Source organism: Temnothorax longispinosus, chromosome 2 (assembly GCF_030848805.1).
Source record: "Temnothorax longispinosus isolate EJ_2023e chromosome 2, Tlon_JGU_v1, whole genome shotgun sequence".
Taxonomy (NCBI): domain Eukaryota; kingdom Metazoa; phylum Arthropoda; class Insecta; order Hymenoptera; family Formicidae; genus Temnothorax; species Temnothorax longispinosus.
The window spans coordinates 14,222,428-14,283,375 of record NC_092359.1 but is presented as its reverse complement, the minus strand read 5'-3'; the positions used below and the strand labels follow the sequence as shown (position 1 = coordinate 14,283,375).

The 60,948-nt window shown below is 36.2% G+C and overlaps 3 protein-coding genes, 2 long non-coding RNA genes and 1 other non-coding gene across 7 annotated transcripts in view; 2 read left to right on the top strand and 4 right to left on the bottom strand.

The window, feature by feature from the left end:
• Positions 1 to 213: 213 nt before the first annotated feature.
• Positions 214 to 7,689, bottom strand: LOC139808348 (UDP-glycosyltransferase UGT5-like). Of its 2 annotated transcripts, XR_011730842.1 has the most exons (7): positions 6,961 to 7,689; positions 6,519 to 6,755; positions 5,466 to 5,882; positions 4,655 to 4,883; positions 2,005 to 2,224; positions 1,284 to 1,571; positions 555 to 690 (listed from the first exon to the last, which is right to left on the bottom strand). XR_011730842.1 is itself a non-coding variant. In XM_071770226.1 (6 exons), exons 1-6 carry the CDS (start codon positions 7,246 to 7,248, stop codon positions 393 to 395), a joined length of 1,689 nt encoding a protein of 562 aa, XP_071626327.1. In that variant the 5' UTR covers positions 7,249 to 7,687; the 3' UTR covers positions 214 to 392. The 2 variants fall into 2 exon arrangements, 1 of the variants encoding a protein (XP_071626327.1); XM_071770226.1 differs by lacking the exon at positions 1,284 to 1,571 and having other exon boundaries at positions 214 to 690; positions 6,961 to 7,687.
• A 5,077-nt stretch (positions 7,690 to 12,766) lies between these two features.
• Positions 12,767 to 12,934, bottom strand: LOC139809243 (U1 spliceosomal RNA). Its single transcript, XR_011731063.1, has one exon. It is a non-coding gene; the product is annotated as a U1 spliceosomal RNA (small nuclear RNA).
• Positions 12,935 to 20,067: 7,133 nt separating this feature from the next.
• Positions 20,068 to 33,682, bottom strand: LOC139808137 (UDP-glycosyltransferase UGT5-like). Its single transcript, XM_071769802.1, has 6 exons — positions 33,336 to 33,682; positions 29,972 to 30,208; positions 28,363 to 28,776; positions 24,919 to 25,141; positions 20,807 to 21,026; positions 20,068 to 20,550 (listed from the first exon to the last, which is right to left on the bottom strand). Exons 1-6 carry the CDS (start codon positions 33,567 to 33,569, stop codon positions 20,262 to 20,264), a joined length of 1,617 nt encoding a protein of 538 aa, XP_071625903.1. The 5' UTR covers positions 33,570 to 33,682; the 3' UTR covers positions 20,068 to 20,261.
• A 4,105-nt stretch (positions 33,683 to 37,787) lies between these two features.
• LOC139808879 (uncharacterized) lies at positions 37,788 to 42,913 on the bottom strand. Its single transcript, XR_011730966.1, has 4 exons — positions 42,258 to 42,913; positions 41,699 to 41,785; positions 41,380 to 41,483; positions 37,788 to 38,012 (listed from the first exon to the last, which is right to left on the bottom strand). It is a non-coding gene; the product is annotated as an uncharacterized lncRNA (long non-coding RNA).
• Positions 42,914 to 57,370: 14,457 nt separating this feature from the next.
• On the top strand, positions 57,371 to 60,402 carry LOC139808593 (uncharacterized). The gene is made up of 3 exons (XR_011730906.1): positions 57,371 to 57,660; positions 59,081 to 59,191; positions 59,305 to 60,402. It is a non-coding gene; the product is annotated as an uncharacterized lncRNA (long non-coding RNA).
• Positions 60,403 to 60,913: 511 nt separating this feature from the next.
• LOC139825243 (uncharacterized) overlaps positions 60,914 to 60,948 on the top strand; it is a 2,111-nt gene continuing 2,076 nt past the window's right edge. The window contains exon 1 of the mRNA XM_071797818.1: positions 60,914 to 60,948. This exon is cut by the window's right edge and continues 665 nt beyond it. Within this exon, the coding sequence (XP_071653919.1) occupies positions 60,914 to 60,948 (35 nt within the window).

Here is a 60,948-nt window from a genome sequence, read left to right as displayed (position 1 = left end):
CTTTTTTGTGAGAAATTTTATCTTTGTTTTGAAATTAATAATTAAAATTCATTAATTAAACAAAATAACGTTTGCATCTTTAAATTTAAATTATAAAAATGTTTTAAAATATTTATATTGGTGTAAATATTTAATAAAAATGTTGCTAAAACTTTATTTTATTCATTGCGAAAAAGAGTTTTGATTTACCAAATATATAAAATATTCTTAATGTTTACCAGCATCTTTATTTATTTGGACAATTTATCATAATACAACATATTATTTATTACTTACAATATCTATATAGAGTTAATACCACAGTTTCTACATTTATTTATTAATTCTATTTTCTTATATTACATATAACATTATATATAACTATACGAAATATCTGTTAATATTTTAACAACTTACGACTGTTTACTCTTGCTCAATTTAGACACGATGCGATTATAACAAAAATTAATGAGTAACTTTAATGCAAAGAATACACTTAACAATATTATCAAAAGATTAAAAACAGTAAAAACCAGAAATGCATAGACATCGATTAGATTTTGTTCCACCCAGCTTTGAGATCTCAGCGGCGTTGTTAAACTTCCATTTGGTTGACGAGCGGCGTGTTCAATGCTCCAAATAGCTAAATCTAATGGCGGTAATGGTCGATCCCGGAATTCGCTGGATAATCGTTTCATGTTTTTTGTATAACTGCACGAAAAATATTTTACCATTATAATTAATACAATATAAACTTAACTAAAGATAAAGCTACCCACACAGTAAAATATATTACCAAGATATCTAGAAGATATCTGAATAACGGAATATCTGATTGCGCAAGATATCATGAGAATATCTCAGAGACATCTCCAAGATTATAAAAAGCCATGATAATTTTATCTCAGATATGATATCTGCATATATATATCAGATATCTATGCCTCATTTAAAAGCGATATGTTACATACAACTCAAATAGCAAGAAGAAAAGAATTCTTTTTAAATTCTTGATTTATGAAATTAATTGTTTTTCCGTATTTATTCTCTGTTTTAAAATGATTCTTAAGAGTTCAAAAGAAATTCATTTTTATGTCACCAATTCTGAGTTTTTCTTCAAATATAAAAAAGTTCTTTTCATAAGAATCCACAACAAATTCAAAATTATACTTCGATACTATTCAAATATTTTGCATTTTGCCATTTCTGCACTGTATGATATCTCGGAGGTATCACGAAAAATATTAAAGCCAAGTATCTCACAGACTCGCCTTTTATCCTAGTGCATAAGAATTTTTGCTTACAAGAAAGTACTGGCGCATGTAGCCGCGTCGCGGCAGCGCATGTTACTAGCGCTCGTCCGAGCGAAAATTTCTAAGTCCCTTCGCGGCATGTTGCTTTCGTGCCGCGGTCGTTACCTCCGGCGCAACCCCAGCAAAAGTTTTCTAAGTCCCCTCGCGGCGAGTTGCTTTCGCGCCGCGGTCGTTACCTCCGGCACCGCCCGAGTGAAAATTTTCTAAGTTCCCTCGCGGTTTTTGCCGGGACAAATCAGTACGGCGCGGCGTCCAAGTCCTCTCGGATTGTTTTATTGGCTATAAATAAACTTGAGTTGATCTTTATAAAATATAAGAGCTGACTCTAAATCGACCATATATTCGAATGCAAATATTGCAAAGATGTCTTTTTCAAAGATATAATATGATATCAAGTAATGATGTCCTGCAGATATTCTGTGAATATCTGAAAATAAGATATCTCAGATTTGACTTGAAATTGTAGGCATAAAAATATCTGACTATATCTCAGATATATTTTGCTGTGTGGGTAAATATAGGCAAACATATAAACAAAAAATAAAATTCTATATTATATTCTATATTCTATATAATTTTATATTATTTTTTGGATATTATTTTTACAGGACTTTATATAAAACTAATTAAACTATGTTAATTTAGACATTATTGGAGATAATTACATTGTGTTTATTTCTCAAATAATAATTGTTATATTAAAATATAATACCTTTTATTGTAAAATATTTCTTCAATTGCGTGTAGTACGGACTGCGTGGATAGAATTTTAAAATCCAAACGAATACCAACGCCTTTAGCCACTAATATTTCCGCATTGGACTTTTGATCCATAAAAAAAGGCGTTATAATCATAGGTATACCTTCCCAAATGGCTTCTTGCGTGCTGAGAAGACCACCCTGCGCCCAGAATGCTTTCACATTCTTATGAGCTAAACATAAAAATTTATTCTAACAAATTATGACTCTCAATTATTATAATCAAAATATGAAATTAATATATATGCATTTTGTTAATTGTAAAAATTACATTTAAATTAATAACTAGTATTTTTTAATCCACAGATTTTGTTGCCTGCAAATTATTTACAAATTTATTAGAAAAAAACTGACTTTTTTATAACAAGATTATATTATGAAATGTAATTGTATAATTAAAAAAAAAAAACAAAATTATCGTAAGTATACAAAGCTATAAAACAAAATAAAATTGTTTAGGCATTACGAACTACAAAATAACTAATTGTAAATGAGTTTAATTGCAAACAAGAACAATAATTGATTTTTGTACCGTATATATTTTTAAAATTGAGTTTTCACTATGATAAGTGATATGTGTAAGAATTGTTCAATCTATAAACTAATTATAAGCGCGATGCGTTTGTGTAAATCTATCGCGATATTTTACTAAAATATTTGAATGGTGATTTTAATAATATAAAAACGTATAAGTAATTTTCGCAATTACAAATCTCATTCTACTTAAGGGAATCCTATATAATCAATATAGTGGAGGCCGAACTTCCTTGACGTCGGTAATGTCAACATTTCTAATCCTGTTTTTTATGTTATATATCTAGAGTTCTTCCAGTAAGAGTTAGGACACAGTCCGTTATTAACAGGGAATTATGCGAACGATCGAGAGAGACAGCCTCCCCACTCTTGTACTTTGGAATGTGCTTTGTCTCATTCCCACTAACTTCTCCCCTGTTAATGGCGGTAGTCAGACAGAACGTTCCAAAAAAATATCCCACGACAGAACATCCCACGACTGGCCACGACAATATGTCCAAAAAAATATCTCCGTGACAAAATATCCTGCGACAGGACGTCCACGCGAAACGAGGAGCCACATGGGTTTACAACTTTCCACGCGTGGAAAGCTTACGCATGTACTTTGAAGGCACACTATGTGTCTAGTTTAACAATAGTGGAGCCCTCCGCAGGGGGGCGGAACCTACTGCCTCCACGCATACACTTTTCACGCGAGACGAGGAGCCACATGGGTTTACAACTTTTCACGCGTGGAAAGCCCACGCATGTACTTTGAAGGCACACTATGGCTGCTTTCGGTTTGGGCGCTCACGCGCTGTAAGCATCATTCTATCTTCGTTGCACATCGAATATCAAACGAAGCTAGAGTGATGCTTACAGCGCGTGAGCGCCCAAACCGAACGCAGCCTATGTGTCTAGTTTAATAATAGTGGAGCCCCCCTCAGGGGGGGCGGAACTTACTGCCTCCACGCATACATTTTTCACGCGAGACGAGGAGCCAAATGGGTTTACAACTTTTCACGCGGGAAAGCCCACGCATGTACTTTGAAGGCACACTATGTGTCTAGTTTAATAATAGTGAAGCCCCCCGCGGGGGGCGGAACCTACACTGCCTCCACGGATACACTTTTCACGCGAAACGAGGTGTCACATGGATTTGTGGTCATATATTAGTATGTACGCATGTGCTAATGTAATACCGTAATAGAACCGACAATGACATATATATTTATTTGCTGATTATATCGTGGGTATTTTGTCGTGGGAAATTTTGTCGAGGGTACATTTTGTTTTGGAACGTTTTGTCGTGGGATGTTCTGTTGCGGGATATTTTTTTGGGACGTTCTGTTACGGATCCGTTAATGGCGAACGGTGTCTCTAATACATCTATATCTGTCCTTGTCTAACGGGAGGCATCTGTCCTTGTTCGATTGCTGCGCCATCTCTCGCTACACGCCATACTGCTTATCCTATCAACCTGAATGTGCTTTTGCTTAATAAAACTTTATTAGAGAAAATCTTTTTTTCTAAGCGTTGAATTTTAGGTCTATTTACACAATATTGTTGCTAAATGTTGTCTCTAGTCCGCCTTGGTGTCATTTTATATATATAAACTGCAGTATTTTTGTTATTGTCGTCAGATGACAGCTGTATGTGCCCAAATTAGTAAAATTTTTAATTTTTTTTTGTTTCCGATATGAAATCGTGTGTCGCGGACTAGATTTTGGTGCGTACTTTAATTCTGTAAAAGAATTTTGCAATTCTGTAAAGCCAATTCAAAGATTTCTTAAAATAAAAAAATGTCGGTAACTACTGCCACTATATAGGATCCCCTTAATGCTATTTCTAAGATAACACAAAACAATAATATCTAAAAATTGAATTTTATAGATTAACATTCTAATCGTTAATAAAAAATTACAAGTAAGTCATAAAAGTAAACTTGAATACATATAACAGTTTTTTAAAAAAATGTATAATAAATAATTAAACATATGTATATTGAAATATATATATATATATATATATATATATATATATATCATGTTTTATGATTTTCGTATTTTTCTAAAAATCGAGAAACGTACACAGAACTTCTCGTTGCGGTATCCATTTCACAGTCATTACATTGTCCGGTATTTTAAATGGCACTTTAGCTTTAGCATCTAGCTTCCAAAGCACTCGTTGCTTTAGTTTTGACAAAGCCAATACTATGCTCTTAATCTTGTTCAGTTCAACAGTTTTCCATTTTAAATTTGTTCCTAACGATATTACGATGACTCCGGTCTTTGCTCCATCAAGAAATATCCGCACATCCTGCAAAATAATGATAAAAACATTTAATAATGTACGAAAATATTATCTTAATTTCCAAAACAGCTCAAAAGTAAGCAATACATTAAGAAAACGTATTATTCTATAAGCAAAAAGCTACGTAAAGCAGACCGGAGTTGCTTGTCTCATGGGATAGTTGTCACATGTTTCTGGATTTCAATTACTATTATAGAAGTGCTATTGTATTGCGACTTCGTAAGCGTATATGTTAGGCAGTGTTTCTCACAATCACGTCGTATGCGTGATTTGGGACGCGTGATGTAACATTTTTCTGTGTTATTTTGAGAATTAGTTTTCTGTATTGGTAAAATAAATTTTTCGAATTTCACTTAATTGTTAATAGAAGACACAAGATTGAGAAAATTATATTTTTTGTTAAGTTCTTTTAAAACTTTATATTTGTAATAGGTTCTGTGAAAAGAAATTGTAAGTCCGAGAATGTTCTAATGTTTTTGATCACGATTTTGTTAAAATTCTGTTTCCTTAGTATACACAATTTATTTGCTAATATTGGAGCTATATTTTTGCTACTTTTTAAGTAATAACAAGAACAATTATTCTTACCTCAGAATATGTTACCACTACGTCTCCAACAATCGGTTGCACGACCTGAACATGCAATCCTCCAGTCTCCAGAGCATTCGGTGGCAATGGAATCCCAGGCTCGAATGCACAATAACTATTGATTAATACGATATTAATACTGTCTTTTTCTATTTCATGTAATGGCTGGATTGAGTGGCCTATGTATTCCTCGGCGAGCCGTTGAACGATAGGCAAGAAATAATAGTGTCTCATGAAATCGTCCGCGATAAAATACAGAGTATTCCACGTTCTCTGCCACAAACCTACGGGTTTTGCAATATCTGAACTTGCATAAGGTCGAACAGTTGAGTAACTTGGACCACCGATATAATCCTTGAGCCATGGTGCAGCGCCTAACGGAATAAAGCCAACTATGGGTGGCTTACCTTTAGCAACCTGTAAAGAATACTTACACTAAAAAAAAATACTTAAAAATTTATTTGTGAAATAAAAATTTATTTCACAAAAGGTTTATTTCTGTGAAATAAACCTATATTCCACAAATAAATTTTTAAGTATTTTTGTTCTTAGTGTACAGGGTGACAATGGCAAAGTTGCTAAAACTAAGTAGCTATTATTTGTGAATAATTAAGAAGGAATAATTAAATTAATTAAATATTACTCTATAACAAAAAATCCGTTATTTTATTAGCACGCAGTGCAAAACATTAATGCATAATTCATGTCGTTGTATCTATCATCATTTTAATCATCTTATAAAATAAGTTATATAATTTTATATACATATAGTTCCAACTTCTCTTAGATTGTATTCTACAATCCATAGAGAGAGGGCCGCGAGAATTTTTACATTCTTATATTTTTTTTCTTATGTATATTACAGCTTAAAAATGCCATTTATTTCAACTAATAAGCGATAATAAAAGTTATCATTGATTGAACAATGACTAAATACTTTCAAAGCTGTACAATGCCGCAAACAAAATTTGACTTACAAAACAATTTCAGTCGCTTAAAAATGCGACGGACTAAATAATTACAGTTTACTAAATATACATCGCTTATCTTTACCTTCCACAGTCCATACAAACATTGATGTAGAGTAACGTCTTGCACTATGACATCAAACTTAACAGTCTTGATCATTTCTAAAAGTTCTTTCGCTGCATTAGTTTTTATCACTCTGTCACATCCGTAGATGGCCCATTGATATGTAACATACGCCATATGAAATGCATTGTATTTTTCCCACTGTGCCGGACCATAATCCTCGTATTTATCGGAAGAATTCATAAGACCTTCAAAAACCTGAAAACGGTGCTTTTTATTTTAGGAGAAAAAGACATGTAGAACTTAATAAATTAGAATTCTCGAAAGTATATTAATCTTACATAAAATATAAAACAATATTTAAAAAAACAACTTATATTCTTTCGCATTTGTGTTTTAAAAATTGTAAATAATAGATGCATATTCAGAATATTTTTGAGTCTTGTAATACATATGTACTTACGGCGTATGTCAAGTTCTGTGCGAGTTTACCCTCGACCTTAGTCTTGAGTGTGCTCACTGCGTGTACTTGATGGCCTTCGCGAAGCAATCCTTTGACCAAATTCGTCGCCCAAATGTGATGACTGGTTGATGGAAGAGATTGCAGGAGTAAAATCGACAGCGGTTTCGACGATGTCATGAGGCCCATTAAAATACAACAAACAAGGTGAAACAAGATGGTACAACTTGTCATTGTTGGTACGAACGTGAAAGTCTCTCGCGTGATCTTCCGATCAATTCCAGAAACCATATATTAGTATATACGAGTCCAGCACTACATTCTTCTACTCTTCGTTTCAAGTTAATAGCCCTTTTGACGTATATTAATAAGCACAAAATTAACAGTAAGTAACAGATAAACTTGAAATTACGTAATAACTGGCAATTGTCGACATTTTCTCGATAACTTACAAGAAAACGTAAGTAACTAGAAACCCAAGTATTCTTATCCCGATATTTTAAATACAATAGATGTTTAAATACAAATAGATTATTTTTGGATATTCTAGAACGTATCAGTAATATGTATCATAATAAAAAACACGTATTTTTTTCATAAGTAATTTTATGCACATTTATGAAACACACCTTTGAAGAAAATTGACTTTTATGTTTCGACTTTCTAAGTGAATATCAGCGATACAACAGTAGGTATGCAAAAATATTTTAAACAAGACTTTAATAGTCTCAAAAGTACTTTATAACAATGTATTTAGATTTTTTGAAAATACAATGTTATAATTTTTAAAATATCTCCACCATCTATTATATTTAAAAATTTTATATTTTTTTTAATTAAATTGAAGCTTATTTAAAGATAAGTTTAATCATGTAGAAAGTAATAAAATTATTTTTTTAAAATATACTTTTTAGAAATAAACTGTAAAGATATAGTGTATCTATTTAAAATATACATATGTACTATTTATATAATATATATGTACTGTATATCTAATAGTATATCTAAAAGTATATCTAATATAACTAATATATCTAATATATTTATATTGTATATCTAAAAATATCTAATAAACATATACTGTATATATGCACATTATCTGTAACTGCCTTATATACCCACTATTTGCTTTATCAGCTTCTTTTGTTTTTTTTTTACAATTCTAATGCAATGAATAGAATGCATATTCAGCACACAGTCATGAATAATTTTTAAGTATACTAATACATGGAAAAAAAAGATTTGCTACTATATATAGCAAATCTATTCGTTAAACATGGGACAACAAATATTTTTTGCAGCAAGCGCTATTAATTTTGCAATAATAGTAAAACCTTTTGTTGCAATAGCAAAAGTTTTGCTAAACTTTTTGCTACTTACGTTAGTAATAAGTTGCAAAAAGATTATGCTACTAGGTATTGCTAAATTATAGCTCTTACAGCAAAAAAAATGTTAGTTATTTTTATAGTATCAAATCCTTTTCTTTTCGTGTATTATATACTATAATTATATACTAATAATAGCAATACATTTATGAAAGTAGTAAAATAAAAGTTAACTGATCCAATGACAAATAAACCGAATATTAGTTTGTCATCAAAGTTTATTCGAAAAAATAAAAAATTATTTAGAATAATACAAGGTTACACAGTAAAAAATAAAACGTAATTTTAACATTTTTTACATGTCCCAGAAAATCCACTCTAAATTTTAAGTTAAAATGACTCATTCATCATGTGTTACTTGTTGACAACTTAAAAATGTTAATTAATTGACACTACTTTACATTCATATTTGTTTTTTTTACTTTATTTTTCAAGTTATATTAACATAATATTAATTATTTTACAGATTTTACTTAAATTATGTGTAATAGAAATATTTAATTTTAGTAAATTTAATTATTTTGTATGTCAAAGTTTACGATTATTTGAAAATTTACGTTTAACTTTTGTTTATGTGTTAAAATAACTTTAAAACATGTTTATTTTTTAAAGTAATTGTGTTAAAAAAACTTAAAATAATATTGAATTTCTAAATGACATATATAAAGTGTTAAGTTATCACATTGACATAAATGTAACACATAAAAATGTTAAGAAAAAAATAACATAATAGCTGTTGTATGTTAATTTTACATTGAAATAATATTCAATTAATCTTGGTAACACAAGAAAATTTTAACATATGGATTGCTATGTACACACGCTTTTTTACTGTGTATAGAATTAAATGCATTGTTAACGCAATATACACTTCTATATAATATAATTTTGATTTATAATCTTTACATAAGCTTTATTTTTTAAATCTTTCATATATGTTCTTTTTCAAATTTTCCTTCAATTTTCTTACTTATTAAACCTTCCGTTTTATTTGTTTTTAATTTTTTTATTTCTTTTTTTCTCTTCGGCTCAGAAGATCCTGCAGTGACAGGCGAACTTCTTCGATGTCGATAATGTCAACCTTTCTAATTTTGTTTTCCCTATATCTGTCTTTGTCTAACGAAATGACATCTGTCCTTGTTCGATTGTTCGCCATCTCTCGCAAAATTCGGCAACTAAGTATTGTTGCTGCTCTTCTTGTCATCCTGCATCCGTATTTGCATTACTAAAATAAAATTTTGATGGATTTTTTTTTGTACGCATTGAATCTTACTTCTACTTGCACGATATTATTCCTACATTCCCAAACATTATGTATGTATAAACTGCAGAATTTTTGTTTTAAGCCAAATATTGTCGTCAGGTGACAGCTGTATGTGCCCTAATAAGTAATATTTTTAATTTTTTCGTGTTTTTGATATAAAATCGCGTTTGTTACCCTAGATTTTTGTGCGGACTTTAATTCTGTAAAAGATTTTTGCAATTCTATAAAGCCAGTTAAAAGATCTATCTAAAAACGATAATGTCGGTAAATCATACGGCTGCAGGATCCCCTTAAAAAGAAAATTTATTTTACTAAAGTTAATTGTTTATCCCTTTCTAAAAAAGACGTGCAAAGTCGATACTCGAATATATCGCGGTTATTGTTGCCTCTTTTCCGCGATGCCGATTGGTTCTCTCGCTGTGCTTACTTCATGAGCGGCTGTCGTGGCATATTTTGACAGTTGTGTGGTTAACAGTGTAATTAATAATAACAGTAAAATATCAAAAATAAATAGCGCGCGCGTAGCGCGCGTCTGTGATGTCTAGTATACAAAATATTACATATAATATAACATCTAAAAAATGTTAACTTTACGCGTGAGAACTCATGCGTGTTGTCCAAGTAACTGACGCCTCTCCTCTTCTGTCACTCTGAACTGACCGAAAAATTCATCAAATCGCGTACTTTACACAAGTATTTCTCGAAAATAAATATCGCAAGGGTATTGACACTTATATCGCATATTATTTCTATTTTTATGGAGCATCATATACTAGTTTTTCAAAAACATTTAGAGAAAATTTTTTTTACAATTCATTATAACGTCTGTTTCACAATAACTCGAAATAGTAATCCCATGTTAAAAGTTGAAACTTTGAAACTCAGTATTTCGATTTTTAATGCCGCAAAAGGTACTAAAATTTATACCACGCATAAAGCACACCTAAATTAACGTATATTCACTTCAAGAAAATTGAGAAAAAATCGATTTTCCGGAGAACGGTGCTTTGTTTGAATAAATTTTTTAATTTTTTTTTACTATTTTGTACATTTAATTCTTGTACAAAATAGTAAAATTGTACAATTATACAAAAGTTCATATTTCGATAACTCATTATCGATACATGTATGCATCGCCGATATAACTATATATATAATTACGTTTGATAATGTAGAAATCTTTAATACACAGCAATGTCAATGATATAAAAATTTATACAATGTTGACAATATAGAAATTTTCGAGCTTACTGATGATAGCTTATTACCATCTGCACGCAAATCAGGAAATAACGCGCAAACATTTCATTTAATCGATAAAGAGTGTTGCAAAGAGTGTTGAATATATATTTTGTGCAAGCCTCGGGTAAATCCACGGAGAGCACAAACGAGGTATGAACCTCTGGCTGATAAATTTGAGTTGCGAATAGATTGGTCAGAAATCGATCGATTTGCAACTCAAAATCGATACACGAAGATATCAATACAATAAGAGCGTTAAAGCAAATGATTTAAATTTACAATACAATACAGCAAGGAAATGTTTATTACAGTTATATATTATGACTAGAGAAAAAAGTATATTATTATAAAATCGACAGATATAAACAAATACAGACATATTCTCAAATGCAAGTTAAGAGAATTCAAAAAATACTAATAACTGTAAAAAATTTTTATAAAAATTTTAATAAACAATATTATTTAATTTAATACAAAGAGAAGAACTTTTATTTAACAAAAAATATTAAAATATTTCTAATATCTACCATATTAATTTATACAATTGGTTTTTCCATTGAATGCAATACAACATAGTATTAATTACAATATTTATGCAATTAATATTACATTTTCTATATTTGTATAATAACTTTTTAGATCCACATTAGATGTAGTAACTATACGCAATGTTTGATAATATTTCAACAGCTTAAGCTTGTTTGCCTTTGCGCAATTTAAATGTAGCGTATTAATAATCCATCGAAGCTCCATAAAACACATATGGTTGAGCTATATGACGTCTAAAATACATCTATCAATACGTCTAATGAAGATCTAATGGAGGTGTGAAATGCGGAACTATGGATGTCTATTAGACATCCATTGAACGTTACATGGATATGTCTAATGGAGGTTCTGAATCTCCATGATGGACGTCTATTAGAGGTTTTTGTTTTGTGTGGGTGTCATCATCAGTATCTTCTAAATATAGAACCGTATAATTGTTTATATGTAATTCTATTCCTCTAGCTCTATTCTGCATAGAGCTATTAAAATAATATAATGTAACCACGGCCTTAGACCGTGAGTGTAACAGTTAACAGTATACATATAAACTTACGGCGCAACTAAAGATAAAGTTGAATATGGGAAAACACATAAACAGAAATTAAAATTTTATAATATATTATTTTTTGAACATTATTTTTATAGTACTTTATAAAACTAATTGTACTATGTTAATTTAGACACTATTGAAGATAATTATATTATGTTACGTTTTATTTTTCAAATAATAAATATTACATTAAAATACAATACCTCTTGTTGTAAAATACATCTTCAATTACGTATAGTACGGACTGCGTAGATAAAGTCTTGAACTGTGTGCGATATCGTTTTCAGAACCCGTTGCTTTCTAAGTAAAAAAATTTTTCCTATTTCGAATTAATGATTAAATTCATTGATTAAACAAAATAATGTATGTATCTATAAATTCAACCTATAACAATTTTTTAACCCTCGGAGAACACCTATTTTTTCATTCACGGAGAACACTGGGTCAATCCGACCCTACACACACTTTGATCGTCCACCATTTTAAATTGACGAGTGCGATCTGTTACGTCCGGCGAGGGCGCATTTATATAAAACATGAACAAGACGATATAGCTCCCAGGATACACAATCGGATACACAAGGCAATTGAGGGCGAAAACCGGCGGTTTAGTAGCACCAAATTATATATTTAACACAAATTCAAAATTTCACATGCAACGCTTTCTTAGCGTCAAAATTATTATTAATGCAATAGATAAACGGTAAAGAAATTAAAACATAATCGTTTACTAAGCAAGAGTCACCTTCCGTTGTTACAATAAAATCGCGAGAAACGAACGGTGAAGAATTAAGACGGTTGTTACGTTCGTGGCGGGACGCGATAGCGCTGATAAAGCGCTGCTCTATTGACTACCAAAAATTATACGCCCGAGATACCCACTTTAGGGGTATTCGCAAGGGTCAGCTCGACCGTAGTGCAATGGAAGAGCCTCGCCCTGGAGGAACCGCCTTCATGATCACGGTAGCCTCTGCGCCAGGTAAGTATTTGTGCCTCTGTTGCACTGTGATTCCTCGCCCTGTCTCAATGGTGCTACATGCAATCTCCGTTGTATTTACACGGATCGCGGGCTGCATCTAGCTCACATAACCAGTCAGTGTAATTGCATGTTTATTACAACTATCCCTGAGACGGTGTGATAATCGTGTGTATGTTGTCGGGTGTGTGCGGAGTGGTCTATTATGCTGTCATACGTATAAGAGGCCATCGTTACCGTTACACCGGTTATAAATAAAAATTATGAGAAGTTAACGAAATTTATTCGAGGGGTACATGCGATGCGTGTGCCGAAACTTAAACTGCGATAGCGTCGTATACGTGTGGTAACTTTTTTACTTCATGGCTGTATTGTCATGAGGCGGCTGGCTCAGAGTTACGCCCATTAATATACGTTAATAAGGATTAATCAATCTACAGCGTGCCCTGTCTCCTGGTGTGCGGTGGCTGCCGGAGAGCGGGCAATGGTCCGGTCCGGTATCCGCGCGCGGGAGATGTACGGTGGGGGCTCTCCTTACCCTAAGCCGACCAATAAGCAGGCGGGGTCGTTGGCGCGGAAGTCACCTCGGCCGACGACTCGTGACTTCAGGCTGGTCGCCACGGCGAGCAAGGTCATGGGTGGGTTGCGAAACCCTTGGCCCCATCCGTCCGTGGAGCCCCCCGCTTGGCAGCACCCGCTGCGGTGCCCCGGGTGTCGGAGCCTGGGGACCCCTGAAAGCCCACGGTGCGTCGGCCCCTTGATGGGCCCCGCCCGTGGGTGTGTAAGAGGCTGGAAACCAGTACCCCCGTTGATAATTCCGGAGGCCCAAGTTATAGTCACCTCCCCTGGGGGAACTCGGGGGCGTCGGTCGGTCGGATGATTTCCGGTCGGCCGGTGAGGGCACGCCCCAGGTGATAGAGCCGCAACGGGAAGTGGGATTGAACCGAGATGAGCAGTAATAATTTTAACCCCCCCCCCACGATGAGCTTAGGGAGTGAGCGAGGCAACAACCGGGGGCCTTAAACAGGCCCTTGGAGGGGTTGCAACGAGGATGGAGTCTCGCCAGCGCCGCAGAGTGCGGGGACTGAAATGGAGGCGGAGAATACGGCGAAGTCAACGCCGACAAACAAGCCCTCCAGGACTATTAAGTCCGTGAAGGAACCTGCGCGCATCAGAACTAGGCAATCTACGCATGACAACCGCGTGAAAAGCGCTCCCTCAACCAGCAAGGACGGAGATTTCCCTACCCTTGCTGATACGTTGAGAGAAAAGAAGTCAGACATCGACTCATTATTAACTGAGTCTGGGAAGGCCATTGACAAAGCTGATAAAGCTTTGACCAGAACGGACACTACGAACTCCCTAAGCGATGTGATGTCCATTGAGGAAGACGACGCCACGTCAAGTTGACGCTGATGTGTCCAAATCCACAAATAAAGACGCGAGCGAGAGAACGGAGACGCTTAGAGGCAGAGGCAGACCTCCCACAACCGGCGAGTACTACAAGAAGCTGGCTCGAGAGGCTAAAAAGAAGGTAGAGAAGGAAAAGCGGAGACTCGAGGAGCTGGCAGACCCCTCTGTGTCGGCCATACTCTCGATAAACAGAAAGCTCCGCGAAAAGCAGATGCTAGAGGAGCTGAGGATGGCTCCGACAGTAGATCTGCCCGAGAGGGTACTAGAGGCCATACGAAAAGTGGACAACGTCTACACAACAGCGAAACACCTCAAGGGAACTGACAAAGGGCACCTGAACGATGCTGCCGCCACAGTTACGGCGGCAAGTACGCACTTGGTCAGCCGTATGGGCGGAAACGACAACCAAATGGCCCGAGACGTAGAGATCGAGGAACTTCGCGTCCAAATCTCCGCTCTGAGAGAGGTTAACGCGAGGCTTCGCGAAATGGTGGAGAGAGCGTTATTACCTCAAAGGAAAGATTAAATGGAGGTGAAGGTGATAAACAATACCCCTCCTAGATCCCCAATTCGTACGAGAGAGATATATCGGAAGGTGATTCCTGAATCCTCTGAGGAGGAAGAAAACACCATCGAGAGAGAGAGGAAGGAGAAAGAAGCGGAGAAACTTAAGAGGCAAAAAATCCTCTTAGAAATCGCTGCGAAGGGCATGCCACTAGTACATAGGCCAATAGTCTGCGGGAAAAAGACACTGTTGGAGGAGGCTGTCTTGCCACAACAACTGGCGCAGGCAACCCAGGAGGACAGGCTGCTGAGCACCCTCAACGCTAAGATCGAGGGAATGTTTGCGAACCTGGCCAATAACCTGGTTGCCAGACTGGGCGTCAAGGAAACGAATGCGCCGTTGGTCGGCCAAATACCAACCGAGAAGGCTAAGCCACCAGTCGTAAAGAATGCCATATCGGCTCCAAGGGAGGCGACCAATGCGAAGAGTGGCAAAGGGGGCCAGAAAACGGGGGGTAAGGGCGAGAGGAAGGGAGCAAAGTCAGCTCCTAAGCCCAAGCCCGAGCCCAAGTCTAAACCCGCGCCCAAGCTTACGTTCGCTGAAATAGCGAGAGAAAAAGCCGCTGGAAACAAAACCGGAGCTGCGGGAGGGAAAAGATCGCACCCCGGAAACAAGAAACCAGCAGGAGGAATCACCCCTGCCCTAAATAAAGCCACTAGACCTGCCGATCAGTCGACGTGGACTGTGGTGAATAAAAAAAACAAGGCGGTTAAAAGCGGGACACAGCCTAAGGTAAATGGCAATAAGGCTCTCAATGGGGCTCCCCCCAAGCCAGTAAATAAACCTGCCACGGCTGATAAGAAGACGGGAAAGAGGAGACCGCCATAGAGTGCGGCGGTCACTCTTACGAGCCTCGAGAGAAATTACGAGGAGCTCCTTCGAGAGGTCCGCACCAAGATAAATCTTGAGGAACTTGGGTTCACAGCGGGCCTAAAGCCTAAGAGAGCCTAGACCGGAGTAGGATAGGTTAACCAAATTGTTTGAAGGCCGCCCAGAAGTCAGGATCACCGGCCTAAAAAAACTGGTGAACTTAAAATTCTTGATATTGAAGATTCAGTGACGGGGATGGAATTGACGGCAACGGTAGCGGAGAAGGGAGGCTGTACGCTAACCCAAGTTCAGGTTGGCCCCATACGGCGGGGCACCAACGGTCTAAATACGGCATGGATCAGGTGCCCGCTTGCGGCACACAACGTTATCCAGAAGGATAAGAAGCTGCAAATGGGCTGGTTCATGGTCCGGGTGCAGGCGCTCGAGTCACGCCTCCTCCAGTGTTTCAAATGTCTGGAGGGAGGTCATGTGCGAGCGCAATGCACAAGTGCCGTCGACCGCAGCTCCCAGTGTTACCGATGTGGCGGAATCGATCACTTAGCACGGAGCTGCGGCGCCATCACCCAATTGTTTCGTTTGCGCGGACAAGGGTAGGCCAGCGGGGCATCGCGCAGGTGGGAAAACCTGTACCTTTGCAAAGGGGAAGGTGAAACCCAGGATGGCGGCGGGACCGGTGAAACCTAGGTCCACAGCGATTAGAGGTATAGAGGAAATGGAGGTGGAGGAAAACCCCGAGACCTACCGTCCACTCCCCAGAATCAGCAACATGGAGGCGGTGACCTTCCCGGTTGCAAACAAACAACCGGTTAAAAGATCGGCTCCAGTTGCTGGAAATAATGGAATTGGAGAATAGACCTCTACCCTAAAGAAGGAGAAAAAACGGGGGAAAGGAAATGGTGAGCCGGTAGACACAGCAGCAGCTGCAGCTGCCACCGCCGCCGCAACCAACCCCAGCGCTAGCATCCGTGATTATCGGGGAACCAACAATTGTCCTGGAACCCGTGGTGACTCAGGATGTAGACAAAACCAGCACGGAAATACCAGTGTCGGGACAGATGACCCCACTGCCGACGCCTGCCTCAATCACAGAACCTTCAACAGGGCCAGAAGAGAAGGATCAGCAGCCTGCAGATATTCCTCCAGTAGGAACTGGGGACGGTGCCGGGGGTGAGGACTCCGATGAGTATTACTAAAAATGCCCCCACACCGATTCCTACAGGCCAACTTAAATCGTAGTCCCGCTACGCGAGACGTGTTCTTACACACGATGGCGGAGCGGGGCTGTGGCCTGGGAGTGGCTGCTGAGCCGAGTCGCCTGCCACCGAATACCCCTTTGTGGGCGGTGAGTCGGTGCAACCTGGCAGCAGTGACATGGAGGCAGACCAGCAAGCCCGTCGCCTGTTCCCGAGTTGAGGCAGGTGACGGGTTTGTATTGGTCAGATGGGGCCACATATATGTTGCCAGGGTATACATTTCCCCGAGACTGCGTGTGGCGAACTTCAAGGAGGTTCTAGAAAACCTAAGGGTTGCTCTGGCAAAGTTCCTGCCCTGCCCAATGATAGTGGCCGGGGATTTCAATTCCAATTCGAAATTGTGGGGCTCCCCGACCACTGGCGGCAAGGGCAAGATCCTAGAAGAGTGGGCGGCTGGCCTGGGACTAGTTATCCTAAACCGCGGAAAAGTCCAGACCTGTGTGAGGGTCCAGGGGAGGTCCATCGTTGACCTAACGTGGGCAACCCCCTCTGTCGCTCGCCGGGTGGAGGGATGGAAGGTGGCCAGGATTGAGACTTTCTCGGATCATCTTTTCATCGAGATGAGTCTTCCGACCACGCTCCCGGAGGTCCGGGCCCGCCGCGGGGAGACTGAAAAGCGCTTTCCCCGCTGGGCCCACAGGAGGATGGACGTCGACATGTTGCGGACGTCCATCCATACCTCCCTGTGGGTCGATGACTTCGCTACTACGGTGGCCGAGGACGTGGATGGTGCTGCTAAATGAATCGGGGGCGTTATGCATGCGGCGTGTGACGCCAGCATGCCCCGGTCCAAGCCTCATCCACGCAAAGCGGCGTATTGGTAGACGGAGAAGATCGCCAAGCTAAAGCGCTCCTCCGTCCACGCGAGGCGTCGATGGCTGCGGGCCAGAAAAAGCCGGCACCAGCGACGAATAGAGGAAACGGGAGTAGAGTATCGCTCCGCCAAGCAGCTCTACTCCAACGCTATAAAGAGGGCCAAGGACCACGCATGGCAGGAGCTCCTCGAGGCCCTGGACGAGGATCTGTGGGGGCGCCCTTACAAGTTGATCCTCAACAAACTCAGGACTTGGGCGCCCCCGGCGACGGAGTCCATGTACCCCGAATTTCTGGAGGAAGTAGTGGGAGCCCTCTTCCCAGACGATCCTGGGGAGAGAGTGCTCAACGGTTCCGCTCCACCTCCACCTCTAGAAGTGGAGTGGAATAAAGAGTTCGGGGTCTACATGGACGACTTGAAGAAAGCCGCCAAACGGATCAAGTCAGGGAAGGCTCCGGGGCCCGACGGAGTTCCAAGGAAAGCGTGGGTCCTGGCTACCGGGGAGCTGGCCGGGCGCTTGTGCGAGGTGTTCACAATGTGCCTCAAGCAAGGCCGGTTTCCCCGGACTTGGAAGACGGCTCGTCTGGTCCTCATCCCAAAACCGGACAAGCCCGCCGACCAACCATCGGCATACAGGCCGATATGCCTGTTAGGCGATGGTTCGGGAAGCTATTCGAGAGAATTCTCGCTGACCAAATCGTCCAGCATCTGTCCCGGACTGGGCCTGTTTTGTCACAGGCCCAGTTTGGATTCCGGGAGGTCAGATCGACTGTGGATGCGATCTTACTCATTCGGGCCCTCCTGAAGGCGGCGATGGAGGCCGACAGGGTGGTGTTGGGCGTTAGCTTTGATGTAGCTAATGCCTTTAACTCCTTGCCGTGGCCAGTGATAAAAAGGGCGCTAAATCACCACGGCGTTCCTCCTTATCTAAGGGCAGTCATACATGACTACTTCCGGGACAGGAGGCTCTTGTACACCGACCGCGATGGTGTAGTAAGGGTCGGGTTGGTCGTGCGGGGGGTTCCACAGGGGTCAGTACTTGGCCCACTTCTGTGGAATCTAGGGTATGACTACCTCCTCCGGATCGCCCTCCTCCCGGGATGTTGGCTAAACGGCTTTGCCAATGATACATTCCTGGGAGTCGAGAGTAATACTTGGGATGAGGCCCGAGCAAAGGCGAATGTCGCAGTGAGGGCAATGGTGGCTACGATGCGCAAGTTGGGCCTTAGGGTGGCCCCCCAGAAGACGCAGGCTGTGTTTTTCTACTACAAGTCTGCGGGAAAGCCGCCCGTGGCTCATATAGAAGTGGAAAGAACCCGTATCTCCGTGGGGGCCAGCATAAAAGTGCAGTACCTCCGGAACACCCCCTGCACAGAGATCCCAAGTTTAGGTCTCTGCTACATAGCCTGTGGAGGGGATCGGCTGTGGAGGGGATAGGATCGCGTCACGTGACGCTGACGCACACAAGCCAAGCGCCCCGTGTACATGTGCGCTCAGCGCTCGGCCAGCCTCGGTGAAGGCCTAATGGGCCCGGCGTCGGGGGTGATCCGGAAGTGGTAATAACAAGTTCCCGGACACCCTCTAAAGACGCAGAAACAGGCATTCTTGGGGTTTTAGTGGGTAGGCTGCGCGTGTCTTTGGACACGAGTGGAATCCCACACTCCCCTCGCTCCTCTCACCAGGAGGGCGAGAGGGTCTTCCCCCCTGACATCCGGGGGGCTACTGGCTGAAACCGGGCTTATAGCCCGGGATTCCAGTAGTAGAAGATTTCCCCAAGTTAAAAAAGAAAGGGGACCTTAAAGGGCGTTTTAAAGAGACGTACCCAACCCTAACCTCCAATTCATCCACTACCTTACTGTTTTCTCCTTTGGACCAACGGTTTAACGTCTCTTCCAAAAAACGGAGCCTAGTTTTTTCCGCATCTTGCACGGAGGGGCGCGGTTTTTTCGGAAAAAAACTTTTCCATGATTCATGGCTCTAGTGGACTCGAACCTGGTTCCTCAGATTACGAGTCTGGCGCTCTACCACTAGACCACACAGCCGCCCGTTTTTTTTAATTTTTTTTATTTTTAATATTTTTGGCTAAAAATTTACGTGTATATTCTTGAAATATAGTAGAATCAAGGTATGGGTCAAATTGACCCTGTGTGTTCTCTAAGGGTTAAAATAGTTATATTGGTGTAAATATATAATAAAAATTTTGCTAAAAAATAACACTTTATTTTAATTATTGCAGAAAAGTATTATAATTTACCAAATATACTTGAATATTTTTAATGTTTACCAGTATCTTTATTTATTTTAGCAATATATTTATTGTAATACAGCACACTATATTAATTACAATATGTGTGCAGCTGATACTACACGTTTTCTATATTTACACACATTAATTCTATCTTATTAGATTATATTTAACATTACATATAACTATACGAAATATCTGTTAATATTTCAACAACTTACGACTGTTTAGTCTTGCGCAATTTAGACACAATGCGACTATAATAAAAATTAATGAGTAACTTTATTGCAAAGAATATACTTAACAATATTATTAAAAGATTAAAAACAAGAAATACGTAGATATCAATCAGATTTTGAACCACCCAGCTCTGAGATCTCAGCGACGTTGCTAAACTTCTATTTGGATGACGGACGGTGTATTCAATGCTCCAAACAGCTAAATCTAATGGCGGTATTGGCCGATCCCGGAATTCGTTGGATAATCGTTTCATGTTTCTTGTATAACTGCACAAAATATTTTAATGATATAATAAAAACTTATATCTGAACTAAAAATATAACTGTATATGAGAAGACAAAGTAAAAACAAAAAAGTATAAAAATTCTGAAACATTATTCTTTTAACATAATTTTTATATAAATGTATACAACTAATGGATCTATGCTAATTTAAACATTATTGAATATAATTATATTGTATTACGTTTATTTATAAAATAATAATTGCTATAGATGTATTAAAATACTCGAAATATGATACCTTTTATTGTAAAGTATTTCTTCAATCGCGTGTAATACTGACTGCGTGGACAAAGTTTTAATATCCAAACGAATACCAACACCTTTAGCTACTATTATTGCTGCATTGGATTTTTGATCCGAAAAGACAGGTGTAACAATTATTGGTACACCTTCCCAAATAGCTTCTTGCGTGCCAAAGATACCACCATGCGCCCAGATTGCTTTAACATTTTTATGAGCTAAAAAAATATATATTATAATAAATTTTAATTCTCAACTATTATCATCTGACATTAATATATAAGCATTTCATTATCTATAAAAATCTCAGTTAAATAAATACAATGTACTTTTCAATAAATAAATGTTGTTATCTGTAAATTATTTTTAAATAATTTACAGATAATAGCAAAAAATAATATTTTTATTATAAAATTTTATTATACAAAGAAATTATAAAATTATTGTAACTTGGAAACTAGAATAATCTTGAGTGTAAAAAAACTTATGAAAGAAAATAAAATTGTTCAGGCACTAACGATTGGTGTTAAGCGGTTAGTAAAACAAAATAATTTTTTTTTTAATATCTGCAATATTTGAAAAAAAATATAACAAAGAGGAATAAGCTAAATATTTAAAATTATTCGGATAATTAGGATGATCCGGATGTTGAATGGAACAGAAATTAATTTAACTTATAATGTTCTGTAAATTTTTTAATTAAAAATTTTACTTTAACAGCGTAAATAGTGACACTCCAGGTTGAAGTGGTGATTTACTCCCTTGGATTGAATTTTCACTATAATCTCTTTAAGGAGAGTTTACTGTAAAGAGTCAATATGATTATTCTATTTAGAGTAAAATTTTACTCCAGAAAATTGTGAAAGTATGCAATAAAAATATAATACATTTAATATATGTATATATAATAATCTGTTGACATCAAATTATGTTAACGTATTTAAATTTTGATTTATTTTTGTAATTACAGTTAATAAGCCGAAAAGTGAATGGTTTAAAATAATTAATTATTTTTCTTAAATTTTCAATTCCCGCATTTAAAACGGTTTTATAGCTTTCCCGATTATTCGCATTTTAGAAGATATTTTGGATATTTGGGTATTTGAAAAACGGATCATAAATATTTTATGACGAATTGTTCAGAGTGTTCAGACATTCGAATATTCGGATATCCGGATAATCTCAGCGCCACTATATAGATAATTAAATAAATTCAATGTAAAAGAAACTAATTTTGCTTTTTCATAGAGGAAGCTTTGTTTTCATAAACTTTGTATATGGACCTTTAATCGCATATGAAGCTAGATCTAATCAACCAAATTTTAGAATTATATATGAAATAGGGGTAAAAAACACCAATGAAAAAATTGTTTTTTTTTTTTTTAGTTTTTGATGCCAATGTGTTCAGAATGTTCTAAAACGTCGGAAAATTGTTATTTTTAAAAATGTCCGTATGTGTGTATGTGCATGTGTGCCAAATTTACCGAAATTTCTATAACTCAAGAACTTATTAACCAAATCTTAAAGAATTATATATAAAATAGGGGCAGAAAAAACTGAAGAATATAATAGAATTAATAAAAATTGCTAATAATAAAAGGGTTACCGATTTCTATCTAAAAAAAATCTACATGATTATTCTAATTTCCGCAAATTTTGAGATATCGAACTTTTTTATCTTAAATAAAAATTTCTTTTTATGTGTTAAATATGATTTTTATTTTTAAAATAATTGCATTACTGGAAAGTGATTAAAATGTCTTGCAAAACTACGTGGAAAAGTCGCAAAAATACGATCCGATCGGAACTGTTACCTTTCTTAGATAGGTGTTACAGTTTGGGCACTGGACTTTCAGAAATCAATTTTTTTCTTGTAATTGCTAGAACTATTGATATATTTGATACGGAACTGTAGAACTATTGTAAAGCGAACTAGAACTCCGAAAAAATAATTGATTTTCATGATTTGGTGCGTGAACTTAGCGCACCATATTTTCAAATTCGATTTTTTTGTAATTAATCATCGGAACTATTTAAAATGCTTATCTAGAACTCTAGAACTATTCAAAAGAAAGTCAGAACTCTAAAAAAACTTTTAGATTTTTAGGTATGGTATGCCAAGTTCACAGGACCGGAATTACCGATTTTTGCTTAAAAAGTTACATGTGTACCTAAGTAATACTCCTAGTAGCACAGAGACGTCTAGAGACGTCATTAAAACGTCATTTAACGTCACTGTGCTACTGGAGACATGTATTTTTATATAGAGTATCATTAAAAGAAGGTTGGTATTGAATTTGGCGATAATCGGTAAAAAAGATTTTTCTTTATAAAATTTTGAATTTTTTAAGAAATGTTCGTGGTTGCTCTGACTTCCGCCAATCTTGAGATATCGAACTATTTATAATTCTATTATATTCTTCAGTCTTTTCTACCCCTATTTTATATATAATTCTTTAACATTTGCTTGATTATATCTAGTTTTATACGCGATCAAAGGTCCATATGCGGGCGGCAGTGTGCAGTGGTAGAGCGCCAGACTCGTAATCTGAGAAACCAGGTTCGAGTCCACTAGAGCCATAAAGCATGGAATGTTTTTCCGATAGCTGCGCCCCTCCGTGCAAGATAGGCTCTTGTGCGGAAAAAACTGGGCTCCGTCTTTCGGAAAGAGACGTTAAGCCGTTGGTCCAAAGGGTTAAAGTGAGAGAAGAAGAATAGTATTGGTAGTAGATTGCGAACCCTGCGGGGATATGCAATAATAAATTACGAATTTTACAGGAAATTTTACAGGTCCATATGCGAAGTTCATATATGGACCATATAGCCTGAACTCCCAAAGTCAACATCGATTTGACATTACGTCAATTGCAAAATCCCACTTGTGCTACTAAGCTGACTTTTTTTAATTTATAAAAAGATTTTTAAAATTTAAAAAAGTGTGCAAATTAGAAACTTGCACATTGCTACTTCAGCATTACAGATCGCTACCATTGCTTTTATTTTATTTTGCTCATAAAGCTTTCTCTATGAGAAACCCAAACTAATAAATACTAATAATTATGCAACAAATAAAATACCAGCTTTCTCATAGAGGATCGAGCTTTGTAAGCAAAATAAAATAGAAGCAATGGTAGCGATCTGTAATGATGAGAAAGCAATGTGCAAGTTTCTAATGTGTTTAAATTAATCTTTTAATTTATCTTTAAAATGAAATTTTTCTAATAAGTCATGCTAGAACTGTTTGATTAAGAAAATAATTGTATACACTGAGAAACCCATTTGATTGGAGTAACCAAATTTTGGTTGACACAATATAAGTTATTTGTTGTTACATGAGCAAACAAATACTTTTGTTGGAAGAACAAAATAATTTTGTTGCAAGAATATGTATGTGAAACCAAATATTTTGTTCAAAGAACAAAAGATCTAATTCGGCTACAATCAAATACGAATTATTTGTTTGAACAAACAAAATAAATTGTATTGTACAAAGAAAAATAATTTATTGGGCTACGAATTAACTACGAATTGCAACTATAAGAATAATTTTTGTTTTGGACAACACGAATTTAAATAATATTTGTTAAAGGAACAAAATACTTCCAACAAAAGAAGTTAGTTTCTCTAAACAACCTTATCATTTGCAGAAATCAATTGATTTAATTCAACAAAACAAAATTCGCCAACAAACAAATTTTGGTTTTAGCAACTAATTTGGTTTCTCACTGTATGGGTTTGTATAAAAGTCTACTGTAATATTTTTTATATCATGAAACACTGGAATACCGATTTTAATATAATTTGAATTGGAAGTACATGAAAGTACTTAAATGATCTGTCAACTATAAATTTTATTTTGCTTAAAGTTATTTAAGAAAACATGTCACAATAATATCTAAAAATTGCATATTATAGACTAATATTCCAATTGTTAAAAAAAAGTCTAAAGTCACAAACTTAAATATAAAAATTTGTTAAAAAATGTATAAATTAATGGATAAAATTAAATAAATATTATATAAAAATGTATATTGAGTTTCATGTTTTTCATGTATTTTTGTATGAGTTTTATGTACTTTTTGTATGTTTTTTAAGAATCGAAAAACGTACACAGAACTTCTTTTTGCGGAATCCACTTCATAATCATTATATTGTTCGGTACTTGAAATGGTAATTTAATATCTAACTTCCAAAGCACTCGTTGCTTCAATTTTGACAGAGCCAGTATAACGGCTTTAGCCTTGTCTATGCCGACACCTTTCCATTCTACGTTTGATCCTAACGATATTACGATGGCTCCGTTCTTTGCTTCGTCAAGAAATACGCGCATGTTCTGCGAGATAATAAAAATAAAAAACATTTTAATAATATACAAAAATATATATCTTAATTCCAAAATAACCAATTAAAAGTAATTGATATGTACATTTACAAAACAGATTATTTTAAGCAAAAAACAAATATCAAATTTATTTTAATAAAACTCGTACGATATTCTTTTATATATAAGTTGTCTTTTATAATTTATTAAATAAATTATAGAATTTTATTGTTAAAATATTATTGATTTCTTAAATTTAGCAATATATCGCGCAATATTTGTACAAGATACGTACATAAGGTCGGAACTATATATATAAATTTAAATCATGAATATCAATCAAATTTTTTTAATCTAAAAAAGCTTGCTATTTATAGTAGGGGAGATCGGGGCAAAGTCGTCACCGGGGCAGAGTCGTCATTGCAATTATCTCGAAATCTGTATGTTGTATGAACTCACCATTAATACTGTAAACGCGGCTTATGGTGTCCACGTGACCAACAGAGTTTAGTGAGGTTGTGTGCCATGTTGTAATTCTTATCGAGGCAAACGTGTTTTCGGAGGTCTCTCTCAAAAGTAAAATTGGTAATTGTGTACATGGAGGGGGTTACCTTGGATGACCTTGATATTTTAGTATGTTGTCAAGGTCACCCTCCTGAGTGACCTTCAGAAGGTTTCAGCGCTTGTTGTTTATTCAAAAGTTATTAACAAAAAAAATTTGAGAAATGTAACAGATATTTTGAGTATTAAAAGACATAAATGACTAATATATATGTCAAAATAGTAGTACGTTCATTAATTAGCATATTCATTAATGGGTTTATAACTTTCCAGACTTGAAAAGCCTACGCATGTACTTTGAAGGCACACTATGTGTCTAGTTTAACAATAGTGTAGCCCCCCGCAGGGTGGCGGAACCTACTACCTCCACGCATACACTTTTAGGTCAGTAAAATTAGCTTGAAAAACACCGAATATCTACAAAACGGATTGAAAAACCAATTTTTTGAGGATGAGTAGAAGGTCATAGAAGATGCCCAAATTCACAAAGTTCCAACAAAATTTCCCTGTGCGTTGGCGGCCATCTTGAAAATAGGGGTAAGTTTACATATCTCGGCTTTTATTGGTCAGATTTTGTTTTGTTTTGTAGGGAAAAATATTTGCAACAACTTTTGTTTAAAAAATTGTTTAATAGCTATCAAAGAAAAAAGTTACAACAAAAAAAATTTCGTTAATTTGAACATCTTTATTGACAATTATTTTTTTCCTTATTGGTTTTATAAAAAAAATGTTTAAATAAAACTCTTGTAGAGCACTCAATTCTCTACAATTTTCATATATACGCTTTTGCGGTGACTCAACAAATACCAGAGATAGAGGGCGCCAAAGATATTTGTTTGAGTCACCGCAAAAGCGAATATACAAAAATTCTAGAGAACTGAATCCTCTACACACACACACACACACAAGTTATTTGAAAATTTTTTTGATAAAACCAACAGGGGGCAATATAATTGTCAATAAAAATGTTCAAATTGACGGCACTTTTTTGGTTGTAACTTTTTTCCTTGACAGCTATTAAAAATTGTTTCAAACAAAATGCAAATATTTTTCCCTACAAAACTAAAAAAAAATTTACCAATAGGAGCCGAGATATTCAAACTTACCCTTATTTTCAAGATAGCCGCCGACGCACAGAAAAATTTTGTTGGAACTTTGTGAATTCGGACATCTCCTATAACCCTCCTACTCACCCTCAAAAAATTAGCTTGTCAATCCGTTTTGCCATTTTCAGACCTAATTTTACTGGCCTATTTTCACGCGAGACGAGTTGTCACATGAGTTTGTGGCGTGCTTTACGAGCTCGTTTATATACATATATACATAATAAAACATTATATATTCTCTATTAATTTCTTAAATACACATATTTTATGTCATCTAGTAATACATAAAATGAGTCCCCTTCAATTTTTTTTATTGTATATCGCCACAAATATTTACACCAATGATTGACTAACTTATCTTGTTTAATATCACCTTTACTTAAACGAGCTCGTAAAGCACGCCACGAACCCATGTGACCGCAGGGGAGCAGAACCTACTGCTTCCACGCATACACTTTCCACGCGAAACGAGGTGCCACATTTCTCAAATTTTTTTTTGTTAATAACTTTTGAATAAACAACGAGCGCGGGCTGAAACCTTCTGAAGGCACACTCAGGAGGGTGACAATAAACTAAAATATCAAGGTCATCCAAGATGACCCCCTCCATGTACACAATTACCGTAAAATTTTTTGCGCGTCGAAAATTTGTAATATCTTAAATATTATTGTGTTTAAATCTCAAAGTAAGTAATTCTAAAGAGTAATGCATGCTGAACACGAATCCAGCAAAGTTTTTTTATTTTTATTGATTTCTAATATTTTATGCGCGACCAAACTTGAAACTTGTGTCCGGGGCAAAGTCGACAGCAAGCCGTATTATGGAGGCTTCCGGCGAAAATTAAAATCAAAGAAGCAGCAGTGGTCGGATTCCGGCGAGGACTTTGATAATATGTGCTGCGTGTGCTCAGAAATGACAGAATAGAGTTGACGAGAAACGTGCGAGCGTAGGCCACATAAGTGTGTGCGCTTTTCTTGTATAGTAGTTATTTCCGCCATCGTGTTTTTAATTAATGTTTCCATTTTTCTATTAAAAAATAATTAATAAAATGTATTCTATCATTTTTCATATAATTGGAATTATGAATTTTTATTTAAAATTCAGTCCGAGACTGGAGTGACGACTCCGCCCCGGTAATTTTGACATTTCAATTTTTGCACGTTTGTCGTTTTCATTCTGTATCAATTAAACAAAGCGACGAAGACCAAAAATGTCCGTATAAATTTTGTATTCAAGGGTTCACTCTTTAACGGTATACCATATTTTACTAAAATTATTCGTTATGTAGTTAAAAATCGGCATAAAAAGAATAGTAACGACTTCGCCCCGGTCTTCCTTATTTCTTTATTATTCTGAATAGAAGAATTTAAATATCTATGCAATATAAGAAAAAGAATGATAAGTCCGATTTTGAGAAACTTTGGGTTTTGAGAGAATAAAATATTTTAATCACAACTTCATTAACATTCTATTTCCATAGTAGGTACGCACAGTTTGCTTGCTAATATTTTTATTGCAATTTTTGTTAAATTGTGTTTCTCAAATAAAAAGAACAGTTACTTTTACCTCGGGATACGTTACGACTTTGTCTCCGGGAATCGGTTTTATGGCCTGGACATGAAATCCTCCAATTTCCAAAGCATTCGGCGGCAATGGGATTGCAGGCTCAAACGCAGAGTGACTATTAATTAGTACTATATTAATTCTGTCTTTTTCTATTTCATGTAGTGGCCTGATTGCATGGCCTACGTATTCTTCAGCAAGCCGTTGAACGATAGGTAAGAAATAATAGTATCGTATGAAATCGTCGGCGATAAAATACACAGTATTCCACGTCTTCTGCCATAGGCCTACAGGTTTTGCAATACCCGAACTTGTATAAGGTCGAACAGTCGGATAACTTGAACCGGTATAATCCTTAATCCAAGGTGCAGTGCCGGACGGAATAAGGCCCACTACGGGTGGCTTACCCTTAGCAACCTGTAAAGAATACTTACAGAGTGACAAAAGCAAAGTTGCTAAAAATAAATAACTGCTATATCGTAATAAATAAATATAATCAAATTAATCAAAGGTTATTCTGCAGAAGAAACCCACCATTCTTATTAACACATTGTACAAAATACAATAAAAACAACAAATACACATAAATATTAAAAATATAACTCTGTATACTATTTTAAAAAACGATTATTTTGGCTGGTTGCATAACTCAATATATATATGTTTGAAAAATATGGGCACCCATATAACAGAGATTTATTTCAAATTCTCCGAAGACATAGCTACGATTAAAAAATGTCTTAATTATTCTGCAAGTTATTCAGATAATAATCATCACCTCAAAAATATACTGTTGCATCGAAATCTATTGTAATCTACGCTGCAAAAATCTATTTTTTAAATAGTCATCAGCAGTACATATTGTTTCAGTTGAGTACGAAAATCAATCAATAAGTGAAGATTGATCACTCGAACAACGCGCGCACAAGCTAACATTTATTAATAATAGCAGAGATTTATAAAAGCCATCGCTTTTTGAAAAAGTGTTGCGATTAATTCTGCAACTATTATATTTCCTTGTATCTTATTTTTATTTAAAATTGATATTATTGCAATAATATTTTCAACACTGTTATTTGTAAGAGTGCGAAAGTGCCGAGCTTCTTATACAGTTTGCGGAGGATCTCTAGACATTCTACCACTAAACAACTGCAATTAATCCTTGGCCCATTTTTATAATATTTATTTTTACAAGTTTACATATTCCTTTTTCGTTACGTACTAATAAAAATAACTTTTTTTTTCTACACTGTATAGTGTTTAATTCATTTCATTCTGTATATTTATATTACAAAATATATAGTTTTATAACTTCGATTACTCTTTATATGTAGAGAAAGTGCCACGAGACTTCCTCACGTTCTGACATTTTCTCGTATTTTATGTATTACAAAAGCCTAATAAGAACCACCATTTATTTCAGTATCTATCCATTTTCAAGGAATAAATGTAAATAATTATTATTATCGCTGACTTAAATAACGATTGCACATTTTCAAGGCTGTGCAGTATTACGCAAACAAAATTTTACTTACAAAGTTGCTCAGTCGCTTGCAATTTAAAAATGTGCTGAATAATTACAAATTACTATATATACATCACTTATCTTTACCTCCCACAATCCATAGAAACAATGATGTAGAGTAATGTCCGACACTATAACGTCAAACTCGACAGTTTTGACCATTTCTAAAAGATTTCTCGCTGCTTTGGTTTTTGTCATTTTGTCACATTTTATGATGCCCCACAGATATGTAGCGTATGACATATAAAATTCGTTGAAATGTGCCCACTGATCCGGGCTATAATCCATGTATTCAGGAGAAGGAGCCATCGCATCTTCAAAAATCTGAAAATATTCATGTAAATTTGAAAAGTATTTTTTATCCTCTTCTAAAAAGGACATGTCATCGATATTCGAATCTATCCAAATATTGTTGTCGCTTTTCCGCGATCGGTTTTCTTGTTGCGCTTACTTCATGAGCGGCTGCATGGCATATTTTGACAGTTGTGTGGTTAATAGTGTAAAGGCTCCCGCACAATCAAAAATATCTTTCTCATAGAAGAAGCTTTGTGACGGTGAAAAAATTTTTTTTTTGAGATTTTGATGGAAATAGGTTTAGAATGTTCCAAAATGTCGAGAAATCAAATTAGTAAAAAATGTCAGAAAGTATGAACGCGCGCACGCGCGCGCGCGCGCGTGTGTGTGTGTGTGTGTGTGTGTGTGTGTGCGCGCGTGTGCGTGCGTGTGCGTGTGCGTGTGCGTGTGTGTGTGTGTGTGTGTGTGTGTGTGTGTGTGTGTGTGTGTGTGTGCGTGTGCGTGCGCGTGCGCGTGCGCGTGCGCGTGCGTGTGCGTGTGCGTGTGTGTGTGTGTGTGTGTGTGTGTGTGTGTGTGTGTGTGTGTGTGTGTGTGTACTGATTTTTTGTACGCGCATCTACTTCTATTTTTTAGATACCGGGTTGAAATTTTGCACACAATTAGAGTATCATAGAAAGTATGTTCTCCTCTAATTTTATTAATATCTGTCGACCGGTATGGATTTTAAGGGGATTTTTATTTTTTAGAAAAGTGTTTTACGCTGTAGCTTTCTCAATATTTGAGATATCGATCTATTTCTAATTTTATTATATTCTTCAGTTTTTTCTACCCCTGTTTCATATATAATTCTTTCAGATTTGGTTGATTAAATCCATTTTTATATGCAATTAAATGTCAATAATTTTTTTAGAAATATGTGTGGCAAATTTTGAAATATCGGGCTATTTATAGTTTTATTATATTCTTGGTTTAATTGTCTAGATCGGATCATGATCTAAGATCGGTATGATTCAAGCAATTAAGTCAAGATCGGGGCATGATTCAGACAATTAAGCCAAGATCGGGGCATGATCTAAACAATTATTCCAAGATCGGGGCATGATCCGGACAATTAAGCCAAGATCAAGGGACGATCCAGACAATTAAGCCAAGATCGGGACATAATCCAGACAATTAAGCCAAGATTTGGGCATGATCCAGACAATTAAGCCAAGATCGGGGCATAATTTGAGTCAAGATCGGGAGACAAACCAGACAATTACACAGTAAAAAATAAAATGTTAATCGTAACATTTTTCAAATGTCCCAGAAAGTCCACTCTAAATTTTGAGTTAAAATAACTCATTCATCGTGTGTTACTTGTTGACAAATTAGAAATGTTAATTTATTGACACTATATTTTACATTTATATTTGTTCTTTTAACTTTAAGTATAATGTAAAAATAACTTGTAAAAAATGTCGATATAACATATTTGAATAAACGATAGTCTTTCAACTTAAGAGAAATGTTGTTTTGAACATTTGATTGTAGTAAATTTGATTATTTTGTATGTCAAAGTTTACGATTATTTGAAGATTCACTTTAACTTTTGTTTATGTTAAAATAACTTTAAGGCGTGTTGATTTTTTGAAATAATTATGTTAAAAGAACTCAAAATAATATTCAATTTCTAAATGACATACATAAAGTGTTAAATTATTACGTTGACATTAATATAACACATGAAAATGTTATGAAAATAATAACATAGCTGTTGTATGTTAATTTTACATTGAAATAATAGTCAAATCTTGGTAACACAAGAAAATTTTAACATTTGGACGCACGATTTTTTACTGTGTAAGCCAAGATCGGGGCATGATCTAGACAATTAAGCCATGATCGGGGCACGATCCGTACTTATAATACCAAATTTATAGCAGTCACTAATTTTGGTATTAGAAAAATAATTTCGGAAGCAATTACATCACATCATCTTAAAGATATGTTAAATTTAAAAAGAATAAAATTTAAGCTTTACTTAATTAAAGAATAACTACAACTTTATCTAATACTTGTCAAGTTTTATAAATTCTTAACACATTTATACTTCTTTGAATGTTCAAGACGCTTGTCGTCACCTTAGCAGCAACAGTGTTTTGTTTACAGATTTTAATCGAATAAATTCATTGAACGTTCTTAATAAAAAGACAGGATGCATCAAGAACTAATCAACCAAATCTTAAAGAATTATATATGAAATACGGGTAGAAAAGACTTAAAAATATAATAAAATTAGAAAAATTGCGCCAAACCAGTCGCAATTTATTCAATTCTAAATCTGTTATATTCTTCAGTCTTATATTCTCAAGTCCATATATGAACCATGTAGCCTGAACTACTCAAGTCAACATCGATTTAACATTGTGTCGATTGTAGAACTTTATTTGTGCCACTAATTTATTATTTCATAATTTTAGTAATAAAATCACTTTTTATATATTTAAAAAGTTATTTTAAAGTAGAAATAAAAAACTAATGTATAAATAAAAAAAATGGAACGAAATGGAAAAATTAAGAAATATCCGCAATTAGTAGGGATCATTTTAATAAAAACATTAATTATTTAAGTGATTTTTGTAAAAGTATACCAAATATTAGTCGCAATAAAGCTTATCACAATAAAAAAATGTGCAAGTAGAAACTTGCACATTGTTTTCTCATAGTTTTTAAGTGTGCAAGTAGAAACTTGCACATTGCTTCCTCATAATTTTTAAGTATACTAATTATAAATTTTAACATTATTTTCTCACAATTTTTAATTATGCAAATTATAAATTTGCACGTTGCTTAATTAACATTTTATTTTACTCATAAAGTTTCCTCTGTGAGGAAGCCAAATTAAGAATATCTACTAATAATTATACATAAAAAAATAGGCTTCCTCATAAGAGGAAGCTTTATGAGCGAAATAAAATGTTGATTAAGCAACGTGCAAATTTATAATTTGCATACTTGAAAATTGTGAGAAAGTAATGTTCAAATTTATAATTTGTACACTTAAAAATTATGAGGAAGCAATGTGCAAGTTTCTACTTGCACACTATTTATTTTACAAATAGGTAATAATCAATTTATATTCCGAATGTCTTCGAGTCTTGTAATATCTACTTACGGCGTACGTCAAGTTTTCCGCTAGTTTACCCTCGATCTTAGTCTCGAGTATGCTCACTGTGTGTACATGATGGCCTTCGCGAAGCAGTCCTTTAACCAAATGCTCCGTCCAGATGTGATGACTGATCGATGGGAGAGCTTGTATCAGTAAAACTGACAATGGTTTCGATACTGTCACAAAACCAATTAAAATACAACAAACAAAATAAAACAATAAGATAAAAGAACTTGACATTGTTGAAACAAATGCGCAAAACTCTTATGTGGTCTTTCGATCAGATCCTAAGACCGAAAGCGCAATAATATGTCTTCCTAATGTGCATTCTAAGTATTGTGCTTCTCCTTATTCCTTACTTCAGGCTAATAGCTTCAAACTGATAAAAGCTTATCGTTACTAGTATGTAACAGACTGATAATATTGACATGACGATATTTTCTTACAAGGAAACAAATCTAAAAGTTTTGTTCTTTTCTCGATTTTAATTATTTTTGGATATATTGTTATAATATTGATAAGATTTACTTACAAAGAAACCTCGCAAATCTGAAAATTTTAATTTTTATGAAACTTTACATGTAGGGAGAGTAAATAGATAAATTTAGAAATTTTTAATTGCGGTCTAAAAATAATTTTAAGGAGTGAAATTACCCCTCATATGTAAAGTGGCTTTTTGCTATTCTTCAAAAGTATTCAAGATATCAAAAAATAATTTATACAAAAGTTTTATAATAAAAACACTTCTATAAATATATTAATCACATTAATAATATTTTTCAAAAAAATTATTTTAAATACGTGTCTTTTATTTTTTCGTCTAGAGAACAATATATAATAAAAGCTCATCAAAATCGGAGACGGACACTTCGGACCCTTTCTTTGTACGATAGAATTTTAGTGTAGTCTATTTAGCAAATGCAAATAGTGTACATTTCTATTGTGTACGACACTGCATGATAATAAAGGTAAAAATAACGATATTGATAATTTTGAGATAGTTTCTATAATACTTTTTATAAGTAAAAATTGATACTTTTTACTTATAAAAAGTATTATAGAAACTATCTCAAAATTATCAATATGACGAGTATGCATTATAAGTATATATTATACATAAAAATTTTAAATATATTACATATATTTGTATAACACATTATTACAAATTAGAGCACAAAAATTAGAGTTTATAATAAATTATAATATTATATATAGATTCGGCATTCTGCGCATGCGCAAGATGGTCAACTAACAAAATTCTCTCCAAAACGCTGGCGACTTTATACTATTTACCAACAACATGTAAATACTTTAACGCTAACGACTTTGTCAGCCAAAAATTCGCTCTAGCAGAGCGAGAAACTGGCGATATAAGAAGCCCAGCGACAAGATTCTGAAGAGTAATGCATGCTGAACACGAATCCAATGAAATTTTTTTATTTTTGTTGATTTCTAATATTTCATGAGCGATCAAACTTAAAATCTATGTTCGGGACGAAGTCGTCACCAAGCCGCAAGCCATATCATGGAGACTTCGGACGAAAATCAAAGTCAAAGAAGCAGCAGTGGTCGGATGCCGGCGAGGACTTGGATAATATGTGCTGCGTGTGCTCAAAGATGACAGAATAGAGCTGACGAGAAACAGTGCATTTCGTGCAAGCGTAGGTGTTCGGAAAAGGCGGCTTGGCCGCGAGGGATCACACCGAGAATCGCTCGCGCCAATTACGAGCGCGCGCTCGCCTGCGTGACGCGTCGCGCTGACGGGCCCCGCTCCGCGAATCGCGCGGCTTGAAAGTCGGCTAACAACCGCACGAGGCAAACGGATGGAGCCTTCGAATACAAACAAACAACTTGTCCTCCGACTTTCTAGAAGATTCGCCACCGCCTTTGTCTTAGACAGAATTGTTGTTGATCACGGGCAGAATCTTCTGGAAAGTCGGAGACTATAAATAACGCACGCACGGCCGGACCCGCACTCATATCGCACGTAGTTTTCGCTGTGTAACTGTATCACGCTTTAACTCCGATTTTCGCGGAATTTCGAGCTCGCGCACTTCTGCTTAGTTATTATTTTTCGGCTTGCACTTTGTACACTGCACTTGTGAAAAATACACGTCCTTTCTTGCAAATTGCTTTCTAACTCGCTTTCGTGCTTCTTTCTGCCTTTCCCAAACGACAAAATTCGGCAAGTGCTACTTCGCACAGTAGGGCACATAAGTGTGTGCGCTTTTTTGTAATTATTTTTCGCCATCGTGTTTTTAATTAATGTTTCCAATTTTTTATTAAAAAATAATTAATAAAATGTATCTTATCATTTTTTATGATCAAAATTATGAATTTTTATTTAAAATTCAGTCCGAGAATGGAATAACGACTCCGCCCCGACAATTTTGACATTTTAATTTTTGCACCTTTGTCGTTTTTATTCTATACCAGTTGAACAAATCGACGTTGACCAAAAATGTCCTTATAAATTTTGTAGCCAAGGGTTCACTCTTTACAACGATATACCACATTTTACTAAAATTATTTGTTTTGTTGTTAAAAATCGGCACTGAAAAAATAGTAACGACTTCGCCCCGGTCTCCCCTACTATCTTGTCGGAGCCCATCTCGTTGAAGGTGTTGAAGCAATCGTTGGAACCGAAAGCTTTATCGGACGACATGGTCCGGCTGGATACCATATGTTCCAGGCAATACAAACTCCCAGCAGAAGTTGCCCATCTGAACGCTCGCTTGGCTCACGTGTATCGATGTACATATACTGGACTCGCGCTGTAAACCGCTTAATTGTATATTTTACATTAAATGTGAAATCTTGACGATATGCTCCATAGAATCTCGGATATTTTTTTCAGAGTTAAAAATTGCTTCGAAAAGACGTGATTCTGATTTCTTGTATACCATTTCAATGTTTTCAATTGAACTTTTCTTGATGTTACATAATAAAAATTTGGATAACTCATCAAATAGAAATTTTTGAGATTCTCCAAGAAAGTTTATTTATTATTTTATATAATATTAATATATACACCCGAGAACAAATTTTTTATGTATGAAATATATCCATATACGTTTTCTTTCTCTTGTATAATTTCTTTTCGTATATAAAAAGAAAAATAATAAGAAAACTTTAAAAAATAATTAAAATCATAATTTCCGTACTGCTCTTTTACAAAAAAGTAAAGTTTGAGATAATGAGAAAAAATTGACTATATATAATATACAAGTAAATTATATAACTGTAATAATTGTAATAAAATTGTGTGTTTTAACATGCTTAGAATTAGTAATGGAAAAAAAATAGAGCTGCATGATTGATAGATAGGCAAATTCAAATTATATATCCGTTATATTTACATACATCCTAATAAATAAACCATTCCTCTCTCTTTGACCTTTGTGAGCATTTTTGCAAAAGCTTGTTGAGACGATTTTTATACCACATTTAGTACGAGATATTCTCTAATACGGTCATAATGGAATTACCGAAGCGGCCAAAACACAGTAAGATGTGAGATTATTTCGATCGATTAGAAGATTCGCTGGTGAAGTGTAGGGAATGTGAGAAAGAAATTCGGATAGCTTATATGCGTAACATGAAAAGAACATTAAGGACATACTTAAGTATACATAGAATAATATTTCCCGATAAAGACCACACACTACCCAGGTAGCACATACACGTTTCAGACATGTTTTGTAAGCGTTTTTCCGAAACGTTTTATAACCAATTTCTAGAAACGTTTTTCATGAGTAAAAACGTTCGATGGAACGTTTCTTTTCCGATAAAATATCGTTTAAAAAACTATTATAGAAACGTTTTATTTTAATGATAAAGACATTTTAGATAAAGATATTTAAAATTCCTACTTTTCACGTCTTTTGAACGTGTTTATGACGTTTTTGAGACATGCGTGAGAATGTTCTAGAAGCTTTATGCATATCCCAGGTAGCACATATTATTTTCATATACATTTTTTAAACGTATACATAGTTTCATAACCGTAAAAAACCATTAAAAAATGTTTGAACAAAAATGTTTTTGAAACCATAATTTAAGAAACGTATTTTTTACATTTCTACAGTTAACAAAAATACCTATTTGTTAAATTTTTCTTTTTAAAAATATAATTTGCTTATCTTATATATATATATTACAATGAAATGTATCAGAAGTATTACAGTAATATTACTGAGATACCTCAGTAATATTAAAATGTCCGCGAAAATGATTATCAGTAATATTACTGATATTTATTTCAGTAATATTGCGGTAATATTACTGCAATATATCAGTAATATTACGGTAAAATTACTATAATATTTGCGTGATATTTGTATAATATTGCTAGGAATTAAAAAACCATTTTAATAATTTTTATTACATTTTATTAAATTATTTTTAATAGTATTGTTACATACAATTTTAAAATAATATTGATATTGTAAACGCAATAATATTATTTGTGTAATATTAGATAATATTTATTTAATATTGCTAAAAATTAAAACATTTTAATAAATATTATTAAATTTTATCAAATTGTTATTTTTAATAATAGTATTACATACAATATTAAGAAAATAATGTTGATATTATTTTTCTATCTCTTTCTTTTTCAAAACTGCTCCATGCTACTCTGCACTGTATGAATTTCCACTGATAAAGAATGACGTAACACTATAACATAATACAAAAACTGATTTATTTATGTGAATTATTTATATCTAATTATACAAGGTGAGTTTTATTTTGTATGCCAATTATTTTCACTAATTATCTCAGAAAGTATTGGTTTATTGGAAAAATGTTTCAGATAAAAGTTGGAGGGTTTATAGAGGAATAATGGATGATCTTATTAGATTTTGAGTCTGGAACCCATGTTGAGCCCAGTAGGGTCCAAGTCAAATTTTTTAAACAAAAACTCCCTTCTTTTATTACATCATCTTTTTCTACTAATTAATATAAACAACTTTTGTCTGAAACATTTTTTATTTGCCTTAGACTTTTTGAGATATTCAAGAAAAATTTGGTAATTTTTTTGATATTTAGTTTATATCTTGATAAATGCTTGTCAGAGGGAAAAATGATACAAGACTTTTTGACTTGATATGGTCTCAAGAATATGCTATTGTAATAATACCCTAATTTCTTTAAATATTTGTGTATACTGCATTTTCTTGAAGCTTTTATGTGTACACAATTATTTAAAGAAATTAGAATACTATTGCAACAGTATATTCTTGAAACCAAATCAAGTCAAAAAGTCCTGTACCACTTTTCACTCCGACGAACATTTATTGACAAACATCTATTGTAAGCTAAATATTGAAAAAAATACCAAGTTTTCCTTGAATATCTCAAAAAGTATAAGGCAAATAAGAAAATGTTTCAGACAAAAGTAGTTCATATTAATTAGTAGAAAAAGATGATACCATCAAAACGGGTTTTTTTTTTAATAATTTGACTTGGATCTTATTAGGCTTAACACAGGTCCCGAACTCAAAATCTAATAAAATTGTCTATTGGTCCTCTTTGAACTCTCCAACTTTTATCTGAAACATTTTTCCAATAAATCAATACTTTCTGAGATAATTATAGCGGAGATGATTGGCACACGAAATAAAAATCACCCTGTTTATTTCATACATAATTACATATTAAAACATAAGAGTACGGGGTTAAGTATGACGTGTTCCGATATTCACTGTCTACATTGAAAATCTATGGTTAATGTTATACATACACTTTAGATTTTCAGTACTGGATATTAAAATTGTGACGTGACAAGTCGCGTCTCCTTCCCGGACGGGCTCGGCCGAGGGGAATTCGGGGATGCCTCCGTTAGAGCGAGAGGAGGGCGGTTGCGTATATTGATTGGTCTAATTAGATGTTAAGTTTTTAAGGGATTGCCGGTGGTGACCGGACGCCATCTGTAACGGCCGGGGGCCGCAACGAGGAAGGGCAGAGGATTAAGGAGACGGCCAGGGGACATGGCTAGAAGTCGGATCGCCCGGACCTCCCCGCAAGTGCACGAGCGTCGCCGGCCGGAGCTCACCCCGCACTCGGTCGTAACAGCGGCAGCATAACGATCAGGAAGACCCCGGATCACCCCCGAGCGAAATGCCAGTTGAACAAGGGTGCCGAGGAGCGGCCCAGGGAAAGGCGCAGCCCTGGGGCCGTCACCCCGAGGGGGATGCCGGCAGACGGGGCCGAGGCCCGGCCAGCCTGACCCCGAACGCCGACTCGATCATCGCGGCCCGGACAGCCGGTTGAATCGAAAAGCCCGCGCCGAATCGGAGGTAATTGCAGCGGCGCCGCCGGAAGGGGAGGCGCGCGAGAAGCTGAGGCGCCGACGAGAGCGCCCTGGAATTGGAGTGGCGCCCCCGGAAGGAGCGGCGCACGTGCGGCCTAGGCGCAGGAAGCGCTAGGATCGGCAATCCGGTCGAGCGACACGCTACAGCGCAGGCGCGGGGAACCGGCGCGATCCCGGCAGGCTATCGTTTCCGACACTGTCGTGCCGGCTAACGAGCAGCGAGCATCTCCCGGATCCCGAGCTGCCCGGACTACCGAAGGGACGACGACGAAGTGTAAGGTCACCACCCTGGCGTCCCCGCGTTAAGAGAAGAGGGTTCGCTCGAGGCATCGGCCCGTGGCACACGTTGGTTACCGGAGTGGCGCAGGATACCTGTGGACCGAGCGGGGTCAGAGCGTGCAATACCTTGCGCTCGCATTAAAGTCGAATCGGGTGAAAATCGTGCCAGGGCCTTGCCGAGAGTGAGCTCTCTAAGGCGTAGAGACCATTTGTGCCCTCCCCGCGAGCACCGCCACGGCCGACAGTCACGTGGCGTTGAGATGTGTGAATTGAAGTAATCGTGTCGCGTTTATGTAGCGTCTCGTCGAATTAATGTAAGTAATCGTATCGCGTTATTCGTAATCGTGTCGCGTTTCATAGTGATAGAGTTTATGTGCGTAATCGTGTCGCGTTTCGTTGTGATAGAGTTATGTTCGTAATCGTGTCGCGTTTTGGCCATATTATTTAAGCTCGTAATCGTGTCGCGTCCTGGCCATATTGAGAAGAATGCCTTGCGTGGCGGTAACGAGAGCGAGTGGTGCGGGTAACGGCGAGCCGCGAGTGGTCATGTAATTTGAAGGGCACTCGCCCTCGTTTTGAGTAACGTATCCGGGCCCTCGAGGACGGCGAATATTGTGTTTGGCGGGACGGAAAGATCGACGGGATCGGCGCGGGGCCGCGGAATCTCCGTGCTTGCGAGAGAATTCGGGATTCGCGTGGCAAGCCGCGGGATCGTCCGCGATACGTGTCCTTATTTCGTGTTCGGGGGCAATCGCCGGCCAGCGTGGTCGACTCGGCGAGATCGCCCACAATTTGGGTATCGTGCGAAATCGAGGTGGCCCGGGTGCGCGTTGAAGAAGCAACCGAAGGCGGTTCGTCGGCTTCGTGGCGTAAGTTCATTGTGAGTTTGAAGCCAGGTACCGCGATACCTGAATCGTAATTGTTTCGTATACCAAGCTTTCGTGTGTTCGTCTGCGTTTATCTGTTGCGTTACAGTGTGAAAGATTCGACATTACCACGTGCACTTATTGCGTCATTTTGTCGGTTGCGTTACAGTGTTAAAGATTCGACATTACCGCGTGCATTTATTGCGCTATTGCGGCATTCGTGCGTCAGCCTATCCGACATCTTTGCGGTGATACGAGAAACCCAGACCGATTATACCTGATATCATCTGACCAAATATATTCTGTTATTATTATTTATTTTCTTGTGTGTGTGATTGATTGCGTGACGCCTCTCTCCGAATTCCCTGAAAGAGCCCTACGCCCTGAGGTATTGCCGGGAATATCGCGTCAGGCATATTAGTGTACGGTGGTGCGATCCGTCGCACCTGGCGCCCAATCTTTTGGTGTCGGAATTAGTTGTGCGTGCTGCCAATCCTCGATAGCCCTCCACCGGATTGCGAGACCGGGGGAAAAAGCGTCGCAAAATATTGGAACGCAGTTTATACCAAGTTTAAATATTTCTTACTTCTGTATCTAATAAATAAAGCTGTTGCTCAGAAGAGTTTGATAGAAATTAAACTTCTTGGTGCTGCTCTGCGTGAACTTCCACTGACGGAAAGCAACGTAACACTGCAACATAAATACAAAAACAGTAATTATTATTTACATCTAATTATATATTTTAAACATAAAAGTAGGTTAAGTATGAATCTGTATTGTGATATTCACTATCTATGTATACTGAAAATCTGTAGTTGATGTTACACGTATACTTTGGATTTTCAGGATTGACGATTAATATTGGAAAGTATGGTTTATATCAAATTTAACTTTTTCTTACTTACATATCTAATAAATAAATCTTTTGCTCTTCTATCAAACTACTTGGTGCTGCTCTGGACTGCATAAACATCCACTGATGGAAAGCAATACTGTAACATATAGCATAAGAACAATAATTATTATAAAATCATGTAAATGGTTAAATAATTATATAGTTAAATTATTTAATTAATGATTAAACTGCTTTTTAGGAGATTTGGGATCGGCATATTCCTATCACGTATCTCCAACTAAGGGCTCCAGTTGGATTAAACTGTTAAAAATTTTGAGGTTAAGTTAGCATCAAGATTTAAGTATGAAGCCGTTAATAAATAATTTCATTAGAGACTCGTTCAATAAGGTTATAAAGGCAAATATATGTATTTTAAGATGATCATTGAAATGATTTTATGATATTAACGTGGTTTTTGCAGACCATTATGCCACTTAATCTCTATTTTTGGATTTAAAGACAAATCGCCAAATATATATGTTGTACAATGTACATATTAGTAATAATTATACAAAAATATTTTTAAAAATATTTGTGTGAACAATATTTATCAAATAAAGAAAAATTACCTGAAATTAAAACGATTGTTTCTGTGCGGTGTCGTACACGTGATTGCGTGGTTTCACGGAGCCATGCAAGAGACAGCGAGAGAAGACCGGGAATGGTGGGGGTCGGTGCTGCGACCAAGCGCATAGCCACACACACCAGCGTTCTTCCCTGCACTTACGCACTCAGAAACGTTCTGTTTATCCGTGTGACAAACTCGTAATTTGAAAAGTTTAATATTGATTATATAAGAAATATAAATTTTAAATTTTATCCATTAATTTTATTATCAATTTACTTACTGGTTCTTAATTAAAAATTAATTGTATATATAATTACCTTTTAATATTACAAAACAAATAACAAGTTATAAAATTAAATACCACCACTTATAAAACTTATCTTAATCACTTTTATTCCCCAAAAGTACAAGTCAGTCTCTTTTGATTTCATCACATTTTTTGAATTAGATTTTTTTTTCTTTCAGTCCAAAATTCTTTAACTGGAATATATTATCTGTGCAATACGTATGATTGTGTGATAACGTCTTAATGACGTCAATAAGACCTTAATAACGTCTTAATGACGTCAATAAGATGTCATTAAAATGTCGTTTGACATTATTTTGATACTTAAAGTATTATATTTCAACAATATATTGCAGCAATATTACTGTAATATTTCTAAAATATTTCATTGTAATACGTAATATTTCCACTATATTGCAATATTACTGCAATATTTCTGCAATATTATGTGCTGTGTGGGATGAATATATATATATATATATATATATATATATATATATATATATATATATATTGTAAGAAACGAATATGCGTTTAATTTTCCCGGCAACTGGCGCCGCCTGTCGCATGCGAGCGCTGCGGTAATCTCATCCGCGTGAGGCGTTAGTGTATAAGCGAGCCAATGGCGTTGGCGAACGGTTGTGATTGGGCGAGCGAGAAGAGGAGATACCTCATGCGTTGTTTTGCGAAAAAGCGTAACGGTCGAACAGGTTCGTGCATGTTCTGGCTCGTTCGGTCGTGTTAGAGAGAAGTCTTCGAGATCCCGAGTCGTTCAGACGTGCGTCGGAGAGCTCTAGCCTTTGTAGCTATTCCCGGCGTATTCGTCTAAAACCGTGTCGTGAGTCCGTGCAATGGACTTAGCGCGTTCGATGTAAAAGTGAGAAAATATACGGTTGATATTTATCCTAAACGTATTCATTTTCCTCCTTCCTACCCGCTCGTATCCTACGTATTCTTCGCGAAAGATTAAACTCGTGTTACGTGGACGAAGCAATTCCGACCCCTCTCAAGAGGGTTAACTATCCTGACACAAATATTCTACATTCCAAAGTAGTAATCTTTACAGTTCAGAAGTGGGATACAACCGTCGGGTGCGGTCATTCTGGAACAGTGTCCATTGACTTTTACCGCGGTAACCCTTTGCCTTCTGTTCTTGTTAATACAACAAGATTTCACCGAGAGGTCTGATTCGTCAATACTCTCGTTAGGCTTAATTAGCCGTTTAACAAAAGTGCGAAAGATAGTTCGCATTTCCGCATCGCGCGTCTTCCGTCGTGAGTGCGCATACGTGTTCACGTTTCATACGCGTGCTTGTAAGCCTAAAGGCACGTGCGCGGGAAATATTACGGTCGCGTGTTAAGTTCCGATAGAAGAACTGAACGATGGAAGCAACGAAAATTCGCGCCCGTTTAGAGAAGCTCTCCTTAGAAGCACTTCAAGAAGAGGCTCGAAACTACGGGTTAATGCTATTGGAAGATAAAACCCAATGTATCCAAGCAATTATAAAGCATCTTGAGAAGAATGCTTCGCTTGCTGATTTCGGCAGAGAGAAACGACAGAGTTCAGCCTCAAATCAAACATCGCGAACGGCGCATTCCACTCACACCGGTCCACCCGCTCAAGTAAACGAGGCGAGGAACGCTTCATCAGGATCTTCTGATCTTGTGCAAGTCTGCGCCTTGATGCAGCAATGGATGTCCGAACAGTCAAGACAGAATCGAGAATTCATGCAACAAATGATGGCTATGACGAGTATGAACCAGAGGAGTAACACTCCTGCGCTATCCCCAACGGCATCGGAACAATCCAGTCGCTCAGTCGTTTCGACGGTATCACCGGCACAAGCGGTGAATCTATTAGCGTCTCAGTTGTCAAAATTCGGCGGCACTGAGGACGAAGACATTACTTTGTGGCTTAGTAAAGTGAAAAATGTGGCAACGATCCATGGTGCGACACACGAGATCGCGCTCCTAGCTGCAACAAGTAAGTTGGTCGACAATGCTCAACGTTGGTTCGATCACAACACAGGCACGGTCAATCGGTCTTGGTCAAGCTTTAAAGAAGCTATCACAAGGAGATTCAAGAGAAGACCTCTGTTATACGTGCAAATGAGGAAAATAGAGGCTCGTATCTGGAACTTCTCAAAGAAATCCTTTATGGACTACGCCATGGATAAGCTGGATTTAATGCACAGTGTAGCACTTCCAGAGGCTGATAAAATACAGCTACTAATTGACGGCATCACCAGTAACGCGTTGAGGGGAACGGCCACAGCGCTCGACATGGAAGACATGGATAAATTCCTGGATCAGATGCATCGCATCACAGCGGCATACGCGACGAAGAAGAATGTGCCCAGTAAACCACAGAAGGGAAAGGACTTCGCTTCGAAGAAGGACAACCAGCAGAAAGTGTCAGTAGATTCGAAGTCAGAAGCAGTGGTTAAAGACAAATTTTGTGCATATTGTAAAGTGAAAGGTCATGTGCGCGAAGACTGCTTTAAGTTAAAGCGCAAAGAGCAGTCACAGTCGGTCGCACCGGCTGTCTCATCCACTACAGTTTTGGCAGTGAAAGTTGCCGATACGGCGGTGTCATCGACGATGGAGGTCCAATCCAAGGATGTTTCGACAGTAGCGTGCGTAGCGGAGCGAGAAAGAACGCTTGAGATAAACGATTCCCAGATTAAGGTTGTCTCTTTAAATAATATTAAGTCTGATTTAGTGGCGTTAATAGATACCGGTAGCCCTATATCTTTCATTCGTCCGTCAATTTATGAAAAGTATTTCGGTTTGTCAGATATTACGAAAAGTAATCTTAAGTCGTATAAAGCGTTAAACGATGGTCCAATTCAAATAAGTGGTTCAGTTAATACCGAAATTATATTATCTCCGTTACCGGGGTTCTCAGCATCAATCGAATTAAACGTTTTGGTTAACGATTCACTCTCGGTGGACTTAGTGATCGGTAGGGATTTCTTAAATAGACACATGAAAAAAATAGTGTATAATCTTTCCAATAGTCCGGAAAGTAGATTGCAGTTATTTAAAGAAATTGCTTTTGCAGATGAGATTTCTGAATCCCCAGACTTGTTAGAAGAAGAGTTGTATTCTGTTGAAATAGATTTCGACAATAAAGTTAAACAACAATTAATTGAAGTAATAGAAGAAGTAAATTCTGCTGAGTTACCCCCTCCCGGAGATGAATACTTAGTTAGAGTGGATCTCAAAGATCATACTGTGTTTGCGTACTCCCCTAGGCGAGTCTCATGGTCCGAAAGATTGCAATTGAAGGAGATAACTGATGATCTCCTTCGAAGAGGAATAATAAAACCGAGTACCTCCCCTTATTGCGCTCGAACCGTATTAGTCCGTAAAAAGAATGGAAAGTGGCGTTTGTGCGTGGACTTCAGGCCGCTTAATCAAAGAGTTAATAAACGAAAAGGCCCCTTCCCGGCGGTTGATGATTGTTTAGTAGATGCCGGCAAAAAGACGGTATATACGTTGATCGATCTGAAGGATGGTTTTCACCAAGTGAAAATCCACCCGGAGGATACCAAATATTTTTCGTTTGCTACATATGACGGCCAATACGAGTACGTCTATCTGCCTTTTGGTTATAGTGAATCCCCACGCGAATTTTACGATCGATTGAGTAATCTTCCTGATTTAAAAACATTAATTCGTTTACGTAAAATCATAATGTATATGGACGATATTTTCATAGCCACCAATACGATTGAAGAAAACTTAGAAATAATTAAACGAGTGCTCATGGAGCTAAAACGATACCGTTTTGAGATTAATTTTGATAAATGTCAATTTCTAAAGTTAAAAATTGAGTTTTTGGGATACATTATATCAGCCGATGGCGTAACTCTTAGCGAAAGGCATACGGAAATTATTCGAAAGTTTCCTATCCCGAAGAAACTCTTAGATATCCAACGACTTTTGGGTTTAACCAATTATTTCAGAAGGTTCATAAAAAATTATGCTTCCAAGGCGAAGCCCTTGACAAATCTTTTACGTAACTCCGAAAGATTCGTTTTTGATGAAAATTGTAGACAAGCTTTCGAGAATTTGAAAAATGATTTAATTTCCTAGCCGGTATTAAGACTTTATGACATGAATGCTGAAACACAGTTGCATACCGATGCAAGTCATATAGCAATAGCTGCAATTTTAATGCAGAAACAAGATAATGGTGTATTCGCTCCAGTGGCTTATTTTAGCCATGCAACAAATAAAGCCGAAGCTAATTACCATAGCTTCGAGCTAGAAATGTTAGCTATTGTAAAAGCCATAGAAAGGTTTCACATTTACATTTATGGATTAAAGTTCACGGTGGTAACAGATTGTCAAGCATTAGTATATGCAGTAAATAAAGCACATTTAAACCCAAGAATTGCTCGATGGACATTGCGCATACAAAACTATGATTTCCAAATTGTTCATCGCGCTGGCGAAAAGATGGCACACGTGGATGCACTTAGTCGCATAGTGGCGTATGTTGATTCAATGCCAATTGAAAGAGAGCTTAAGTACAAGCAATTAGCGGACGTTAAGCTTAAAAGCATAGCCGAGGAATTAGAATTTGCGGAAAACAATAAGTTTGAACTTATTGAAGGGTTAGTTTATAAAAAAGATACCGACAAACCACGCTTTGTGATACCAGAGTCGATGATTAATAATGTAATACGCATTCACCATGATGACATGGCGCACTGTGGTATTGAAAAAACGGTTCAGGGTATTTTGGCCAATTATTGGTTCCCGTCCTTGCGGAAAAGAGTTCGAGATTACATTGAAAATTGTCTAGTGTGTTTAATGTCAAACTTATCGGTAAATTCTCGTGAAGGTGAATTACAAGTAACAAATGTTCCTTCAGCTCCTTTTCAGATTTTGCATACGGATCATTACGGTCCTTTAATAGAAACAACCGGAGGTTTTAAACATATCCTTTTGATTGTAGACGCATATACGCGATTCACCTGGTTATTCCCAGTCAAGACTACAAATTCAAAGGAGACAATAAAACATTTCGATAATTTATTTCAGATGTTTGGTAACCCCGATCAGGTTGTGTCTGACAGAGGAACGGCTTTCACTTCACATGAATTTTCCGAATTCTTAAATTCAAAAAATATAAGGCATCGTAAAGTAGCGGTTGCTGCCCCTTGGGCAAACGGTTTAGTTGAAAGGGTGAATAAATTTTTAAAATCTTCTCTAAGAAAGTTAGTTGAAGACCCTCGTAAATGGAAGGACAGCTTGAGCACAGTCCAGTACGTGATTAATAATACACATCACTCGTCACTTAAAAGTTCTCCCTCGAAACTACTCCTAGGGTATGACCAGCGGAGTCATGCAGATGCAAAATTAGTAGATTATCTCAATCAGTTGGCAAAAATTGAGTTTAATTTGGAAGCTTATCGCGATTCGGTGCGCGAGGCTGCATTAGATTCTACCGAAACCATTAAAAATTATAATAAATTATATTATGACAAGTCACATAAGAAACCGACCGAATACAATCCAGGCGACTTGGTGATGATACGCGATACAACTGTTAAACCTGGCGAGGACAAAAAACTAAAACCTTCTTACAAGGGTCCTTATCGAATTGCAAAAGCCCTAAATAAAAATCGTTATGTGGTGGAAAATGTTCCCGGTTTTAATATTACATCGCGTCCTTATAATTCAATATTGTCACCAGATCGTCTGAAACCATGGATTAAAGCGATTAATCCAGATAATTCTACGGAAAAGACAAATGTTCCGATTCACGATTAAATTTAAATGCGTTAAAATTAGTATAAGATTATATTGCGTTTCGTCTTTGAACGATTTATATGTTTTATGTTCCAAAGTTTAATAATTATAACTAGTTTCTTTTACAGTGCCATGAATGTAATAAAATAAAAGTGCAAATTTAATCATTTAAGAGTTGCAAAATCAGTTATGTATTTCAGAGATTAAGAAACATTGTATTACATTCGGGTCGAATGTCATTCAGGCTGGCCGAACTGTAAGAAACGAATATGCGTTTAATTTTCCCGGTAACTGGCGCCGCACAGTGGGGCGAATCTATCAAAAACCGGATATTGGACGAAAAAATGAAAAACGTATAATTCAAATTTTGACGAGATTTTATGTTAATATATATCCTAAACTATAAATAAATGTGCTTATAATTAATTTTATCCCTTGTTTTTTCCTTAAAATAATCTGATAAAGTATGACATTTTTGTGAATACTGAAATTCTAGCAATTCGATAGATTACTTTCTAAAGACTCTGCCGAAAGCATAACTGCGAATATGAGTTGAATGACTATCAGAACTTATTTATTAGGGTTCAAAAAACATATTTATTTTAGTTTTATGTCATTTGAGTACTATTATATATTAATAAATATACACGACATATTCGACTATTAAAAAGTTCTTACTTTAATATTCAAACAGGAAGAAAGTTTGTGGATTAGAATGGATTAAGGTTTGCTCTGCGCCATTTGATAGGGCAAAGTGTCTAGTTTTTGGACATATAAGGTTGTTTATCCGTATACGTCCGGCTTTTATAAGAAAATTGACGTCGAAGTTCACTCGACATGGTCGAACGTCGTCCACAAATAGCTCAGCGGACGCCGTTCGATTATGTCGAGTGAATATGGATGTCTATTTTCTCATAAAAGAAAGACGAAAGGGGATATATAATTTGTTTAAATATTGCTATTTTATAATGATTAATTACATTCATATTTTATAACAATTAATTATGTCAATTAATATAATAGCCATGAGTCGAGGCTCTATTGGAAATCCAATCGTAGGAAAAGCGGGCTAATTAAGAGCCGTTTGCTGTTGACAATGCGAAAGTTTTGTTAAAAATATTATTAAAAATATTGTTCAAAAACAAATAGGAAACGGCTAATGCGAGTCAGCGCGGGACTTGGTGCGCGATAAAAACAAATAATTTAAAACAATGTTAATTTAAACGAACGTTTCGACTCTGCATCGAGTCATCTTCAGCGTTTATTAGGCAGATCTCTGCAAACCTCGGGGCGAGTTCCGACCAACACACTTGTCCGCTACGGTCTCATTTCTGTTTCGTCTGTCACACATACGTTTTGCTACACGGTTACTTTCCCAGCAAACGCAAAAGGATTAAAAGATATTGAAATTTTTTAATACTTTTGAATCCTTTTTTTGGCGGAATTAGATGAAATTAGATGGGATTCGAAATGAGATGGTCCAATCCCATGGAATCCAAAAAAGAAAAATTTCAATTTCATCCAATCCTATGGAATCCGTAAAGGTTATGGAATTGCATGGCATTAGATGGTTTAGAAAACGTCTCGCGCCTCCGTTGGGCGACCAAGCGCCGTTGTTCGTCGGTGAGCTTTTGTGTATGCTTAAGGGCATTACACGCAGTACTGCCGACGGGCAATTAGCCCGAAAATGAGATTTGTAAGATCTGTCAGGCACCGTAGGGGGTCCCTTTACATAGCGGTCGAGACGAAACTTTGAACTCGAGAAGATGCCCCGGCGATGCGACGCCTAGCGGCGTCGACGCGAACTGCCGGTAATGCAGATACCGCGCGGGCGTGTACTATTGGTGGCGCGTACCGCCACAGAGTTTAACACGGAAACTTTTCAATCCCTATCCTGGCATTCAATGGTATTCATTTTATTGTCAGAATAGACGGAATTCAATGGAATTCAATACGGAAATTTTTAATTCCTAGTTTGGCATTCAATGGTATTCATTTCGTTAATGGAATCAATGGTATTCAATGGAATTCATCACGAAACTTTCCAATCCCTAACCTGTCATTCAGTGGTATTCATTTCGTTAACGGAATCAATGGTATTCAATGGAATTCATCACGAAACTTTCCAATCCCTAACCTGGCATTCAGTGGTATAATATTTTTGTGTCGGAATTGGATGGGATTCAAAAAAGACAAATTCTTTCCAAAATAAGGAATTCCATAATATTGAAACTATTTCAATCCCTTTTTTGGACAGAATGGAATTCGGAAAGTCCTTAATTGAATTCCTGGCAATCCCGTTTTAATTCTTTTCAATCTTTTTTCGTTTGCTGGGTTGTAACATGCGGTGCGTCCATACCACTGTTTCTCGATCTGTCTGAGATGTGCACCTTAATGTAACTACGATACCACCATGACTACGATTTTCTGTATTTTTGACTTCTGCAAATCTTGAGTGGTTATGTCCACAGAGTTTGCCTCTCAGCTCGCTCTTGACAACTCCTAGGGAAGGGAGCTCTTTGGCCCCGAAGTTTGCAGAGATCAGCCTAATAAACGCTGAAGATGACTCGATGCAGAGTCGAAACGTTCGTTTAAATTAACATTGTTTTAAATTATTTGTTTTTATCGCGCACCAAGTCCGCGCTGACTCGCATTAGCCGTTTCCTATTTGTTTTTGACCTTTTGACGAGTCTAACATTCTTATTGTTTAAAAATATTGTTTATTAAAAATATTGTTCTCCTCGAGGAGGAGGGGAGGGGAGGGGGAGGTAATAAAAACAGCGGAGATAAAAACTTTTCGTCAGTCTTTCTCGATCAGTAGTCGATTAAAGACTTTTTGATTTTGAAAGTTTTGATTTTTGTCGTTGCTTTATACAATTCACTTTGCGTCCTTTTCAGGATACAGTGAAAAATATATAGAATATATAAAATATATAAAAGATTACACTTTTTAACACGCTCGCAAAATGGAAAATTTCCGAACAAATCGTCAACTTTTTAATTGTATGCGTGCAAATAATCTGGATTTATCAAATTATGAGGCTTTAATAAGCCACATAATATCATGTATTGATACTGAATTACCTAAAATCGCGTTGAAACCATTGAAACGAAAAATCATAAACACAAAGAATTTGAAGTCAAAATGGATAGCTAGCCGTTACGATTACAATTACATTACAATTACGATTACATTGCTGGATTTGCTGTTTCGAATGCTTATTATATATTTCGTATAAAATTAATATCAAATGTTGGTCAGCGAGGAATGAGAGTCATAAACGAGAAGTCGAGCAAAGAAAAAGAGAGATACAGACTGCTTTCAGAACAAAAGCAGGTCTCTTGATAGACTTCGTGAAACAAGGAAAAGGTACATCCAATGATGGCAACACGGCCAGAAAATTTTTTGCTAATCCAGAATTATCAGCTGCCATTACAGGTTTAGATAAAAACTTAATAACTCGATTTGAAGTTTTGTTGCAAGTAATCGCTAGCGGGAATAGGATTAACGTGTCGGAATTCGAATCTTATGCTTTTAGAACTGCCGAATTATTTGTATCATTATACCCATGGTACTACATGCCAGTCTCAGTCCACAAATTATTGATTCATGGCAGTGATATTATAAAAAATGCTATCATACCAATAGGACAATTATCTGAAGATGCTCAGGAAGCAAACCATAAATATTTTAGAAAATATAGAGAAAATCATTCGCGAAAAATGTCGCGAATACAAAATAATGAAGATATTTTTAATAATTTGATAATTGCTTCAGATCCAATAATATCTAATTCGCGAAAAATTATGGGACATAAAAAGAAAGAATTAACTGAAGATGCAAAATGTTTATTATATTTCAGCGATAATGATGTAGATGATGATTAAGTTCAAGAAATGGATGTGAGAAGCAAGAAAAACAGTTCCTTTTCTATTATAAAACTCACAGAAATTAAACATCCCGAGGTTTAAGACTATCATTGAAAATCAAATTAACTTAATTTTTTAACCGACTTCAAAAAATGGAGGTTCTATATTCGGCGTGTATGTATGTATGTATGACTACGATTTTCTTTAAAACTACTGAACGGATTTAAATGCGGTTTTCACTGTCCTATAGAGCAATTCTCCAGAAAGGTTTTAGTACATAAAATATCGCGCTAAAACATCAGGGTACGGAACAGTAAGGAAATGTCCAATAATAATTATTTGTATTAATTTAATGAAGCACTAAAAAAGTATAAAATAGAAAATTTTTTTAAAAATAGAACCGACTTTAAAAAAAACTAAAAAGTATTTAAAAAATAAAAAAATTATCTATGCGTTTTATGAAAAATTGTTAATTAAATAATTTTGATTTTATACACTAAATGTATTATAATCGTACATTATTTATGTCAAGTTTCAAGTCATTTCATTGAAAAATGTAGAAGTTATAAGCAAATGACCGAAAAATGAGGCGTTCGCCCCACTGTGCGCCGCCTGTCGCATGCGAGCGCTGCAGTAATCTCATCCGCGTGAGGCGTTAGTGTATAAGCGAGCCAATGGCGTTGGCGAACGGTTGTGATTGGGCGAGCGAGATAAGGAGATACCTCATGCGTTGTTTTGCGAAAAAGCGTAACGGTCGAACAGGTTCGTGCATGTTCTGGCTCGTTCGGTCGTGTTAGAGAGAAATCTTCGAGATCCCGAGTCGTTCAGACGTGCGTCGGAGGGCTCTAGCCTTTGTAGCTATTCCCGGCGTATTCGTCTAAAACCGTGTCGTGAGTCCGTGCAATGGACTTAGCGCGTTTGATGTAAAAGTGAGGAAATATACGGTTGATATTTATCCTAAACGTATTCATTCTTCTCCTTCCTACCCGCTCGTATCCTACGTATTCTTCGCGAAAGATTAAACTCGTGTTACGTGGACGAAGCAATTCCGACCCCTCTCAAGAGGGTTAACTATCCTGACACAAATATTCTACATTCCAAAGTAGTAATCTTTACAATATATATATATATTTACTGCATAATTACGAAAAGAGAATATATAATGTTTCATTATGTATATATATAAACGAGCTTGTAAAGCACGCCACGAACCCATGTGGCACCTCCCCAGTAAGCATGGAACATTAAATTAACGTTTAAAAATGACTTTATGTGTATTTTTTAAACGTTTTTTAATAATATTATACACATATTTGAAAAATATTATTTCGTAATATGATTTTTCTGAATGTTGTTAAAATATTTTAAAAACGTTACAGAAAATATTTTTCAAATGTTACTTTGACATTTATTTGAGATCAATGCAACAGTTCAAAATTCCTTGTAATTTGGACTTGGAAATAACGTTGGTAGTATATTAATTTCCTGTTGTTAGAATGTTATTGTTTTATATTGTGCGCAACGCTCATCGCGACAGCCATGATGCGTACATTTACGTACGATGCGTGAGTGCGTATACACGCGTGTGGATCGAGCAGTGCAGAGTGCTCTTTATTTACAGTATATTTATATATAAGTAAGTAACTATTATAGGTAAATCTGAAGGAGATCTCCCTCCTCACCGATTTTGCTGAATTTAGGTTTAATCGACGCTATTATATTCTAAAAATTGTATATTAATAATAAGAACTCAATTAACCATACGTGCTATGAATAGTAGCTGATATGATGATCTATAACCTATAATTTAGGTTAATTACGAATAACGTTCTTTGGGTATCGGTAGAAGCTATATAGTGGAATTATTTGCTATTTTCTTGCAATTTACTGCCGATTATTTTCAGCTGTTTGAGCGCGTCGAGATCATGAGCAGACGCACGCTTGTCGCGACAGCCAATCGGAAGCATATATATGCAGTAATAGTTTTGGAGACTGTAGTCGCATTATCTTACATACGTATGATGCGTGAGTGTGTCATATATACGTATGTTTGTGCTTGTGCTGTCGAGCGTTTTTAATTGTATACAACATTTTTATATGAGTAAGTAATTATTATATTCTAAAACTTGCATATTATATGTGCTGTAAATAGGTAGCTGGTGATTTAAGATCTATTTTTCGACCTATATAAGAGAGAGATTTGCAGAAGAAAAGAAATATACCAAGTATTAAGGATCGAACATATTCTTGATGTACTCGGGCCGCGAGGCTGAGCAATATTCTAAGGAAAGTATTGTACAAGATACAAAGATTGGACAATATCTCCCCTTATCTTTCATTGACAATTTTCTGACTTTTAAAGATATGCTAAAAACTGATCAAGAAGCTTTCATGCAAGTTGTAAGTAAAGCTGCTTATCATAATTATAATTAATTCTATAAACATTTACAAATAACATGTCCGGTTAGTAGTTACATAATCGTAGTAGATATAAATTTACACAATAAAATCAGACTTTGAAAATTTAAGAATTAATAGAAAAGACTGTAAGAGATATCTCCTCTCTTTCCCTCTCTCTCCCTCCCTTTTCTCTTCTTCTTTCTCCCTTTCTCTCCAAGAGTAGTAAATTCAAGCAGCATTTTTCGGTTAACTTTCCGACTAAGGACTACTTTTCTACTAATCACAACGTTGTAAGCGGTCCAAGAAAGTTATAAAATGTAACTTATAATTACTAACGTTTTTTGGACGTTGTCTTAACGTTAAAATTACGACGTGCTTTTTTTATCACTTTCCCAACGTCAAATTTGAAACAGTTTAAGTCCTATTACCCGACGTTAAGATATTTAACGTTCGCCTGACGTTATACTCTGCACCACACTTTTCGAGCGACTTTAATACGTAATTCCCAACGTAAACCAACGTTTTGTTATCAAACGTTGTAAAACGCTAACGTTGTGAAACGTCGCCTGTGGTCATTTCTGACTGACGTTAAGAAATCGCGAGAAATGGTAACAAATTCTGCCTAAAAAAATATAGAGCAGATTACTGCTGCGTCAAGCGGGCATCGCCGACGGCAATTCGCGGCGTCGCGTCGTGCGTGAGTTACGAAGACTATGCGACGAATGTTGACGATCCACGGCCGAACCGGTCCATCTCATCTCACGCGGTTATCGTCGCGTCGTCGGGAAGCAACGCGCGCGCGCCGTGCGGTTCACAGCTCGAGAGCGCGTTCGCTCGGCTGCACGGCTGCCATAACCATGCTCTAGATCACCATAGATGGTATTACATAGGTCGGATTTGGTTAAGATATACGACTCATTCGCAAATCTAGTATAGAATTTTCAACTAATCGGTACTTTATCGACATGTTAAGTCAGTTTGGCGACCTTGTTAAGACTTTTAGTCAATATAGGTACAATTTTGCCTACAGTGGTATACTACTTAGTTTGCAAAAGTCTGAAAAAGTTCATTATTTTATACGAGAAGACAAATCTTAGTAGAATTTATCGCACCTTTTACTACGTAAAGTTTGATATAGTGTGGAACGCTGACTTCGCCATTTTCATTCCTCAAAGAGGAAGGCAAATAATCCGCCATTTTCCAGTATATTTAGATTTATATTTTTTAACGCACTTTATTAACAATTTAAAGCATTTATATAAAATCTGTTGTTAAGGTTTTGACAACATATTTATCTTAAAAGTAATTTTGATGAAAAAAAAATTAAAATCTACACTTTGAAAATTTTAGTTATTTATTAGAATATTTAGTAAATTGGAATATTTTAGAAGGGATTCGTCTAATTTTGATTTATCATTTCCACATTTATCAATAAAGTGGGTTTCGTTATACATTTTCAGTGCTGGGTTCGTGTATTTATGGCAAAATTACAATAGTATCAAAGACTGCGCAAACTATATTTTTCCTATAAAGCCATTTTATTTGTGCCAAATTGATAAGTACGTATTATGATACATTTATTACACCAATGCCGTCATATGGTTTGAATGGAAGCACGAAAACTACACCTAAAATGTACGTTGTGAAAAAATAACCTCAGGTCTAGCAGAGTGTACAAAATCAAAGTTTACAAAAATTACTTATACCAACGTTAAAACTGGTGGAAAAAATGTAACCTCAATTTAACTTATATAAGTCGGATCCCAACGTTGGTACAACCTAAATTTGATTCCCCAAATTAGTGCAAAAGAGGGTTGAAACGACGTAGCGAAAACGTTGGATACCAACGTTAAGTGTGTTTATCTTAACGTCGGGCGGACGTCAAAATGCTGCTTGGGAATATAATATTTGCAATTTAGAGTCGACAAAGAGATCACCAGGACTTGTAATTTTTGGTATTATTTTCAATGTAGTGCCTATAGCAAAGATAGTAATTGCGCATTATCTGTATCTACTATGTTTATAGTTATTTTGATTGTGGCGTAACATATGCATATATTTTTTGTTTATGACAATTTATTAGATGAAAAAATAGATGAAAAACTCTAAAAGTGTCAGTAACATACAGACAAAATCATCCAAACGTCATATCAAATAAGTACTAACGCATTCATACTACATTGTTCAAGTCTTTTATGCATATAGATCTTCTATATATAAATGTGTGTTGCTTTGTTTTACCATATTTAGCAGAAAGCTTAAGTATTTATGTATAAAAATTTTTTTGCAAACTTTTTATATATTTTTAAGCTTTTAAATTTAATGGAAATGGTACAGTAATATTTTTTTACAATTTTCTTTAACGAAGCAAACATACTGATAATATATAAAAGTTGTACAATTTTTGTAACAGATAAATATTTACACTGACAGCTCAAGATCTTTACTTTAAAAATTTTTAATCATTTTTGTAATATATTGAGCAAATGCTCTAATTGATTTACACCTATTTTCATTATGTAAAAGGATTTGTAATTCTATGCAACCAATACGATATATGTAAACTTTCTAAAAGAAGGTAGAATTTTGTCGGTAAAGTTTTCAAATATGGTATGTCGTATGTCCTTCAAAAATAAAAATGTATTTGTATTAATCTCTATAATGTATTCAACTGTATGTTTTATGTATAAAACGATCAAATAGAATCTTGAGAAGGAGCACCCAATGCGTCTAAAACCAAAAATGGTTACTCTGACTCTTAATCTTACAAACTTATATCTGTAATATATGTCCTTTAATATGTTCTATAATATCCTATAATATGTGTTATTATATTTTAAGTTTTCTGAATTATTTTTCTTGCAATTTATAATAATATATATACTGCATTATATAGAATTACGAGTATAAATTTTTCAGGTGAACAAGCTATGTTAATTGAAGGGAAACATGAAAAAGATTTTATTAGAAGAAGTTTGAGTGCTATATTTTCTGATGACTTATGTTAGTCTCCATGTGTTCATGGACTAGCCAAAAAAATAATTATAAAATTGGAGATATGCACACAATTCTGAGCATTAAAAGTAAGTAATTTTTTAAGAGATGTATCCCAGGTAGCGCACATGGTCTTTTTGACGTCAATTTAAGGTCATTTTTCGTCCAAGACGTCATATGTCATTTATATGACGTGTATTTGGCGTCTTATTGTGGACGAAAGTATGACGTCATGGAAAGGACATGAACAGACGTTATTTTAAGACCAAATTTGGTACACAATTTTATTTTTATTTTTTGAGCTTTTCTTAATTAAAACAGACCCATATAGCATGAAGCTTGCAAGAGAATGCAAGAACGTTACAAGTTGCAATGCAATGTTGTAGAGACAATTGCAACATTTCGTTGAAATATTAGAACAACATTGCAGAAATATTATAAGAATAATAGAAAATATAGTACTATAACTTACTCCGTAAACATATATGCACATACATAAAGTAAAGATTGACTTTTTTAGATTTGTTTCTTTAAATTTGATTTCTAATTATTTTTCAACTTTGATTCGATTCATTAAAAAAATTCTTTATTCTGTCAGGTAGCGTCTTTAGGCGTTCTCATATATTGTTAACATTATTATATTAATATTATATTATGTTAAATATACGAATTTTATATTAATAACTATTGTACATTAATTGTAATTATGTTATTATTTTTAATATTTACCGGTTAAACAATTTTTGAACACTATAAAGATATGTTATATAAGAATATTAGCAACAAGGAAGCGCCAGAATCAAAGGATCACCACTAGTCCGTTTGATCATCGATGTCAAGCAACGTTAAGTGCGGTACTGACTTGGATGGGTGACCGCGCGGCTGTATGCACACACGACATATACATAATAAATGTGTTTTCTTTTTTTTTTGTTTTTTTTTTAATTCTTAATTCACAAAAGCATAACGGCATATACATACCTTTAAATGACTCATAATATTTATGTCATTTTTAGAGCATTTTTAAAATTATTATAAACTTACGTCATATACTGATGTGACGTCATTCGATGACGTCACTTATGCTGTGACAAATGGCCGTCAATATAGGGTCATTTAGACGTCATACTGACCGTCAGTTTGACGTACGTTCTGGCAAATGCGTACGTAAAAAAGACGTCTAATTGACGACGTTGTGCTACCTGGGATATATTACTTGCAGTATTAAATGCTATGCTTTATGTCTCAGAATTTATTAAAATTGTCTTCTATTTTTTGTGGCAATTATCGTTAAAAAGGACATACATACACATTAAAAATTCTTACGAAATAAAAGAAAAATATATATATCCATAAACTAATACTTTTGATCGATTTAGTATATATGTAAACTATTCCGAAAACTTTTGTGTTATTTCAATAATTATCATAAGTTTTAATTGCCGTTAAATTAACATTATTTATTTCTTTCATCTAACAATAAACTGTATTGAATTTTTCTTATTCCAGAAGCTTTTAGAGCAATATTCCCTCGGAATACAGAAAAAGATTTTGAACATTTTATAATGGAGTGGTTCAGATTCGCAAACGTCCGTAAGGAAAGAAAAAAACATTAAAAAGGTAATGTAATGTATTTCGGTATATACACTCTATAAAATAAAATCATTATAATTTCCCGCGTTATAATTTATAAGTAACTTTTTCACTAATTTAATTCTACTTTTATTTTTCAGGAAGTGATAAATATATTATCTTACTTGCTTGGCTCCGCGCGAGTGATTATTGTAGTAACAAAAGGGTCTTAGTTTGATCTCGACTCAGTCTGCATCCTGCATATACAGTCCTCGTTTAACTTGTTTTTCTGTAAGGGGTTGATTAAGAGGAAGTAAATGGTTTAAGGATTAAAAGACCTGTATGTGGTTTAATAATCCGTTTTAGAAAGTTTGTAGAATGAAAAAAAATACATAGGTCTAGGCGATAGTAAAAAGAAAGTTTTTATACGTTAGAAATAGTGATTTGTGCTATATGATCTAAAAGGATAAAGTTGAAGGCACTAACACCCTCATTCGAGGGGACACATTTCAAATAAAAAAGGAAGATTTTGATAAAATTATTTGGTTTGACATTTTTTCTCAGTATCACGTTTAGTTTTTATTCAAGGATCAACGACGAAGATGTGAGACCACATCTAATCTTGCCTTAAAATGCATTTTTTCCTGAATTTGAGACAGAAATCTGATTTTTTTATTTGAAAGATGAGTTTTATCCCAAAACCTTCCGCCAGGATCAGTGATCTTCAACAAAGATATTATTGTGATAAACTGAAAACTGTAATATATGGTATATATTATTTTTATATAAATAAAACACTTTTTATGATAATTAGTAAATTATTCTCTAATGCAGATTAGTATATGTGGCGGTCTCCCGACCACACAATCGGAACAATACGCGCGCCGCGCGCGCGCCAACCGATCACGCGCCGAGCGCGTGGGCCAGACTGCGGCCCGCGAAGCTATACGAGAGTGCCGCCAACAGGTGGCAGACTTTCTCGCGTTTCATTTCCAGTCAGGGAAGAATAAAAGGCCACACGGCGACGGCCTAGAGAGCTGTCGACTGCTCTCAGGCTCACCGCCAAGACCAGGAGAAGTCTTTTGGATAAGAGATACTACATCTCGCCGTCACCTTGCCGCCGCCGAAGCTACGGCCACCATCGAGACGAGCAGCGCCACCCGCCTGCCGACTCCGCGACACCCTCAACGGCCCCTGGACTACCGTCCTGGCCACACGGGGAAACTCGTCCCGCTCCAGCTCTCACCGGTACGACTGACTCGTCCTCCACGCACACTCATCTCAACGAGGGACGTGAGAGTCCGGCGCTACACTTCTCCTCAACTATCATGGACGGTGTCTCCACTCCTGTCGCCTCTGCCACCATTACCTACCAAGCAGCTCACCACGGCAGACACGACGCCTCGAATATACGGCCCAGTTCACCACGGACCTACGACATGTGTCAGGAAAAGACAATGTCGTAGCCGACGCCTTATCGAGGGTAGATGCTGTCCACCAGGCCATCGACTCCGAAGCACGGGCCAAGACCACAGCACAAGAAGAACCCAAACGGCCCTTCTCAGGGCCTCCTTCAGCACACTAACACACCAACATATATATTATAAGACAATAGAATAAACGACCTATTTATTATATACATCTGTCTCTCAGCTCACTCGACGATCCTTCTCACGCTACGGCATATCTTCTGCGAAGGGCACGCGACGCCCAAACGAAAGTGGCATAGCGGCCACAAATTGGTGACCCCGACGTCGGAGAGGAAGACAAATGTCAACAGCGAACAACACCGTCGAGATAGAGAG

Excerpts from the sequence above, each read along its gene's own strand:
- LOC139808137 (XM_071769802.1), bottom strand. The coding sequence starts at position 33,569 with ATGTCAAGTTCTTTTATCTTATTGTTTTATTTTGTTTGTTGTATTTTA. Across the intron at positions 25,142-28,362 it reads AAGTCGTAACGTATCCCGAG|AACATGCGCGTATTTCTTGA; the intron begins GTAAAAGTAACT and ends ATTATCTCGCAG. Across the intron at positions 21,027-24,918 it reads TCCGCAAAAAGAAGTTCTGT|CTCATAAAAATGTTAAAGCA; the intron begins GTACGTTTTTCG and ends ATATTTTTTTAG.
- LOC139808348 (XM_071770226.1), bottom strand. The coding sequence starts at position 7,248 with ATGGTTTCTGGAATTGATCGGAAGATCACGCGAGAGACTTTCACGTTC. Across the intron at positions 5,883-6,518 it reads GTTTGTATGGACTGTGGAAG|GTTGCTAAAGGTAAGCCACC; the intron begins GTAAAGATAAGC and ends TATTCTTTACAG. Across the intron at positions 4,884-5,465 it reads TAGTGGTAACATATTCTGAG|GATGTGCGGATATTTCTTGA; the intron begins GTAAGAATAATT and ends ATTATTTTGCAG.